Source organism: Cherax quadricarinatus, chromosome 26 (assembly GCF_038502225.1).
Source record: "Cherax quadricarinatus isolate ZL_2023a chromosome 26, ASM3850222v1, whole genome shotgun sequence".
NCBI classification, from domain to species: Eukaryota; Metazoa; Arthropoda; class Malacostraca; order Decapoda; family Parastacidae; genus Cherax; species Cherax quadricarinatus.
The window spans coordinates 13,699,711-13,771,799 of NC_091317.1; the positions used below are offsets into that span (position 1 = coordinate 13,699,711).

At 41.7% G+C, this 72,089-nt stretch overlaps 2 protein-coding genes across 3 annotated transcripts; one reads left to right on the plus strand and one right to left on the minus strand.

Annotated features, from left to right (window-relative positions):
* Positions 1-4,202: 4,202 nt before the first annotated feature.
* Positions 4,203-37,015, minus strand: LOC128691703 (palmitoyl-protein thioesterase ABHD10, mitochondrial). Of its 2 annotated transcripts, none has more exons than XM_053780581.2 (6): positions 36,882-37,015; positions 25,559-25,694; positions 24,353-24,519; positions 23,486-23,630; positions 14,160-14,447; positions 4,203-8,457 (listed from the first exon to the last, which is right to left on the minus strand). In XM_053780581.2, the coding sequence occupies exons 2-6, from the start codon at positions 25,670-25,672 to the stop codon at positions 8,275-8,277; spliced, it is 897 nt and encodes a 298-aa protein (XP_053636556.1). In that variant the 5' UTR covers positions 25,673-25,694; positions 36,882-37,015; the 3' UTR covers positions 4,203-8,274. The 2 variants fall into 2 exon arrangements, with proteins under 2 accessions (XP_053636556.1, XP_053636555.1); XM_053780580.2 differs by lacking the exon at positions 36,882-37,015 and adding an exon at positions 27,967-28,101.
* Positions 37,016-56,437: 19,422 nt separating this feature from the next.
* LOC128691533 (calphotin-like) lies at positions 56,438-61,965 on the plus strand. Its single transcript, XM_070088792.1, has 2 exons — positions 56,438-56,591; positions 61,177-61,965. The coding sequence occupies exons 1-2, from the start codon at positions 56,580-56,582 to the stop codon at positions 61,861-61,863; spliced, it is 699 nt and encodes a 232-aa protein (XP_069944893.1). The 5' UTR covers positions 56,438-56,579; the 3' UTR covers positions 61,864-61,965.
* The last annotated feature ends 10,124 nt before the right edge of the window (positions 61,966-72,089 follow it).

The following is a 72,089-nucleotide window of genomic DNA, read 5'->3' on the forward strand; positions in this document are numbered from 1 at the left end:
CACTGCAACATATACTTTACATTCTCATAAGTTTCTATCATATGTGGTGTATAGCTCACAGGAACTGATGGCTTACTATTGCCATTATGTAGCAAGACACCTTCCAGACACGTTTTTGATAAATTTATGAACAGCCTTCAGTGACTGGGTGCGTAGTCGATGCCAAGTGCTTCCATCAGACCATTAATATTGTTGCAGGCCACTGTATCACCTTCCATTATGAAGAAATCCTTGAACTGCTGCTGATGGTCACGAAATTTTGAAATCTTCACATCTGCTGCTAGGAGATTCCACTGTTCAAGACGTGTTTGGCTAAGAAAATCACCTACCTTTCACTTCAAAATATAAACTTACACAGCACAACCACCTTCTATGACTGCTGGAACAATAATGAAGGGCAGTGAGACTGTGAGTGTGGTAAGAAACACACTGCCAAAAGTCTGTTGGAACCTGTTGTGACACATAGGTGTATATTGAAAAGTAGAGCTAACAAACAATTTTAACCATGATATTCATTGTCAGTGACCTAAAATTAGTTGGAAACTGCTACTCTGATTTTGGAAGCATTTTGGTTGTTGACCAGTGAATCATTACAAGCAATCATTATGTTTTCAAATCTCATAGATGATATAAGGGGACAAGAGCTTGATTCTGTTCTGGGTTGCACCACTGTGGGATGATCTTTTGTAAAAATGGCAGTTGGGTAACGGATATAGTCTCTGCAATTCTCCAGTGCTACAGTATGTGGTAAGATGCTCTCCATCCTGCCATATACTGTAGAAGTGGCACTGGCTCAGTGGTTGGAACAATACACCAGCATTTGACAACTCCCAGTTTAAATCTCCAAAAAAACCTGTGGATTGTTACAAGCATTCATTACATTTTCATAACTTGATGTGTACATAATGTGCCTAGCCATGTGTCCAGGCCTTGTGCTTTGGTACACGTCACCAGACTGAAAGTTGTAACATGCCGATGATAAGTACCTGCAGGCTCTAGATCCAAGGAATTAAATCTATCCTTCCTTTATTTGGATTGAACCAGATTATCTCCCATTACCCTGGTGCTAGGTAATGGAAGGCTGGTAATAAGCTATCAATTACAATACATCACTTCAATAATTGCTAGTTTTAGAATTGCAAAGAAAACTGTGCATAATTTGAGTTTACAAAAATATGGAACCATACTGAATCAACTACAAATATGAATGAAGTTTCATCTTTTTCTTTCTTTCTTTCAATGCACCAGCCACATCCCACCGAGGCGAGGTGGCCCAAAAAGAAAAATGAAAGTTTCTCCTTTTACATTTAGTAGTATATACAGGAGAAAGGGTCACTAGGCCTTTGCTCCTGGCATTATAGTCCCCTATTACGACACTCATGGTGTGGCATGCAAAGAGTATGTAACCTTTATTCGGCACATGTACACACCCTCATTTACAGGCTATCTCCCCCAACCAGCGAACCAGGTGACTAAGAGTTGACGATGGGGCCCCGTCGTTCAACTAGTGACCAGGTTCTAGCCAATAAGAAGATGGTTTTGGCAATCGCAGAGGTTATGTGGGTACCGCTCTCCTGTCTGCCTTTGTCATTCCCATTCTAGAGCTGGTTGAAGCACGGTCTGCTATCTTGTGGCTTCTATTTCTGCTTTGCTTACCGTGGAGTGCACTATACTTACCACTGTACATAGTGTACATATTGCTGTTCTAAATTGGTGAAGGATAATATAAGTCTAAACTTTTTCTACTGTGTTTATTTGCTCCCATTACACCCGGGGTAACAGGCCATTTGGAAACCTGGGTTGTAATATGGGTAGCCTGTCCGAGAGTTGAGCTGGACTTAGAGAAACGGTTGAGCTTAGGGTGAAGCTCGTAGCAGGAACATTGTGCAGCTTGCTGTCTGGCATTGCTTTACAAATTTTGCGTGTCAGTTGTTACTGGCCTGTTCGGTGTGGAGAATTTTGCAGTCAGCTTTGCTTGTATGCGTATTCTGCAATCGTACTGTGCATAGCTAAGCGTGTTCTGCAAATTAACGTGTTACGTTGGGGTATTCTGCAATCGTACTGTGCATAGCGAATAACTTATGCCACCTAGACGAGTCAGACGTCTGGTGTCGGCATATACTTTGCATAACCTACCTAAATTGTCCCTACAGCGTTGTTGGCAAATTGCTCGTTCCATTGGCATTACATACAAACGCACTCTCACAGCTGCGCAACTGCGTTCACTGATTGCTGACAAACTTATAGAAGAAGAGATGGCACATCAGACTCCTCCCTCTACGGGAGCTAGGGCAAAAACTACTATGTTCTCGCAGGAGGAAGATGATACACCTACGGAGCAAAATGGTCAGTATAGTGCAGCTGGGTTGTCTCAAGGTGAATCAGCGTCGTTGGCACTTGAGCTGGCAAAAATCAATCTTGAGCAAACTAGGGAACAGAGAGCATTCGCAAGGGAAGAATTTGATAGGGAAAGAGAAAGGAGGCAGTTTTCGCATTCTGTAAATGATTTTAGTTTACAAAAAGCAGTACAGTTTGTTCCCCGCTTCAATGAGGCCGAACCAGAGCAATTTTTCGAAAGCTTCGAAAATCAGGCTCGAGCCTTGAGGTGGCCGGAACAGCATTGGGCATCGTTGGTTCATACAGCATTATCGGGTAAGGCACAGGAATTTACGTCAGTATTAAATGACGCTGAATTTTCTGATTATCAAGTAGTGAAGACCACAGTGTTGGGAGCATATACATGTATCCCAGCCAAATACCGCAAAAATTTTAAGCAGGGCAGACGACAGCTTGGTCAATCCCTAGTGGACTTTGTGAGACAGCAAACCAAAGCTTTTACCAGCTGGTATAAAGCAAGTGGTGTCTCTACCTTTGAGGAGCTGGTGCAGCTTATTCTGATTGATAACCTGCTGGAGTCTGTGGGACCAGAGGTTCGAGTCTTTCTGCAGGATCGTGACTTAACCACTGCATTGGAGGCAGCCAGGTTGGCTGATACCTTCGAAACTAACCGCTCCTTGTCCGAGCGGTCCCGTCTCTCTTTTCAACAGCCTGGCATCAGCAGAGATCGTCAACCTTGGAGAATGAAGTGCCAGCCGGAGGGAGAACGTCTACGTCAGCCAACTAAGTCACCTGGTGAGCCACGCTTCTCAACATATGGTCCACCTGCGGAGAGGCAAACTACTCGTGGTGCATCTCGACAACAGTATCCAGAGAGACACCAGCCAGAACGACACCATTTGCAACGTCAACAGGGAGTAAAGGGCAAGCCTGTCGTCTGCTTCAGGTGCAATAAAGTAGGTCACATCAGTCCCAACTGCCCCCATAAACCCCAACCCATTGGGAAAATCTCTGATATCCCTAGTAACATGTCCCCTAGAGAAGTAGAAAAAGGTATGGCCCCTTATTATTGCAAAAGTCTTATTTCCCTTCAGGAAAACTCAGAAACAACTAAGGTAAAGACCTTTAGAGATACTGGAGCATATTGCTCACTTGTAAGAGAGGGAATATTACCCCTTTCAGAGAATACTTCTTTGAATTCCTCTGTTTTATTGGAAGCATTTGGAGGAGCTATATATTCTGTTCCTTTGCATAAAATTTATGTACAGTGCAAATATTACACTGGGAACTTGACTGTAGGTGTCTCAAAAGGATTCCCCATGAAAGATGCAGTGTTATTACTGGGTAATAACATTACTACTGTTAGTTCGTGTCCTGAACCTATAATGATTAATTCTTCTCCGGTGTTGGCCATAACTCGGGCAACATCCCAAGGGTTGTCTGGAGAGAATGTTGACCTATCCTTGGACGACTCCGATCTCGGAATAGCCACGTTGTTTTACGAGGCACACCGGCCGGAGCCTCGTAAATCAAGTGAACAGACCCCGATCAAGCCTTCCTATTCCCAGGTTGCAGGATTGCCAGATGTCTCTGTTTCCATGCCCGAGGGACTGTCCTTCCGGGAGGAACAACGAAAGGACCCTTCTTTAAAATTCGCTTTTGAGGCAGCCATGGGTAAATCCTCTTTGGGTCATCCGGTCAAGTATGATGTTAAAAACGATTATTTGATCTGCACTGAGACTGGTAAGGAGATAGAGGGCCGGCAATTGTTTAACAGGTTAGTGGTTCCAACAAAGTATAGACCTCAAATATTAAATATAGCTCATAATACGTCATTAGGAGGTCACTTAGGAATTACAAAAACCTTTTATAGAATCACAAAAGAATTTTATTGGCCAAAATTAAAGAAAGATGTGAAGAATCATATTAGGTGTTGCCAAGAATGTCAGCAAGTTGGAAAACCTGGACATTCCATTAAACCTGCACCTCTCCAACCTATACCTGCTGATGGAGAACCTTTTGCAGATTTAATTATAGATTGTGTAGGTCCACTACCTAGGTCAAAATCTGGAAATCAGTATTTATTTACGATTATGGATAAAGTAACCAGATACCCTGAAGCAATTCCCATGTGTAGTATTAATACTAAAGCTATTCTCAAAGCTTTAACAAAATTCATTTCTTGTTTTGGCATTCCTAAAACTATTCAAAGTGATCAAGGTACTAACTTCACTGCCAAAGCATTTAGGGAAGTATTAACTAGGTTAGGGATAATCCACAACTTATCCACTGCCTATCATCCTCAGTCCCAAGGCGCCTTGGAAAGATTCCACCAGACATTAAAAACAATGATGAGAAGTTTTTGCATGCACTTCCCTACAAACTGGGATGAATCACTACCTTTGTTGCTGTTCTCAGTACGAGAAACGGTGCAAGAGTCTACAGGGTATAGTCCTTTTGAGCTGATCTTTGGGCACAATGTACGAGGTCCTCTTCGGGTGCTCAAAGAAGGATGGATGGGAGAAGACGTTAGTTCAACACTCTACAATCTGTCTTCAAGGTTGCAGGTGGCACGTCAGTTAGCCAAGGCTAACCTAAAGACAGCTCAAAGCAAGATGAAACAGAGGTATGACAGAATTGCACAATTCCGCTCCTTCCATCCAGGAGACAAGGTGTTGGTGCAGGAACCTATACCTGGCCACACCTTGAAAGCTAGATTTACGGGACCTATGCAGATTGTAAGTAGATTATCTGATGTAAATTATGTGGTAGCTCCCATTGATAAGACCTCAAAAACTAAAACTTACCACATTAATCAGTTAAAGTACTTCCATACACCAGATAAAGTCCCAGTAATGACTCTGTCCTCTACCTCTGAGGACAACTCTGACTCTTTGCACTCTATCTCTGAAATTAATATTAAACTTTCAAATTCTGTCCTCCTCAAGGATCCTAGCCCTTTAATGGAGAGATTATCTGAAACACAAGCAACAAATTTAACTGAGCTTCTACAGTCATATCCTAATATTTTTTCGGATGTGCCGAAAAAATGTACGTTAGGTTACCATGATGTAGATGTGGGAAACTCTAAACCAATTAAACTCTCCCCCTACAGAGCTAATCCTGAAAAGCAAAGGCTACTTCAGCAGGAAGTAGAATTTTTGTTAAAGCATGGTTTAGTGGAGGAGTCGTCTAGTCCATGGGCTTCACCGTGCATCCTTGTGAAGAAGGCTGATGGAGGGTTTCGTATGTGTACAGACTACCGTAAGGTGAACGAGGTCACAATTACAGATGCTTACCCTCTTCCTCATCTGGATGACGTAATTGACTTTGTGGGTAAGGCTACTTTTGTGTCCAAATTAGATCTCCTTAAAGGCTACTATCAGGTACCTTTGACAGATAAGGCGAAGGAAATCTCTGCCTTCGTAATTCCAGGAGGACATTATCAATACACAGTTACACCCTTCGGAATGAAAAATTCCCCCTCTTCATTCCAGAAACTTATCCATCAGGCTATTAAAGGACTTGAAGGCACGGCAGCGTACCTAGATGATATTGTTGTGGTGTCTGATACTTGGGATCAACACCTACTTAGACTTAAGGCTCTGTTTGAGACCTTTAAGAGTTCCCATTTAACAGTTAATTTATCTAAATCTTCCTTTGGCCAGGCCACTGTCACTTTTCTAGGCCATGAAGTAGGTAGTGGTAAAGTTGCACCTAAACTTGCTAAAGTTCTTTCTATTAAAGATTATCCAGTTCCTCATGATAGGAAATCTCTTCAACGTTTCCTAGGCATGATAGGATTTTACAGAAGATTCTGTAAGAATTTCTCAGATATTGTATCCCCTCTTACCTCTCTTACCAGTCAAAAAGTTCCCTTTAATTGGACCTCAGACTGTAACACTGCTTTTAATAAAGCAAAAAGACTATTGTGTACTGCACCCATTCTCTTGTCTCCAGACTTCTCCAAACCTTTTTCATTACAGGTTGATGCTTGTGAGTCTGGGGTTGGGGCAGTACTATTACAAATCGGGAACAACGAGTTGCAGCCTGTAGCATACTTTTCAGCCAAGTTCCAGCCACATCAGAGGGCTTACTCTACCATTGAAAAAGAAGCCCTCGCGCTGGTACTGGCTTTGGAGCATTTCGATGTTTATGTGGGCCAGACATCGCAGGTGGTCACAGTCTACAGTGATCACAATCCTCTAGTATATCTCCAAGCCATGAAGAACCACAACACAAGGCTTATGCGCTGGACGCTAAGGCTGCAACCATATAATCTGTCCATTAAATATATTACCGGCAAAGAAAATATGTTGGCAGACTCTTTATCTAGAGTATAATATTTTATTTAGGTTAGGATGTTATTTGTGGTAACCCCTTTTCATGCTCTTTTTTTTATCCCCTGGTGTGGGGTTTTTTTTTAGTGAGGGGATGCGGGCTACCGTCCGCCTGTATCTTGGACCTATGCTAGCCTGTCTGACTACTGTCTCACTCTAAGTTTAGGGTTTGGCTTTTGGTCACAAGAAAAGCTGAGCTCTATCTAAGAGTTGGATGGTGGAGAGGAAAGGCGGTCCCATTATTTTGTGCCATGGCGGCACGGTTACCACTGGGAGGTGGCAGCCTAATCCTGAGCCTTCTCGGGGTGGGGGTGTGGCATGCAAAGAGTACGTAACCTTTATTCGGCGCATGTACACACCCTCATTTACAGGCTATAAAAAGACACCAGTAACCCTACAATCATGTAAAACAACTAAAGGTTTCTATTTCACACTCACTTGGCAGGACAGAAGTACCTCCCTCAGTGGTGGTTGTTGTCATTTAGAAAGAATGGAGCAAAATAGGATGACTTGAAGGGTGTATAAATCTGTAGTGGAGGGAAGGTAGGGTAGGGGTCATCCTAGGAAAGGATGGATGGAAGGGGTAAAAGCAGGTTTAGTGTGCAAGGGGCTTGGATATTCAGATACGTGTGACATGTTAGATAGGAGTGGAGGCAAATGGTTTTTGGGACCTAATGAGCTGTTGGAGTGTGAGCAAGGTAACATTTTGTGAAGGGATTCAAGGAAACTAGTTAGCTGGATTTGAGTCCTGGAGATGGGAAGTACAGTGCCTGCTGTCTAAAGGAGGGGTGGGAATATTTGCTCTTTGGAGGGGCATCTGAACTGTCATATCTACATGCCCTCAAGCAGTGATAGCATGAAGGATGGTGACAGTGTATCTTTTTCAGGTCACCCTACCTTAATGGGAGACATCCAGTGTTATAAAATTATGTAGTATATTTCTTTAAAAAAATTATTATTATTTTTTTAACTTAATGGCTATCTCCCATCAAGCCAGGTGACCCAAAGAAGAAAATACATTCACTCAACTGCTGTCTTTCCATAAGCATAGTGACACAATCATATGACCCATCCAACTGGAACTTCCTTACCCCTCATTCAGAGTGCAGGCATTGCCCTCTCCCCCCCTTCCTTTTTTTAACCCTTAAACTGTCCAAACGTAGAACTATGTTCTCTCGCGTAGCGCTCCAAACATAGATCTACGTTTTTTTTAACATGCTTTCTTATGGAGAAAATCAAGGTCGGAGCGTTACGAGCAAAAACGTAGAACTACGTTTGGACAGTTGAAGGATTAAATACCATAGAGATAGTGGGCTATAGAATTCTTCCTCTGTAAGCCATGCGTGTTGTAAAAGGCAATTAAAATGCTGATACCATGGGGCTAGTAACCCCTTCTGCGTTAAATTATTAAAAAGTCGATAAAATGTTATAATTATTATTTTACTAACTGTATTCACCTGTAACTGCAGCTGTTCCAACTCAGCTCATTATATTTAAATTAAATTATTATTAGTTTATGTTTTTTTTATATCCTGCATTTAAATACATCTTGTGTTTGAAAACTTAATTTACACTATCTTTATATATTTTAAAACTCTCAAGAATGGCTTTCCTTTTTGTTAACATAGGATGCTAAGTTGAGTATAGTATCAAACATAACCTCTAAGCTAGCAGCATCACTGAGTGTATGGCCAGCATGCTTGAGGTAATTCAACTGTACATCGGTGATCTGCAGAGCTTTAAGAAGCTGAAGGGATTCCATGTGTGGAACATCTTTATCCTGCAAAGAAACAAAATTTTCCTTAGTAAATGTGGATAAGTAAGATGTTTACTGGTAACTGTTTATCTCTAAGGAGTTTGGAGAATAGTAAGGGTATTAGGTGGAATGCAATATTAAAAAGTTTTGTATAGTAATCATGAAAATTCCGTGTGTCACTAAAATATTCAACAATATCCACTAAAACTGAAATTATTGCTAATTATTCATACTACTTCCCTTCAGTTCCTGATAGGAATTATAGGTTTATGTCCAAAATAATAAAAAAAATATATAAATTAATTTCTAAGTAAAATATAAAAACTAATTTTTATGTAAATGAGACACATGGGCAACATTATGTAGTTTTATGAGAATATATCTAACTCAGTCCTAGGTAGTAGGTTGGTAGACAGCAACCGCCCAGGGAGGTACTACCGTCCTGCCAAGTGAGTGTAAAACGAAAGCCTGTAATTGTTTACATGATGGTAGGATTGCTGGTGTCCTTTTTTCTGTCTCATGAACATGCAAGATTTCAGGTATGTCTTGCTACTACAGTACTATTTACACTTAGGTCACACTACACATGCATGTACAAGCATATATATACACACCCCTCTGGGTTTTCTTCTACAGTGGACCCCCGGTCTGCGATATTAATCCGTTCCTGAGAGCTCATCGTAAACCAAAATTATCAAAAAGCGAATCAACTTTCCCCATAAGAATAATGAAAATCAAATTAATCCGTGCAAAACACCCAAAAGTATGAAAAAAAAATTTTACCACATGAAATATTAAGTTTAATGCACACAAACTGAAGAAGACATGCACAGTAAGTAGTACTCTACTAACAACAGAATACATGACACTTACCTTTAATGAAGATCTGGTGATGATTGATCGGATGGGAGGAGGGGAGAGTGTCAAACTTATTGTTTAGAAGGGGAATCCCCTTCCATTAGGACTTGAGGTAGCAAGTCCTTTTCCGGGGTTACTTCCCTTCTTCTTTTAATGCCACTAGGACCAGCTTGAGAGTCACTGGACTTCTGTCGCACAACATATCTGTCCATAGAGGCCTGTACCTCTTGTTCCTTTATGACTTTCCTAAAGTGGTTCACAACATTGTCATTATACAGGTTGCCAACACGGCTTGCAGCAGCTGTGTCAGGGTGATTTTCGTCAAAAAAGGTTTGCACTTCAAGCCACTTTGCACACATTTCCTTAATCTTTGAAGTAGGCAACTTCTTTAATTTCTCTATCCCCTCCTCCGAAGCAGTTTCCTCAGGTCTGACCTCTTGCTGTTGAAGATGATCTAGCAGCTCATCAGTGGTTAGTTCGTCATTGTCCTCCTCCACCAACTCTTCCACATCCTCCCCACTAACCTCCAACCCCAAGGACTTCCCCAATGCCACAATGGATTCCTCAACTGGCATAGGATTCCCAGGGTTAGCCTCAAACCCTTCAAAATCCCTTTTGTCTACACATTCTGGCCACAGTTTTTTCCAAGCAGAGTTCAAGGTCCTCTTAGTCACTCCCTCCCAAGCCTTACCTATAAGGTTTACACAATTGAGAATATTAAAGTGATCCTTCCAAAACTCTTTTAGAGTCAATCGAGTGTCTGTGGTCACTTCAAAGCACTTTTGAAACACAGCTTTTGTGTACAGTTTCTTGAAGTTGGAAATGACCTGCTGGTCCATGGGCTGCAAGAGAGGAGAGGAGTGGTATTAGGAGGCAAAAACTTGACCTTAATGAAGCTCATGTGCCCAGAAAGTCGCTCTGCCAAGTCTGTAGGATGACCAGGGGCATTGTCTAATACCAGGAGGCACTTAACGTCTAATTTCTTTTCAATTGGTAATTTTTCACATTGGGGGCAAATGCATGGTGTAACCAGTCATAAAAAAAGTCCCTAGTGACCCATGCCTTACTGTTTGCCCTCCACAGCACACACAAATTATCCTTGAGGACATTGTTTTGCCTGAATGCTCTGGGAGTTTCTGAGTGATACACCAATAAAGGCTTCACTTTGCAATCACCACTAGCATTGGCACACATCAGAAGAGTAAGCCTGTCTTTCATAGGCTTATGTCCTGGGAGTGCCTTTTCCTCCTGAGTAATGTAGGTCCTGCTTGGCAATTTCTTCCAAAACAGGCCTGTTTCGTCGCAATTAAACACTTGTTCAGGTTTCAAGTCTTCACTGTCTATGTAATCCTTGAATTCCTTCACATATTTTTCAGCTGCTTTTTGGTCTGAACTGGCAGCCTCACCATGCCTAATCACACTATGTATGGCACTAAGATTCTTAAATCTTTCAAACCAACCTTTGCTGGCCTTAAATTCACTCGCATCACCACTAGTTGCAGGCAATTTCTTTACCAAATCGTCATGCAACTGCCTAGCCTTTTCACAAATGATTGCTTGAGAGATGCTATCTCCTGCTATCTGTTTTTCATTTATCCACACCAATAACAGTCTCTCAACATCTTCTAACACTTGCGGTCACTGTTTCGTAATCACAGTTGCACCTTTTGCAACAACAGCTTCCTTGATTGCCGTTTTCCTGGTCACTATAGCAGTGATGGTTGATTGGGGTTTTGTATACAACCTGGCCAGCTCCGACACACGCACTCCACTTTCGTACTTTACAATTATCTCTTTCTTCATTTCAATAGTCATTAGCACCCTTTTTCTCGAAGGGTTGGCACTAGAAGCTTTCTTGGGGCCCATGGTGACTTATTTTGCAGAAACAAGCACCAAAAACACTGATAATATGGAATGTACTGAACGTATCCTTAGATGCGAGCACACTGGCTGGCTTGTAAATACTGGCACACAAGGGGCAGTTCAGGCCACACGTGGACACGTCTCAGACGAATCGCGTATGGCGGGTTTTTTAACGGGAACCGAGGCAAAATTTTTGCGTTAAAATGTATCGAATACCGGATTTATCGGATACCGATGCCATCGCAGACCAGGGGTCCACTGTATTTTCTTTCTAGTTCTTATTCTTGTTTATTTCCTCTTATCTCCATGGGGAAGTGGAACAGAATTCTTCCTCCGTAAACCATGCGTGTTGTAAGAGGCGACTAAAATGCCGGGAGTAAGGGGCTAGTAACCTCTTCTCCTGTATATATTACTAAATGTAAAAGGAGAAACTTTCGTTTTTCCTTTTGGGCCACCCCGCCTCGGTGGGATACGGCCAGTGTGTTGAAAGAAAGATATCTAACTCAGTTCTGAGTTAAACATATTATCAAGAAGCGTAACTTTCACAATACCAGAACACTGGTTCCTTGTAATGGTAAATATGTGATTTAATTAAAAACAAGTAGGAAAATATCCAAAAGATTAGAACAATCCAAGACTGAATGACAGCTATCAGTTCATTCAACAGTTGATTGGCAGCAAACAGTAACTGAGATTTCCATTTCAACTACAGGTCAAGTATTACAATGAGTCAATGGTCACAAGCCAACTAAAAAAAAAATCATTCTTAGAGAAACAACAAGCTTAACTGTATAGTCTACAAGACTGCATCTGGAGGACAGATGACTTCTCATCAAATGATTGGTAATTCTTCTTTCAATGTACCAGCCGTATCCCACTGAGGTGGGGTGGCCCAAAAGAAAAAAAACTTTTTAAATTTAGTAATATATACAGGAGAAGGGGTTACTAGCCTCTTACAACACGCATGGCTTACGGAGGAAGAATTCTGTTCTACTTCCCCATGGAGGTAAGAGGAAATAAACAAGAACAAGAACTAGAAAGAAAATAGAAGAAAACCCAGAGGGGTGTGTGTGTGTATATATATGCTTGTACATGTATGTGTAGAGTAGAAGTAGCAAGACATACCTGAAATCTTGCATGTTTATGAGACAGACAAAAGACACCAGCAATCCTACCATCATGTAAAACAATTACAGGTTTTCGTTGTACACTCACTTGGCAGGACGGTAGTACCTCCTTGGGCAGTTGCTGTTTACCAACCTACTACCTAGAATGATTGGTAATGTTGTCATTAAATTTAAAGGATGTCTGATAAATGAAAGGACACAAGTGTACTTAGGACATACTTTTTGGATGTCCTTCATCCATATTGTTCTTCATCCATATTGTTGGCACTGTTATATCTTCTACCTTCAGTTATTTAGCGAGATGCACCAAAAAAATATGACAAATATACAGTACTTATTCTTATAATGTTCGTATCTGCATTACAGATAATACTGCACTAAAAACACTGACAGACTATCTTGTTAAAACTGCTTTCTCCCTAACATTTTGAGTGTTTCCAGATCTTCTAATATTTTTAAGGAATTGGCTGTAATCACAAAAAAAGTAGGTGGTCACTGACATTGTTAATACAGTAGTTCAAGTGGATGGATGTTATAAAGTAAACAGAACCATAAATCCCAACCGACAGTGTTCTGAAAGACCACATTTTTGCATACTTATTACTCAACTCTGTTGACTACTAATCTGTAATCATCTGAGGTTAAACTGACAATTTAATAGCCTTGTGAAACACTGGGATGTTTTGCTAAAAAATAACATATTTAGAATGAGGCAATACAATTTTTTAATTTTATATCAGGCATAACATATTATCCACTGCCTATATAAAACAATAACTTATATACAATTAAACATTAACAAAGCAAGAAGACAACAGAGAACCTAAGTGGGGAAACATTTACAATATGATGTTTTGCCCACATTATGGCTTTATCAAGTACCAGGTATCAAATACCTGATAATGCCCTATTATAGATAAAATGTCAAATAATAAAGGTTTTCTGTTAAAAGTGACTTGGAAATTACCATTACCCAGTATGCTGCACAATGTATCCAAAGTTAATCTTGCTTTCTTAATTATATAATTAAGAACGTATTCAGATATTTGGGGGTGGACGTGTCAGCAGATGGGTCTATGAAAGATGACATGAATCGCAGAATTGAGAAGGGGAAAAAGGTGAGTGGTGCACTGAGGAGTCTGTGGAGACAAAGAACTTTATCCATGAAAGCAAAGAGGGTAATGTATGAGAGTACAGTTATACCAATACTCTTGTATGGGTATGAGGCATGGGTGGTGAATGTTGCAACAAGAAGGCTGGAGGCAGTGGAGATGTCATGTCTGAGGGCAATGTGTGGTGTGAATATAATGCAGAGAATCTGTAGTTTGGTGATTAGGAGGAGGTGCGGGACTACCAAAACCATTATCCAGAGGGCTGAGGAGGGATTATTGAGATGGTTTGGACATATAGAGAGGAAGGAACAAAATAGAATGACTTTGAGAGTGTATAAATTTGTAGTGGAGAGAAGGTGGGGTAGGGCTAGGCCTAGGAAAGGTTGGAAGGAGGGGGTAAAAAAGGTTTTGTGTGTGAGGGGCTTGAACTTCCAGCAAGCACATATGAGCCTCTTAGATTGGAGCAAATGGAGACAAATGGTTTTTAGGACTTGACGTGCTGTCAGAGTGTAAGCAAGGTAACATTTATGAAGGGATTCAGGGAAACCAGCAGGCCGGACTTGATTCCTGGAGATGGGAAGTACAGTGCTGGCACTCTGAAGGAGGGGTGCTAATGTTGCAGTTTTATAACTGTAGTGTAAGTATGCCTCTGGCAAGATTGTGATGGAGTGAATAATGATGAAAGTTTTTCTTTTTCGGGCCACCCTGCCTTGGTGGGAAAAGGCCAATGTGTTAAAAAAAAAATTATGCTATCCAAAACACAAACCTTGACACCATGGATAATCCTGACCGGACAAGGCATAGTAATGTTGTCTGCTTCCAGTGTTACGTTATACTGCTTCATGTCTTCAAATACTTTCATGGACAATGGGAAGTCACCATAATCAGGAGCATGAAGGCTGACAATTTCACCAGCTTCAAATTTCTTTAAAACCTTTGGTGGCAGTTGTCCTCGAAGAACGTTTTCATATCTTTCACCAAAGTTAATGGCAGGACCTAACATAAGAATAGCTGCAAATTTTTCTGGATGCTTTTGTGCTATTAAGGATGATATCTGCAAAGAAAAACCAAACATGATTCATGAATAAAAAACTTTGAACTGCATAAAATAAAGAATACTTCAACTACACTCAAGTTAAAGATATATATATTTTGTACTATATTATTCTGTGAAGGTTCATGCATCTTTTTTCACCACTTACCCAAATCTGAAAAATGCTAAGGTATATACTGTATACATGTATAGGTAAATAGCATATACAAATGAACATAACTGCATCCATTTTTTTTTTAAATCCTGTTTTATTCTCCTTGCCTATATTCTTGCTCACTGAAATGATCTATCTATTTTGATATAATAACATGTACATGTACAGTTAACAATTTTCCCATGCAGCTGTACCCCCACTTCATGTTAATCCACTGATTTCTTTTTCTTATCATTTCAACTAAATACAGTGGAACCTCTATTTGCGAGTTTAATCCGTTCCATGACCTTGCTCGCAACTGGATTTGCTCGTTTGCAGAGTCAATTTTCCTCATTTAAATTAATTGAAATGCAATTAATCCATTCCAGTGGAATTCTGTGCTTCAATAATTTTGCTAATATCAACTCTATGGCTTATTTATCTATCTCACTTCATCTATTATGACATAATGAGCAATATAAATAACATAGAAACCTGATATATATACTCTAAAATTAATAAAATATGCAATTCATGTAGTGGTATGGGCAGTGTCGGCGGCCGACGAGTGTTTGTCTGGAGACATGACAAAATACTTTTTGAATAATTTCGCTAATATCATCTATACGACTTATTTATCTATCACAGTTCATCTAATATGACATAATAAACAATATAAATAATATAGAAACCTGATATATACTCTAGAATGAATAAAATATGTCATTAAATATGTGGCGGCGGCCGACAAGTGTTTGTCTGGAGACATGACAAAATACTTCTTGAATAATTTTGCTAATATCATCTATATGGCTTATTTATCTATCACAGCCCATCTAATATGACATAACAAACAATGTAAATAACATAGAAACCTGATATATACTCTAGAATGAATAAAATACAACTACCATCCGACTTAGGACCTGCTCGACTTACGACCACTCGACTTACGACCGTGTTTTTTATGCCAAATTTCTGGGAAATAAACAACTATTTGTGTTGTACACAGTGTTTATCCTAAACTTTACAGTATAAAATACAGTACTAACAACATAAAAAGTAAAGTAAAACATGAAATACCAAAATAAAACAATAAAATAAAGTCGTTACAAAAATGTTTTGTTGATATTCAGTAGTAAAGTTCGACTTACAACCATTTCAACTTACGACCGGTTTCTCGGAACCAAACTCAGTCGTAAGTCGGATGGTAGGTGTATGTCATTATATATGTGGCGGCGGCTGATGAGAGTTTGTCTGGAGACAGGACAAAATACCCCTTGAATATTTCGCTATCATCAACTCTATGGCTTATTTATCTATCAAAGTTCATCTAATATGAAATAATCAACAATATAAATAACATAGAAACCTGATATGTACTCTAGAGTGAATAAAATATGCCATTATGTAACAGGTGGAGGTGGCTACAACCGCTCCCTCTATGTTGTGGTAAACACTACCATTTAGTGACGGCCTTTTGAAGCCGTCTATTATTATAATTATTATTATGTAGTACATTATTATTTTATATGTATTATTATTATATCTTTCTTTCTTTCAACACACCGGCTGTATCCCACCGAGGCGGGGTGGCCCCAAAGGAAAAACTAAAGTTTCTCCTTTTACATTTAGTAATATATACAGGAGAAGGGGTTACTAGCCCCTTGCTCCCGGCATTTTAGTCACCTCTTACAACATGCATGGCTTACGGAGGAAGAATTCTGTTCCAATTCCCCATGGAGGTAAGAGGAAATAAACAAGAACAAGAACTAGAAAGAAAATAGAAGAAAACCCAAAGGGGTGTGTATATATATGCTTGTACATGTATGTGTAGTGTGACCTAAGTGTAAGTAGAAGTAGCAAGATGTACCTGAAATCTTGCATGTATATGAGACAGAAAAAAAAAAAGACACCAGCAATCCTACCATCGTGTAAAACAATTACAGGCTTCAGTTTTATTATATTATATGTATTATATTATTATTATTGTATTATATTATTATACGTACAGTGGACCCCCAGCATACGATGGCATCGGCATACGTTAAATCCGGCATACGATACATTTTAATGCAAAAATTTTGCCTCACCTCACGCGATTCGTCCGAGACACGTCCCACGTTTGGCTTCAGCGCCAGTGTTCACAAGCCAGCCAGTGCGGTCACATCTACGCATACATTCGGTACATTTCACATTATCCCAGTGTTTTTAGTGCTTGCAACTACAAAATAAGTCACCATGGACCCCAAGAAAGCTTCTAGTGCCATCCCTGTGGTAAAAAGGGTGAGAATTAGTATGGAATTGAAAAAAGAGATTAAGGAAATGTGTGCAAAGTGGCTTGAGGTGCAAACCTTTATGGATGAAAATCACCCTCACACAGCTATTGCAAGCCGTGCTGGTGACTATTACAATGACAATGTTGTGAACCACTTTAGACAAATCATAAAGGAACGAGAGGTACAGGCCTCTATGGACAGATATGTTGTGTGGCAGAAGTCCACTGACTCTCAAGCTGGTCCTAGTGGCAATAAAAGAAGAAGGGAAGTAACCCCGGAAAAGGACTTGATACCTCAAGTCCTAATGGAAGGGGATTCCCCTTCTAAACAATAAGTTCGACACTCTCCCCTCCTCCCATCCCATCAATCATCACCAGATCTTCATTAAAGGTAAGTGTCATGTATTCTATTGTTAGTAGAGTACTACTACTGTGCATGTCTTCTTCAGTTTGTGTGCATTAAACTTAATATTTCATGCGGTAAAACTTTTTTTTTTCATACTTTTGGGTGTCTTGCACGGATTAATTTGATTTCCATTATTTCTTATGGGGAAAATTAATTCGCCTTACGAGAATTTCGGCATACAATGAGCTCTCAGGAACGGATTAATATCGTATGCCGGGGGTCCACTGTACTATTATTATTATACGTATTATTATACATATTATTATTACAATATAAAAAAAATTTATTTTTATTCACACAAAAAATATAAGATTTACTGTTATGCCTTATTGCAATAATAGTATAAATAATGTCAACCCATTCACAACTGCATACTGGAATGGACAGTGAAGTCATTTGTTTACTTTCTAACATAGCCAAAACAATTGAACATTTCTCCTGTGTTGAGCTCAATTTCAAGGTACGTACTTTTCATCGTGAAAGCTATCAAAATCATATCTATTTCTGTAATATATCTTCCATTCTAGTGGAACAGAATTCTTCCTCCGTAAGCCATGCGTGTTGTAAGAGGCGACTAAAATGCCGGGAGCAAGGGACTAGTAACCCCTTCTCCTATATATATATTACTAAATGTAAAAGGAGAAACTTTTGTTTTTCCTTTTGGGCCACCCTGCCTCGGTGGGATACGGCTGGTGTGTTGAAAGAAGAAGAAAGATCTTCCATTCTATCAAATGAGACCAAAAAACGAGAATACAATCATAAAAACCATACAAAAATACTGCTAAGGGGTGACTAATTGCTGAGAAGTGAACTCCATTATTTATGCTTAGGGTTCTTTAATTTTTGGTGTACGTTAAGACGCATCTTTCCATCATACATTGCCCAAGTTTCAATAAGATTGTCCAACAAACAAATGAGATACAATTCCCTAGATCAAGAGCAAGAGTCCCTCACCAGTGTCAAGGAACCTGCCTTGAGGTCTTCCCGCTTATGGAAATTTTTCTCGCATATGGAAACAAAAAATCGGCCCATCGACTGCTCGTATTTGGAAAAACTCGCACATGGATGCACTCGCAAGTAGAAGTTCCACTGTACTGCGAATTTCTTTTTCATTTTTTCATGCATAATACGTACCTGTCCACAAAGTTACATATGAGAAAAACATTTATTAGTAAAGATAGCTACATCAGCTGTATGAAATGCTTCCTGCCAATCTCAAAACATGGCACATAATGAAAAAAGCAAGTTTTTTCTTGCTCCCAATACATCCGGGCTGATGGAGCTGATTTCATGTTGAATTCATTGTCTGCCAATGATCTCTTCTTGAAAGGCATCTGCAGTGCAAAGGATGACCTGCACAAGGTTCATCAGTGATAGATCCTGTTGCCTGGACTTTCTTGAAAAGTCTCGCTACTGAGGGCTACCATAGTTTATTGATTTTCCTGAATGATTATTAAAGTACTAAATTCCTCTGCAACTCATTTGTGACTATCTTTCACATCCACATAACATAATGACCTCACAACATTCTTGTAAGGTCAGTTTCATAATTTTTTTAATAAAAAAAAAAATTAAGTTTCATAATTAATTTTTTGAATAAAAAAATATTAAAGTGTTTAAATTAAATGAATTAAATACAGGACACTAAATGGTTCCTTATGAATTGCAATTTTGTGGACATTCATGAATTTATAGAGCTTTGGGAAAAATATAATACAGTACAGTGTAACCTTGACTTACGAGTTTAATCCGTTCTGTGACCTAGCCCATAACTCAATTTGCTCGTATATCAAATCAATTTTCCTTGTTTAAATTAACTGAAATGCCATTAATCTGTCCCAGCAGCAGGACAAAATATTTCATTATAACAATTCTGCGCCCTATTTATCTATCACAATTCATCTAATATGACATAATAAACAATATAATTAACAGAGAAACATGATATATACTCTAGTATGAATAAAATAGGCCATAATATGATGAGTGATGATACAATTTGTTTTGTTTGATTGCGAGCTTAACTGATACAATTTGCTTTAATTCCATGGAAATCATCCTCTTTTTCTTCTCAGCACTGTCCTTTGCACTTATTTTCTTAGCACCCATAGTTAGAAAAAAGAAATTTGGCCAAATGACTAAAAAAATGCAAGCAAGCACGAGAGAAATGCTCCCACAGTGATGTAAACATGTCGACTCCTTACCAGATGTTTTGCCATTGGCTGCGCCAACTAGTGGCAGCATTCTGAATTATTATTATGTATGTATGTATGTATTATTATTATTATTATTATTATAATTAATTTAGGGAACTGAAGCTCACTCATTATTATTAATACGTATTATAATACTATTATTATAATACGTATAGTAGGGCCCCACTTTTCGTCGTTTCGCTTTACGGTGTTCCGCTAATACGGCAATCTCCAATTATGACCAAAACTATCTATACGGCAAGTGGTCTTTCAAATACGGCGTGCGCCACCCGGTTTGTTTACATTCTCCATGAGCACATCTCTCTATTATGTAATATAATCACTCTTGGGCACATTAAATGTCTAATTTTACGTCAATATAGACATTTTCATTAATCCATATATGATATTTTCTTCAAAATTATATAAGAAACACGTTACATAGTGTATAAACATGCTGTTTATGTGCTATGGAGGTGTGGTTGCCGGGTGGAGGGACAACATTACATAATACTAATATATATGGTGTCTTATTTTACGTTAATATAAACATTCCCACTAATCCATCTATTATATTTTCTTCAAAATTATATAAGAAACACATTACATAACATATAAACATTTTATGTTTATATACTATGGAGGTGTGGTAGCCGGGTGGAGGGAAAACATTACTTCACTCTCGTTAATACATAATGCTTTTGTTTACAATTCTCGGCTTGAATTATTCATTACTTCTCCCTTTGTTTATGATGGCATCTAAAGGTAGTTATTAGAAACAATTAAACTCAGTGAACATGGTATGTCGATGTCAATAATATGTCTCTGGGCCACATTAAATATTGTGTAGCTATGTAGGTAGGTGTAGGTATGTAGCCCAGGTGGACTACATACCTACATTATTATTATAACTCATAATTATACGTATGTGTACCTGTACCTAAGTAAACTTACACATTGTGCTAGCATGCAGGTACACATTAAAATCACTAAGAGTGTCTTATTAGTCTTAAAGATGCCATATTAATAATGATAATAATAATTAATCATAGAATTGATGAGGGAAAAAAGGTGAGTGGTGCATTGAGGTATATGTGGAGTCAAAAAATGTTATCTAGGGAGGCAAAGAAGGGAATGTATGAAAGTATAGTAGTACCAACACTCTTATATGGGTGTGAAGCTTGGGTGGTAAATGCAGCAGCGAGGAGAAGGTTGGAGGCAGTGCAGATGTCCTGTCTAAGGGCAATGTGTGGTGTAAATATTATGCAGAAAATTCGGAGTGTGGAAATTAGGAAAAGGTGTGGAGTTAATAAAAGTATTAGTCAGAGGGCAGAAGAGGGGTTGTTGAGGTGGTTTGGTCATTTAGAGAGAATGGATCAAAGTAGAATGACATGGAAAGCATATAAATCTATAGGGGAAGGAAGGCGAGGTAGGGGTCGTCCTCGAAAGGGTTGGAGAGAGGGGGTAATGGAGGTTTTGTGGGCAAGGGGCTTGGACTTCCAGCAAGCGTGCATGAGCGTGTTAGATAGGAGTGAATGGAGACGAATGGTACTTTGGACCTGACGATCTGTTGGAGTGTGAGCAGGGTAATATTTAGTGAAGGGATTCAGGGAAACCGGTTATTTTCATATAGTCGGACTTGAGTCCTGGAAATGGGAAGTACAATGCCTGCACTTTAAAGGAGGGGTTTGGGATATTGGCAGTTTGGAGGGATATGTTGTGTATTTTTATACATATATGCTTCTAAACTGTTGTATTCTGAGCACCTCTGCAAAAACAGTGATTATGTGTGAGTGTGGTGAAAGTGTTGAATGATGATGAAAGCATTTTCTTTTTGGGGATTTTCTTTCTTTTTTGGGTCACCCTGCCTTGGTGGGAGACGGCCGACTTGTTGAAAAAAAAAAAAATAATAATAACACAATAATAATCACTAAGGAGCATTAAATATCATATAAAACGTTAATATAGACATTTTGCTTAAACCATCTAAATACACCCCACAGTAGAATAAATTAACATAAATATGAGATGTGGTAGTCAGGTGACTTGTGGTAGCCAGGCGACTTGTGGTAGCCAGGCGACTTGTGGTAGCCAGGCAACTTGTGGTAGCCAGGCAACTTGTGGTAGTCAGGCAACTTGTAGGACATGTGGTAGCCAGGCAACTTATAGGACTTGCGGTAGACAGGCAACTTGTAGGACTTGTGGTAGCCAGGCAACTTGTAGGACTTGTGGGAGCCAGGCAACTTGTAGGACTTGTGGTAGTCAGGCAACTTGTAGGACTTGTGGTAGTCAGGCAACTTGTAGGACTTGTGGTAGTCAGGCAACTTGTAGGACTTGTGGTAGCCAGACAACTTGCAGGACTTGTGGTAGCTAGGCAACTTGCAGAACTTGTGGTAGTCAGGCAACTTGTAGGACATGTGGTAGCCAGGCAACTTATAGGACTTGTGGTAGACAGGCAACTTGTAGGACTTGTGGTAGCCAGGCAACTTGTAGGACTTGTGGGAGCCAGGCAACTTGTAGGACTTGTGGTAGCCAGGCAACTTGTAGGACTTATGGTAGCCAGGCAACTTGTAGTCCAACATCAGAGAAAATGTGTCACTATAATATTACTGGGGATAACTAGAAAATTATTCCTTTCATATGCCTTCACTCAGGGTATCATTTCTTCTAAAAATGGTGTTAAATGAGAATGGGAGTGTTTCTCTTTATTTATTCTACTGTATTAAGCTGGAGACAACTTGTACACAACGTAAAGTGACGAAAACCAAACACGTTCGTCTGGTTTGTTTGCATTATGTGTGGGTGGGGTGGTGAGGGCTGCCCTTCCTGGCTACCCATACTTCCCAACTTGACTTTATACAAATAAAACTCACCTCTCACCCTACATTAAGACTACAAATATTTTAAGGTAATTAATGAGTGTACTATATATGCATTTTATCGCTCTAGGGAGCTTAATGTTGTAGTAGGTGGGAGTGGCCAGGCAGAATGCCATACCTTCCACACGACTTTCTACAAATAAATACTTTTTACCTCTCACCCTACAGTTGGTGGAGGACCACAGGGAAGAACTAACCACTGACGAATTGCAAGAGCTTCAACTGGAACAGCATCAGACCACAGCTGAGGAAATTGCTTCAGAGGAGGAAGAAGAGAGAGGGGAGGAGGTGCCTTCTTCAGTGATTAAGGACATTTGTGCAAAGTGGAATGAGGTGCAATCTTTTGTGGAAAAATATTACCCTGACTAAGCTGATACAAGCCATATCTGCAACATGTTCAGTGAGAATACAGTAGCACCCCGAATTTTGAACAGCTCCTAACTCAAACAATTATGTAAGTGGATTTTTGTAAGTGATTTTGTAAGTGGATTTTTGGGGATCTGAAATGGACTAATCTAACTTATATTATTCCTTATGGGAACAAATTCGTTTGGTAACGGTACTCGAACAGCCTTCTGGAACAAATTAAGGCCGATATTCGGGGTTCCATTTGTACCTTGTCCCATTTTAGGCAAATCCTAGACACACCAGAAACAGAGATCTGGACAGATTTTTAGTGCGACAGGGGTCCAGTGCCAGTAAAAGACAAAGAAGGGAAGTAACACTGAATAGGGCTTTGATACCTGAAGGCCTTATGGAGGGGGATTCCCCTTCCAAACAATAATCTTTGCTCCTCCTCCTCCTCCTCCTCCTCCTCCTCCCCATCAATACCCCAACAAGAGTTTTCAATAAAGGTAAGTGTAATGTTAAATATTCATTTATCCATTTCTTTAGTCATTTATAATTCTTTCTCATTGTTTTCTGTATGCAAAACTACAGTTATTCTTTAAAAAATGTATTTTTTGTTAATATTTTTGGGTGTCTGGAATGGATTAATTGTATTTACATTATTTCTTATGGGAGATATTACTTCGGTTTTCGTCCATTTCAGATTTAGACTGACCTTCTGGAACGGATTAAGGACAAAATCTGGGGTTGCACTGTACTTTATACCTCTTTTATAAATTATACATTTGTAACAAATTACCCAGCAGCCCATTGAAGAAGCAATTACAATCTGTGCACCATCTGTCATTTTAAGAAGCATTTCTGTAGCATCTTCCAGCCATAAAGACATTGTTGTTTCTGTCATTTTAACTCCTTCACTCTTGCCCAATCCTGAGGGATCATACCTGCAACAAATAAAAATTCATGAACAGCAAGAAAACACCTTCATCATCTTTCAACACTTTCACCTCACTCGTACATAATCACTGTCTTTGCAGAGGCGCTCAGATATGACAGTTTAGAAGTCCCTCCAAACTGCCAATATCCCAAACCCCTCCTCTAAAGTGCAGGCATTGAGCTTCCCATTTCCAGGTCTCAAGTCCGGCTAACCGGTTTCCCCAAATCCCTTCACAAAATATTACCCTGCTCACACTCCAACAGCTTGTCAGGTCCCAAAAACCATTAGTCTCCTTTCACACCCATCTAACACGCTCATACACACTTGCTGGAAGTCCAAGCCCCTCGTCCACAAAACCTCCTTTACCCCCCTCCCTCCAACCTTTTCGAGGATGAGCCCTACCCTACCTTCCTTCCTCTACAATAAATATATAGTATGAAAAGTAATAAAAGAACTTTACAATGGTATTTAAAACAGAGTAGATATATTAGCACAACAGTTTATACATCATACAGTCATCTGAATAGTGATGTCCATGTACTTCTTGCAAGACAGCAACTGACTGAATGATAATCAATGATTTTCCTTCTTTAGGTTCACCCCTATCTTGGTGGGAAACAGATGGCATAGTAAAAAAAAACTCCCATTTCATGTGATAATACAGTATAGCTAAATCAAGTCATGTAGGATAAATCAAAACTAAAATAGTTCTGCCAAATAAAATCTTACCTGACATATGGAAAACCATACTTCTGGCAAAACAGGTGCAGCTCTGCAGATTTTGTTCCTGACATGTTTGACATAAATCCTGGGACATAAATCAGTCCATGAGAACGTGATCCATTAAGTTTCTTGTAGGCTATTCTTCGTACTTTCCCAGAATTTGCATCTTTTATCTGTAAATGATTAAGATATGCACATGTTTAATACATCATTAGTTTCAGTGGACAACTGCTTTTCTAAAATTAAGAAATTAAACAAGATTTATAAAACACTGTAGAATTCTTCATGATACAATAAATATGTGTACTGAATACATGACAAAATGCAAGTTACTATGACTGCCTTCGTATAGTGCCTTTTTTTGTTATTCGTGGTATATATTTTTTGTTCAAATTAAACTAGATGTAATAAGAAATGTAGTAAGATTGCAAACATCTGCAGATATGAGGGGACAAATATGAAAAACCTGATTTAAAGTGACAATGGTGCCTTGAAGATTCACTCATCATCACCACTAGCACCATTGTTTAAAAAAAGTTGGCAGTTATATATCCAGTTACATAAGTCAGTACCCGACCAGCCGGGCTGTGGCTCTTACGTCAGTTTGTGTGCGTCCAGCAGTAACAGCCTGTTTGATCAGACCCTGATCCACCATGAAACCTGGTCTCAGACCGGGCAATGACCTCCGGGGGCAATGACCCCCGAAACCCTCTCCAGGTATACAATGTCTTAGCTCAAATAATATACCATACTTCTATGAGATTCATGTAATACAGCCATAAAACAAATCCCTCCCCAGTTTTGGCATCCTTTATTGACCACTATTACTACCAGTTACTATCAGTGATACCACTACAATAATGCTCTGCCCTTATATATAGCCTGACTCCTCTCATACTCCCCATTCATTGGAAGTGATCATGGTCCAAGAACCAAAACATTTTCAACAGTTTTCTAAGAAAATACACTTGTGTTCATTTCCTTCAAAGAAGAAAAAGCACAGCACAGTGGTTATAATCATTTGCAGCTAACCCACAAATTAGAAATGTAAGCTAGACAAAATTTCTTGCTACAGTACTTGATAATGTTGTAGTATGGATCAAAATATTATGTATACATGTACTACATTTCTAATTTGTGAGCTAGTTGTGAATTGTTCCACTTCAGTGCATTTAATCATTTAAGTGGACAAAAAATTCTGAATAGCCTTACTTCATGGAACTGGGTCTCTGGCTCAGTAGCAGATACGTGAAAATTCCTCAGCAACGACACTGATGCTAAGTGCTTAGGGTGCAGGCTCCTGGAGCTCAGTAAACCTTGCACCATACTCACCAGCTGTATCTTCCTGCTGTGTAAAAAGTCAATAAAAATAGAAATGTTAGTCTTTTATGTAATGAAGGATTTCAAAAAAGGAATGAGGGATGTGGATTGAAGAATGAAGTGGGGGGAAAAAATGGAGGATGAAGGTCAGAGATGGAGGAAGGGGCACAAATGAAGGAGGAAAGAAAAATGAGAGTAGAGGTAGGGAGAAGAGTGGGAATAGAAGACAAGTATTAGAGGAAAAAACACAGAGAAGAGGAAAATCAGAAATAAATTAAAAAATGGAGATGACTGGAAGAAACTGCAAAGTAGCATCATTAAAGTGGGAATTTTGGCCAGCTTTAAAAGACAGGTTGGATAGTTACATGACTGCAAGTGTGACTCCAGAATTTTTATACAGGAAGGGCTTAGGAGTGGCAATCTGGTTGGCAGAGGGGACTTGGTTACTTGTCTTGAACAATCATTATTGTTATTATTTTTGTCTAAGGGGGTCTTTAGGGGATTGATGGTATTTGGGGGCATCAGTCATTTTGCAACCAATTTACTTTGTTAATTATTTCCTAATCAATTAACCCAGTGAATGTTCTCCCATGTTTACATAATTTGTTAACCTGAACTCCAGTAAATTAAGGGTATACTGTACTGTACTCTACTTAAGAATATCCTAGATTAAATCTATATAATGTATGGTACTGTATATGTATGCTCATTATGTGTGCACCCTCAAAAAAATACATAAAATGCACATTAGGTATGAAATACACCTGAATAAAAACTTACTTCTTAGTTTTTTACCATACATACCTGCCTGTCTGGAGCCAAAGATGTGAGCTTTAATTCAGGCTTTAAATAATAACTTTTACTTAGGCCACATTTATAATTTTAAACTTTTACACTGATTTCACATACCTATATGGAATCTGACTTATGATAACCATATAACAATTTTTTTTACAATGGTCTTGAAGGCACACATATTATGGGTATTTAAAAGGCATATTATACAGATTTAACCAACAAAAATTCAATAAAATCAATCACTGACTTCCATTCGGCTTCCTGGCATTACATATTATATTTAGAGGGAAGTGCTAAATGCAAATGGGTCATACAGCACCAGGGACCCCAGTGGAAATTAATCAATTTTCCTGACTTTTTTGGGTTATCCTAGGTAACATACAAATATGTTATTATGTATGATAATTGTACTTATGTATACCTGTACCTAATAAACTTACACCTGTGAAACAAGAGTTATGCTTGACCTAAGGGAAGAATAGGTCCAATTCCTTGGATCAAGAGCCCCTGGAGTTTACCTGGAGTTTAAAATCCACCTTGAAAGGAAAGAAGGGTCATGATAGTAGAATTATTATTACATTCATGTGGGAAGCGCTAAACCCAATGGGATCATACAACTAGAAGAATGGTAAGTCGCTTTGACTTTTAAGGGTTATCGTGGGTAATTTACACTATGTATGATAATTGTACTTATGTGCCTAAATAAACTTATTTACAGATTCAATTCTGGGAAGGGAAGGTCAGGTCTAATTCCTTGGATCAAGAGCAACTCATCGCCGTCAAAGAACCTCCCACAATTATTATTATTATAATCAAGGGGGAAGCGCTAAACCCGGAGGATTATACAGCGCCTGGGGGGGGATGTGGAAGGCATTCAGGCTTAATTCGGGGAACTGGAGCACAGATCCAATTCCCTAAATCAAGAGCCCCTCACCAACATCAAGGAACCTTCCTTGAGGGGAAACCTCCCACAAGTAAGCTTATTTAGGTACATGTACACATAAATACAACTATCATTCCTAGTAATATATGTGTAAATTACCTAGAATAACCCTCCCCCCCCAAAAAAAAAAGTCAAAGTGATTTGTTTTTGTAATGTGGTCCTTAAGTGGCACTAAGTAATTCAGTGTTTTATGCAATCATTGTAAAAATCTGAAACATTAATCAGAAAACAAGTATATACGGTATGTATACTTAAATTGGGTATAAATCTTGGTAATTGATATCAACAAGTGGTTTTAAAAGACGTGATTATTATTATTATAATCAAAAAGAAGCGCTAACCCACAAGGGCTATACAGCGCTGCTTAAAAGACGTGAGAAAACTCAAGGTCATTATGAGAAATAATAATAATAATAATTTATGAGAAAAGGTTTCGGCCGTGTGACCTTCGTCACTTCTAATCAAGGTTCTGGGACCGAAACGTTTTCGAACAGATAATTCCTAGAGTTTGATCAAGTGTCTTTTAAAACCACATTCATAATTAATATGGCTTATTTACCCAAACATCTTCGTTATTGTAGTAGTAGTATTTTAGGGCCACCACGGAGTAAGCCGTATTGTGTCACCTCACATGTTACCTTGCACCTGTTGTCCCTCTTCACCTAGCAGTAAGTAGGTACCTGGGTGTTAGTCACCTTACACCTGTTGTCCCTCTTCACCTAGCACTAAATAGGTACCTAGGTAGTCACCTTATACCTGGTGTCTCTCTTCACCTAGCAGTAAGTAGGTACCTGGGTGTTGGTTACCTCATACTTGCTATTAAATTTCTGCACCAAATTCACCTTAAACCAGTACTATTAGAGCCTACAAGACTAGAAAATACGCTGGACCTCATCTTCACTAACAATGACGATCTGATACGTAATATAACCGTATCAAAGACAATACACTCAGATCACAACATAATAGAAGTACAGACATGTATACAGCGAAGAGGCGGGGCCAGGAGCTGTGACTCGACCCCTGCAACCACAAATAGGTGAGTACAAATAGGTGAGTACAGGACTCCTGACCAGCAAAATGTGATCAGTCATTAGGGTGTCTTCACGAAATTCAACTTCAATAACAGAAACATGCAATAGGAACAAGTCAACCATGTCTTAAATGAAACAAGCTGGGAAGACATCCTAAACAACACGGATCCTGACCTTTGCCTACAAAAAATAAACTGTGGTTCTTGAGATCTGCTCACGGCACATTCCATTAAGAAAAGGAAAGAGAAGATGTAAACTAGAGAGAGACGCTCCCTATACAGACGAATACGAAGAATCACAGAGCTGCTGAGAGGGGTCAAAATATGTGAAATACGAAGGGAGGCACTGGTCAATGAAATAGCTGAAGGAATCTTACAGGAAACAAGAATCGCAGGAAGAACTAAAAGCCATAAAGGAAATTGAAATCTATGCCAAATCTAAGGGAAAAACAACATCCAGTATTGGGCCCCTGCTTAGGCGAGATGGGACATACATAGATGACAGCCTAGAAATGAGCGAGACACTTAAGTCCCAATACGACTCAGTATTTAGCGAGACGTTACCCAGTCCAAATGAATTCTTTATAAATGAGACCCAAAATTTGGTCATCTCAGAAATCTCTGATATTATCCTAACACCACAAGATTTTGAAAAGGTAATAAATGACATGCCCACGCACTCTGCCCCAGACCCAGACTCATAGAACTCCCTGTTCATTAAAAACTGCAAGAAGCCCCTATCAGGTGCCTTAATATTTGTATTTATAACTCATTACAATTGTAACCGGGTGTGGACGTGTCAGTGACTCATTACTTTGTAATTTGTTCATGATTATAACCATGTATATGGGTGTAAATGGTTCATTACCTTTGTAACTTGCCATGATTGTGAACAGATCTACCTGGAGTTCATTACCTTAGTAACTAGTTCAGCTATCATAACTTTGGGGTCCAGTCCCTGGACCCATTATGTACCTGGAGTTTACCTGGAGAGAGTTTCGGGGGTCAATGCCCCCGCGGCCCGGTCTGTGACCAGGCCTCCTGGTGGATCAGCGCCTGATCAACCAGGCTGTTGCTGCTGGCTGCACGCAAACCAACGTACGAGCCACCTCTGTAATATTTTGACTGCCACCCACAGGATGGGTATGAGGTGCATAATAAAGATATTAAACTAAACTAAACTAAACTAACAGGTGCCTTCAGCATTTTATGGAGAGGGAGCATGGACACAGGGGTATCACACACACACTAAAAGCAACAGACAACCCCACTCTACAAAGGTGGCAGTAAAGCAATTACAAAGAACTACAGACCGATAGCACTAACATCCCATATCATGAAAATTTTTGAAAGGGTTCTAAGAAGCCAGATCGCCAACAACCTAGATATTCTTCAATTACACAACCCAGGGCAACACGGGTTTAGAGCAGGTCCCTCCTGCCTGTCCCAGCTAGTGGACCACAATGACAAAGTCCTGGATGCTGTAGAGGATAAACAAAATGCAGATGTAGTATACACAGACTTTGCAAAAGCCTTCGACAAGTGTGACCATGGTGTAATAGCATACAAAATGCGTGATAAAGGAATAACAGGAAAAGTTGGTTGATGGCTCTATAACTTCATGATAAATGGAACACAAAGAGTAATAGTAAACAGAGTAAAGTCCGAGGCAGTTACGATGAAAAGCTCTGTTCCACAAGGTACAGTACTCTCTTTCACCCTATTCTTCGTCCTCATATCTGACAGGGACAGAGATGTAAGCCATAGCTCAGTGTCTTCCTTTGCAGATGACACCATAATTGCCATGTCAGGGACCTCCATCGCAAGACTCCTAGCGGACATCAACCAAATCTTCAAATGGGCCACTCAAAAAAATGTGGAGTTCAATGAAGAGAAATTTCAACTACTCAGATATGGAAAACTTCAGGAAATTAAAACTGTATCAGGGTATACAACATATTCTAACCATACAGTTGAGCGGAAAAGTAATGTGAAGGACCTAGGAGTGATATTGTCAGAGGATCTTGCCTTCAGAGACCACGACATTGTATCTATCGTATCTGCCAGGAGAATGATACCTGGAGTTTACCTGGAGAGAGTTCCGGGGGTCAACGCCCCCGCGGCCCGGTCTGTGACCAGGCCTCCTGGTGGATCAGAGCCTGATCAACCAGGCTGTTACTGCTGGCTGCACGCAAACCAACGCACGAGCCACAGCCCGGCTGGTCAGGAACCAACTTTAGGTGCTTGTCCAGTGCCAGCTTGAAGACTGCCAGGGGTCTGTTGGTAATCCCTCTTATGTATGCTGGGAGGCAGTTGAACAGTCTCGGGCCCCTGACACTTATTGTATGGTCTCTTAACGTGCTAGTGACACCCCTGCTTTTCATTGGGGGGATGGTGCATCGTCTGCCAAGTTGTTTGCTTTCGTAGTGAGCGATTTTCGTGTGCAAGTTAGGTACTAGTCCTTCTAGGATTTTCCAGGTGTATATAATCATGTATCTCTCCCGCCTGCGTTCCAGGGAATACAGGTTCAGGAACCTCAAGCGCTCCCAGTAATTTAGGTGTTTTATCTCCGTTATGCGTGCCGTGAAGGCTCTCTGTACATTTTCTAGGTCAGCAATTTCACCTGCCTTGAAAGGTACCGTTAGTGCGCAGCAATATTCTAGGCTAGATAAAACAAGTGACCTGAAGAGTGTCATCATGGGCTTGGCATCTCTAGTTTTGAAGGTTCTCATTATCCATCCTGTCATTTTTCTAGCAGATGCGATTGATATAATGCTGTGGTCCTTGAAGGTGAGATCCTCCGACATGATCACTCCCAGGTCTTTGACGTTGGTGTTTCGCTCTATTTTGTGGCCAGAATTTGTTTTGTACTCTGATGAAGATTTAATTTCCTCGTGTTTACCATATCTGAGTAATTGAAATTTCTCATCGTTGAACTTCATATTGTTTTCTGCAGCCCACTGAAAGATTTGGTTGATGTCCGCCTGGAGCCTTGCAGTGTCTGCAATGGAAGACACTGTCATGCAGATTCGGATGTCATCTGCAAAGGAAGACACGGTGCTGTGGCTGACATCCTTGTCTATGTCAAATATGAGGATGAGGAACAAGATGGGAGCGAGTACTGTGCCTTGTGGAACAGAGCTTTTCACCGTAGCTGCCTCGGACTTTACTCTGTTGACGACTACTCTCTGTGTTCTGTTAGTGAGGAAATTATAGATCCATCGACCGACTTTTCCTGTTATTCCTTTAGCACGCATTTTGTGCGATATTACGCCATGGTCACACTTGTCGAAGGCTTTTGCAAACTCTGTATATATTACATCTGCATTCTTTTTGTCTTCTAGTACATCTAGGACCTTGTCGTAGTGATCCAATAGTTGAGACAGACAGGAGCGACCTGTTCTAAACCCATGTTGCCCTGGGTTGTGTAATTTATGAGTATCTAGATGGGTGGTGATCTTGCTTCTTAGGACCCTTTCAAAGATTTTTATGATATGGATGTTAGTGCTGTCGGTCTGTGTTCTTTGCTATTGCTTTACTGCCCCCTTTGTGGAGTGGGGCTATGTCTGTTGTTTTTAGTAACTGTGGGACGACCCCCGTGTCCATGCTCCCTCTCCATAGGATGGTAAAAGCTCGTGATAGGGGCTTCCTGCAGTTCTTGATGAACACGGATTTCGATGAGTCTGGCCCTGGGGCAGAGTGCATGGGCATGTCATTTATCGCCTGTTCGAAGTCATTTGGCGTCAGGATAACATCAGATAGGCTTGTGTTAACCAAATTCTGTGGCTCTCTCATAAAAAATTCATTTTGATCTTCGACTCTCAGTCTGGTTAGCGGCTTGCTAAAAACTGAGTCATATTGGGACTTGAGTAGCTCACTCATTTCCTTGCTGTCATCTGTGTAGGACCCATCTTGTTTAAGTAGGGGCCCAGTACTGGACGTTGTTCTCGACTTTGATTTGGCATAGGAGAAGAAATACTTTGGGTTTCTTTCGATTTCATTTATGGCTTTTAGTTCTTCCCGCGATTCCTGACTCCTATAAGATTCCTTTAGCTTAAGTTCGATGCTTGCTATTTCTCTGACCAGTGTCTCCCTACGCATTTCAGATATATTGACCTTCAGAACAATTGACGCCAAGCCCATGATGATTCTCTTCAAATTGCTAGTTCTCTCTAGGCTGGAATACTACTTTACACTAACTGCCCCTTTAAAGCAGGCGAAATTGCTGACCTGGAGAGTGTACAAATAACTTTCACAGCACACATAAATATGATAAAGCACCTAAATAACAGGAAACCGTTGAAGCCCCTTGATTTGTATTCCCTGGAATGCAGGCGAGAGAGATACATGATAATATAAACTTTGAAAATCCTAGAGTGATTAGTACCAAACTTGCACATGGAAATCACTCTCTATGGAGTGATTTTCGTGTGCAAGTTTGGCACCACGAGTACACTGAGAAACAACACAGCAAGTGTCAGGGGCCCAAGACTGTTCAACTGCCTCCCAGCATACATAAGGGGGATTACCAATAGACACCTGGCTATCTTCTGGAAGGCACTGGACAGGCACCTAAAGTCAGTACCTTACCAGCCAGGCTGTAGTTCGTACGTCAGTTTGCATGCGGCCAGCAGTAACAGTCTAACTGATCAGACCCTGACCCACCACGAGGCCTGGTCTCAGACCAGGCCGTAGGGGCGTAGACCGGTATAATCCAGGCTACTAGGATGAGGAAAAGGATGGGAGCGAGTGCTGTGCTTTGTCAAACACAGCTGTTCACCGTAGCCTCCACTGACTTTACTGTTAATTATTACTTTTTGTGTTCTATTTGTTAGGAAATTATAGATCCATCTTCCCATTTTTCTTGTTATTTCTTTATCACGAATTTTGTATTCTATTACAGCATGAGCGTATTTGTCGAAGGCTTTCGCAAAGTCTGTGTACTAGATCTGAATTTTGTTTGTCCTCCAGTGCATCCAAGACCATGTCATAGTGGTCCAGTAGTTGTGAGAGGCGACCTACTTTAAACCCATGCTGTCGTGGGTTGTGCAGTTGTTGGGTTTCCAAGTGGTTGGCGATCTTGCTTGTTGGAACATTTTCAAAGATTTTGATGATGTGGGACTTTAGTGCTATCAATCTGTAATTCTTTGCAATTGCTTTACTGCCACCTTTGCGGAATGGGCTATATCCGTTGTTGTTTAGTGACTGTGGGATGACCCCTGTGTCTATGCTTCCTCTCCATAGAATATTTAAGGCACATGAAAGGGATTTCTTGCAGTTCTTGATGGATACGGAGTTCCACGAGGCAGTGTGGGCATGTCATTTATTGTTTTTTTCAAAGTCTTGTGGTGTTAGGATTATATCAGAAATTATTGAAATACCAAATTTTGAGTCTCGGTTATAAAAAAATTCATTTAGATTGTCAACCCTTAGTCTGATTAATGGCTTACTAAATGCTGAGTCATATTTGGGACTTTAGTATCTCACTCATTGCTTTGCTGTCATCTGTGTAAGTCCCATTTCGTTTAGGCAGGGGCCCAATTCTGAATACGGTTTTTGCCCTAGATTTGGCATAAAATAAATATATTTATATTTATTTATTTGAGTTCTTCCTGTGTTTATCGGCTCCTGTATGATTCCTTAAGCTTAAGTTCGATCTCTGCTATTTCTCTGGTCAGTGCCTCTGTCAGCATTTAAGACAGACTGGCCCAGGCCTTTGAACAGCTCTGTGATTCTTCGCCTTCGCCTGTATGTTACACGCATATACACTGAGCCTGCGAGAAAACTACGTGTGTAGTCCCGAACACTCCGTGGAGGGAAGGATCAGTGAAAGCTGGCCAGCCAAAATATATTACAGAGTGGACTCCCATGTCACCCGGATACAAGAATATTATTATTATTATTATTATTATTATTATTATTATTATTATTATTATTATTATTATTATTATTATTATTATTATTATTATTGGGAACGCTAAATCCTTACGGATCATGCAGTAGGTTAGAGGATTGAGAGTGATTCAGATTTGTTCCGAGGACGCAGAAGAAACAATTTATCGGCATGAAGCCGGATGCAAGAAAGGCACGAGACACTCACCGACTGCCTCATTATAAACACCATTATAATGATAATTGCATAAAACTGTGATAAAGTGACGCCCATGTTCTCTCCGTCGATGGAGGCTTAATAAGGTGTGGGCAGCATGGGCATGACCGCTGCAGCTTCATATAACAACTCACGGCGCCCACGCTGCCCTTCTGAGCTAACGAACCCGGATTCGATAAACAGATTGGATATGAGGTAACTACCGCCCACAGTATGGGTGTAAGGTAAATAATAAAATTAATGGTAATAATAATAATAATAATAATAATAATAATAATAATAATAATAATAATAATAATAATAATAATAATAATAATAATAATAATAATAATAATGAAAATAAAGAAGATAAGAAGAAAAAGAGCCATGAACTTGCTCAGTGTGTGCTGTCTCCTAATCCAGAGCACAAAAAGATAGAAGCCCACGACTCCTTTCTCTTTTAAGGAAGAGTGAGAGATGAACCTTGTGGGTACAGGGGCAGTCTGTTGCCACAATGTACTAATTAAGTATTTATATTTTAGTTGTAGAAAACTTATTTTAGTAGGATAACAAGAGTCATGTACAAATTTATTCCTACGCTTAGTAAAACCATAGATTTATTATTTTAGGATGCAACCCAGAGTAGTAAGCTAATTCCTAAATATTTATTTACTAATAAATGGACGTTTGTAACAGGTGTTAGGAGTGTTGCCTCTGCGTCTGGCCTCATCCGGAATTGAACCCGGATTCCTTCGATTGTGAGCGAAATGCTCTACCTCTAAGCAGGTGAACGATGGGAAACTATACGAATTGTTAGAGGACTCGCAAGATTAGTTTGAAAAGTATTATGCTTCCCTCGTCCATCTCTCGGATGGTAATCACCGGGATGCAGAAACACATAAGGGGTCCAGGAACTAGTCCCCAACATTCTGTTGGCTAAGGAAATTACAGAAATAAGGAACTATTTACGAAAAAAAAGATAATGACTTCAATTATGGCAATAAATTGGTTTTTAAATTAGTGCTCTCGCAAGGGTGGTAGATTAAAGTTAACAATGGACCAAAATGTGATTATTTTTGTACATTGCAGCGGTGTTGAGGGCATCAGAATTAGTGGAATTTATGTACAATTTATTCCAAAATGATCATGATTTATGGTTAAACAGGATGGTGGGAAAGTATACTTGCTTCTTCTTAGCCGGGATATCTTCACCTTGACTCTGATCTGTCATTACTTTCATGTGGCCCCAAGAGTATATACAGCGTATATACACTGTATAAACCCCAAGAGATACGTCTCGTGGTGTATACATACCAATATGTGTGTTTCTAAAATAAAAAAAAAAATAAAAAAATATGTGTGTTTCTCTTAATGGTATAAATACATCAAGAATTGTGTTGTCTCTTGGTGTATATATACCGAGACGTATATTTCTCTGCATATAAAAATGGGAAGTTTTATCTCTCAGTGTATCTACGATAAGATTTATCTTAGTTTATCGTGGAACTCCCGTCCTTCAATAATCAAGGTGAGCTTTGATATAGCTCTCTCTGTTTTTCTTGCTTGTATCCAGTCCCTATTGTTTACCTTTTCTGTTGTCACTATTTTATGTTCTCGTGTTCGCTTTTTATCTTGGTTTGGTATGTTCTTTGTCAAGGTTGGTAATATTCTTTGTCCAACGCTAAATACTTTCTGGAATGTTTTATTGAGTACCTTGCAGACTTCTTGGTCATTTTCCCATTATTATTTAGACTGGTGAATTAAATTTTTATATTACTATTATTTTATACGACTATAGAATAGCTTAGGCCGATTCTTCCCCACTCGTCTCGCCGTGCCCGGAGTCGAACTAGGATTTCTTCAATTGTGAGTCGAGTGTTTTGTCATTGAGCTACAGGTCACAGGTCCAAATGCATAAGACAAATAATTTAATCTTACTATATCATTGATGCGTTACGAGGATCATAAAGAATAATTAATGTGAAAATAATTGAGCTTGAAGAAATATAATTCAAAGCAAGTTGGAAAAACTAGAATTCTTCTCAGGACATCAGTGCTTATCAACGAAACAATAATATTCACTTCAATAAATGTCCTAAGATTTCAAGTCTTTCATACTTGTTATGAAAGAAAAAATTTTTGTTCAGAGCCGCAACCAAATATAACTTAGTATAATATTGGTCAGGAACTAGTTGTTCACTGAAGGAGGATCAAGTGGATTGCCTTGGTTATAGGCTGACCCAGATGGGTCACCCTGTGAGTGGTGACATTGTGCATGTCTGTCTGACAACTTTCCTTCTCTTTAACGACATTTACATTGTTTAAAAGTGCGAGTGGTTACTGAGGTATTTACAGGATGTGGTGGTTGGATGCAGGTGGCGTACAATATAACGAAGCCCTGATGATGGTGACACAGTGGGTGTGGTCTGCCCGCCATGGCCAAGGGCTATCAGTATGGGCGGCCAGCTCCGTCACGGTCACTCCTGCTCCGCCAAAGTAGGATGTTCCACTGGGCACCATGGATAGATACATTGTGCCCAGGGACACACTCTGTCGGGCACCACGAACACAATGACTGCATTGTGTATTCTCCAAGATTATTTGCTTCTTTTTGATTATAATAATAATAATCCAAGATTATTTTTTTTTTGGGGGGGAAGCGCTAAACCCATAAGGGTGATACAACACCTCAGAAGTGGAAGGTAGTCAATTTTAATTCAAGAAAGTGGAGGATAGTTGCAACTCCTTAGATCAAGAGCCCTTCCCTAGCATCAAATGGCTTCCCAGTACTCGATGGTGCATCCTGCAGGAGAGTAGGAGAGTAGTACAGATGATTCTCACACTGTCCGTTTTCCCAACTCTTTAAACAAGGACTTCTTTTTGATTATAATAATAATAATAATAATTTAAACAAGGACATTAATAATAATAATAATAATAATAATAATAATAATAATAATAATAATAATAATAATAATAATAATATCTTTATTTCTAGAAGTACATGTACAAGGTATACAGTCCTAGCTGACATCAATGACATACTACTATATAGTAACCCACTTGTTATGCTGAGCATTTCGTGCAAATTAGGTCAGTTTTGTCCCAGGATGGGATCCACTCCAGTCGACGAACACCCAGGCACCTATTTTATACTGATGGATGAACAGGGACAGCAGGTGTCTTATGGAAACACGTCCTGATGTTATCCAGCCGTACCGGGGATTCGTACTCCGGACTTCAGTGTGTGGACTGAGTACGCTAGCGATCGACCTACAGGACATTTACATGTATTCACCTTGACGTTTTGCCTTCAAGGACCCACCTTGATGTTGCTGAAGGGCAATACTGGGTTGTGTTGATAGTGCTCTCAGCTTACATACTGAGGGTCTGTGGTTTGATCTCCGGCATAGTTGGAAACACTGGGCATGTTTTCATATACCAGTCGATGTGTTCACCTAGCAGTAAGTAGTTACGTAGGTGATGAATAAGAAGGCGCTCACTACCGTAGTCCTGATGATTACGGTCATCAGCACTACGTATTCCTAGTGACTACGGTGATGAATACCTTCACCTAGGCTGAAGGACTGATTGCCTGGTCTTGTACTGGAGTTTACTGTCTGAAGTTTCAGTACCTTCAAATATTCTCTGTTTTGAATTGATAAAGCCACTGGTTGGCGAAACGTCTTCAGAATAAAGATACTGGACCAGTCCCTGGACCCATTATGTGCTTCTGTAATCTTTTGACTACCGTCCACAGGATGGGTGCATAATAGGTATTAAACTTAAACTGAATGAAGATACCCAGGTATTACACATGTGTCTTATTCATCATCTTATCGATATTATATACTATTACTGCTGCCACAGATACCAAGGTTGTTAGTCGACTGTTGTGAGTCGCATCCCAGAGGGTGGTAGTGCTCGACTTTGAAATGAGCTGAGGTAGGATGATAGTTCTTATCCTGTAAATGAGCTGAGGCAGGATAACAGTTCTTAGCTTGTAAATGAGATGAGGCAGGATAACAGTTCTTAGCTTGTAAATGAGATGAGGCAGGATAACAGTTCTTAGCTTGTAAATGAGCTGAGGCAGGATAACAGTTCTTAGCTTGTAAATGAGATGAGGCAGGATAACAGTTCTTAGCTTGTAAATGACATGAGGCAGGATAACAGTTCTTAACTTGTAAATGAGCTGAGGCAGGATAACAGTTCTTAGCTTGTAAATGAGATGAGGCAGGATAACAGCTCTTAGCTTGTAAATGAGCTGAGGCAGGATAACAGTTCTTAGCTTGTAAATGACATGAGGCAGGATAACAGTTCTTAGCTTGTAAATGAGATGAGGCAGGATAACAGTTCTTAGCTTGTAAATGAGCTGAGGCAGGATAACAGTTCTTAGCTTGTAAATGAGCTGAGGCAGGATAACAGTTCTTAGCTTGTAAATGAGCTGAGGCAGGATAATAACTCTTAGCTTGTAAATTTAGTTATTTAAAATGGAATTAGAGCAACTTTATATATGACTCACAAGAATTTAATATACCTCTTTTTTTAACATAACAATACTTTCATTAATTATGATTAAAATGCTCAAGCTGGTCAGTTGATCCATGACGTAACCTATTCTAACCTAATATAACATATGCTAGATTATTTCTCCCCTATCCAATATTAACCTACCCTAACCAAATCTAACTTAACCAATGCTAACATAACTTAAGCTAACATAAGCTGAAGGATAGTTCAACACTTAGAACACCTTTATTGAAGACGTTTCGGTACTGGGACCTCGACCACTTCCAACACATAATGAGTATGAGAGAATACAGATAATGTACAGTATAGCAGCCAGGAGCATATCTGGAGTTTACCTAGAGTAGTGCTAATGGAGTGCAGCACGCCGAAAGTGAAGAAAGGTATATCTTATGGCCATGTCACGTGACAGTGCCGATGAAGCATGTTCTAAAATCATATGGGTGAAGTTGTGGAAATGTTATAAGTACCAGCTAGGAACAATGGTGTTGGAGGTGGCGATGACTGACACTTCGAGGCACCCACGTCATCTCAAGTCTGGCTATATGTGCATCAGTTTATCTTGCTAATGCATGAGATGTTCCTCATGACTTTTTATGACACAAATACACCAAGGATCACCGGTAATGCTTGTGGTCATAAATTCTGGTGTACAAGTCTTCCAATTTTCCCCCACGTAAACCTAGTCGCACTGCCCGAAGTGGCTGGTGTATTCTCCTAATTCTTCAGAGGAAGCTTTAAACTAGAACTTGTAATAAAGTTGAATTACCGACAATATGTAAAGTAAAAGGACACAAGTGCAACTAATGTGACATTTATTGTGGCAACGTTTCGCTCTCCAGGAGCTTTATCAAGCCAAGTAATGGCTTGATAAAGCTCCTGGAGAGCGAAACGTTGCCACAATAAATGTCACATTAGTTGCACTTGTGTCCTTTTACTTTACAAACTAGAACTTCTTCATGGTCAGGCCACCAGTTGAAACGGTGGGATTTTTACCTACTTGGATACTTCAAATTACTTTCTCCTATGACAACTATCAACTCTTTTTTTCTGAATATTAAATAATTATACTCTGTGTGGTACTCTGAAAGTCAGATAATTGGTTGTGAGAGGAATCGACAAGTGTGCTACAAGGGCATTTAACAGAGGGTGCGTTAGAAACCTTCCGTCACGAGGGTGTGGCTCCGTGGGTGACATCCGTCTAGGTAAGTCAATCAGGTTCAACACTGTTGGGTCTGGTTAGTAGCTGGATGAGTGACGGCGGGAAGCAGTCTTGCCTTTACGAAGGAATACCTCGACATGCCATAGCTGTAATAACCACGCCCTCTACCTGCACCAACCACGTCCTTTACCTGCATCACCACGCCCTCTACCTGAGACACCACGCCCTCTACCTGCACCGCCACGCTCTCTGTCTGCACCATCACGCTTTCTACCTGCACCATCACGCCCTCTACCTGCACCACCACGCCCTCTACCTGCACCACCACGCCCTCTACCTGCGCCACCACGCCCTCTACCTGCGCCACCACGCCCTCTATCTGCACCACCACGCCCTCTATCTGTACCAATACGCCCTCTACCTACACCACCACGCCCTCTACCTGCATAATCACGCCCTCTACCTGCACCCCACGCCCTCTACCTGCACCACCACGCCCTCTGCCTGCACTACCACGCCCTGTATCTGTACCAATACGCCCTCTACCTGCACCACCATGCCCTCTACCTGCACCACCACGCCTTCTACCTGCACCACCACGCCCTCTATCTGCCCCAATACGCCCTCTATCTACACCACCACGCCCTCTACCTGCACCATCGCGCCCTCTACCTGCACCACAACGGTCTCTACTTGTACCACACGCCCACTACCTGCACCCCACGCCCTCTACCTGCACCACCACGCCCTCTACTTGTACTACTATGCCCTCTACCATCACCACCACGCCCTCTACCTGCACCACCACGCCCTCTACCTGCACCACCACGCCCTCTACCATCACCACCACGCCCTCTACCTGCACCATCACGCCCTCTACCTGCACCACCACGCCCTCTGCTTGTGCCACACGCCCTCTAGCTGCACCCCACGCCCTCTACCTGCACCACCACGCCCTCTACCTACACCATCACGCCCTCTACCTGCACCACCACGAGCTCTGCTTGTACAACACGCCCTCTACCTGCACCCCACGTCCTCTACCTGCACCACCACGCCCTCTACCTGCACCAACTTATGCCAAGAACAGATTAACTCTGTGGCACTCGATGTATGTTCAAGGATATTCCTTTAAGAAAAAGGAGGAGTAGATGTAAAATAGAAAGAGACAGGCGCTCCCTTTACAGGCGACGAAAACGAATAACAGAGCGGCTAAAAGAGGCCAATATATCGGAAATGCGTAGGAAGTCACTGGTCAGAGAAATGGCAAGCATCGAACTTAAGCTAAAGGAATCTCATAGGAGTCAGGAATCGCGGGAAGAACTAAAAGCCATAAATGAAATCGAAAGAAACCCAAAGTATTTCTTTTCTTATGCCAAATCAAAGTCGAGAACAACGTCCAGTATTGGGCCCCTACTTAAACAAGATGGGTCCTACACAGATGACAGCAAGGAAATGAGTGAGCTACTCAAGTCCCAATATGACTCAGTTTTTAGCAAGCCGCTAACCAGACTGAGAGTCGAAGATCTAAATGAATTTTTTATGAGAGAGCCACAGAATTTGGTAAACACAAGCCTATCTGAAGTTATCCTGACGCCAAATGACTTCGAGCAGGCGATAAATGACTTGCCCATGCACTCTGCACCAGGGCCAGATTCATGGAACTCGGTTTTCATCAAGAACTGCAAGAAGCCCCTATCACGTGCTTTTAACATCCTATGGAGAGGGAGCATGGACACGGGGGTCTTCCCACAGTTACTAAAAACAACAGACATAGCCCCACTCTACAAAGGGGGCAGTAAAGCAATAGCAAAGAACTACAGACCGATAGCACTAACATCCCATATCATAAGAAGCAAGATCACCACCCATCTAGATACCCATCAATTACACAACCTAGGGCAGCATGGGTTAGAGCAGGTCGCTCCTGACTCTCCCAACTACTGGATCACTGCGACAAGGTCCTTGATGCACTAGAAGACAAAATAAATGCAGATGTAATATACGCAGACTTTGCAAAAGCCTTCGACAACTGTGTCCATGGCGTAACAGCGCACAAAATGCGTGCTAAAGGAATAACAGGAAAAGTTGGTAGATGGATCTGTAATTTCCAGACAAATAGAACATAAAGAGTAGTAATCAACACCGTAAAGTCTGCGGAGGCTATGGTGAAAAGCTCTGTTCCACAAGGCACAGTACTCGCTCCCATCTTGTTCCTCATCCTCATATCTGACATAGACAAGGATGTCAGCCACAGCACCGTGTCTTCCTTTGCAGATGACATCCGAATCTGCATGACAGTGTCTTCCATTGCAGACACTGCAAGGCTCCAGGCGGACATCAACCAAATCTTTCAATGGGCTGCAGAAAACAATATGAAGTTCAACGATGAGAAATTTCAATTACTCCGATATGGTAAACACGAGGAAATTAAAACTTCATAAGAGTACAAAACAAATTCTGGCCACAAAATAGAGCAAAACACCAACGTCAAAGACCTGGGAGTGATCATGTCGGAGGATCTCACCTTCAAGGACCATAACATTGTATCAATCGCATCTGCTAGAAAAATGACAGGATGGATAATGAGAACCTTCAAAACTAGGGAGGCCAAGCCCATGATGACACTCTTCAGGTCACTTGTTCTATCTAGGCTGGAATATTGCTGCACACTAACAGCACCTTTCAAGGCAGGTGAAATTGCTGACCTAGAAAATGTACAGAAAACCTTCACGGCGTGCATAACGGAGATAAAACACCTCAATTACGGGGAGCGCTTGAGGTTCCTGAACCTGTACTCCCTGGAACACAGGCGGGAGAGATACATGATTATATACACCTGGAAAATCCTAGAGGGACTAGTACCGAACTTGCACACAAAAATCACTCACAACGAAAGCAAAAGACTCGGCAGACGATGCAATATCCCCCCAATGAAAAGCAGGGGTGTCACTAGCACGTTAAGAGACAACACAATAAGTGTCAGGGGCCCGAGACTGTTCAACTGTCTCCCAGCATACATAAGGGGGATTATCAATAGACCCCTGGCTGTCTTCAAGCAGGCACTGGACAAGCACCTAAAGTCGGTACCTGAACAGAGGGGCTGTGGCTCGTACGTTGGATTGCGTGCAGCCAGCAGCAACAGCTTGGTTGATCAGGCCCTGATCCACCATGAGGTCTGGTCACAGACCGGGCCGCTGGGGCGTTGACCCCCGGAACTCTCTTCAGGTAAACTCCAGGCACCACCACGCCCTCTACTTGCACCACCACGCCCTCTACCTTCACCACCACGCCCTCTACCTGCACCACCACGCCCTCTACCTGAGCCACTACGCACTCTACCTGCACCACCACGTCCTCTACCTGCACCAACATGTCCTCTACCTGCACCACCACGCCCTCTACCTTAGCCACCACGCCCTCTACATGCACCACCACGCCCTGTATCAGAGAGAACACCATTATAATATGGTGATGTAGGTCGTGGTGCTAGAGAACATAGTGCTAAAGGGCGTGGTGATGGAGGGCGTGGTGCTGGAGGGCGTGGTGATGTAGGCGGGGGTGATGGAGGGCGTGGTGCAAGAGGACGTGGTGCTGGAGGGCGTAGTACAGGAGGACGTGGTGCTGGAGGGCGTAGTGATGTAGGCGGGGTAGTGGAGGGCGTGGTGCAAGAGGACGTGGTGCTGGAGGGCGTGGTGATGTAGTCGGGGTGATGGAGGACGTGGTGCTGGAGGGCGTGGTGCAAGAGGACGTAGTGCTGGAGGGCGTAGTGATGTAGGCGGGGTAGTGGAGGGCGTGGTGCAAGAGGACGTGGTGCTGGAGGGCGTAGTACAGGAGGACGTGGTGCTGGAGGGCGTGGTGCAAGAGGACGTGGTGCTGGAAGGCGTGGTACAGGAGGACGTGGTGCTGGAGGGCGTGGTGCAAGAGGGCGTGGTGCTGGAGGGCGTGGTGCAAGAGGACGTGGTGCTGGAAGGCGTGGTACAGGAGGACGTGGTGCTGGAGGGCGTGGTGCAAGAGGACGTGGTGCTGGAGGGCGTGGTACAGGAGGACGTGGTGCTGGAAGGCGTGGTACAGGAGGACGTGGTGCTGGAGGGCGTGGTGTAAGAGGACGTGGTGCTGGAAGGCATGGTACAGGAGGACGTGGTGCTGGAAGGCGTGGTACAGGAGGACGTGGTGTTGGAGGGCGTGGTGCAAGAGGACGTGGTGCTGGAAGGCATGGTACATGAGGACGTGGTGCTGGAGGGCGTGGTGCAAGAGGACGTGGTGCTGGAAGGCATGGTACAGGAGGACGTGGTGCTGGAAGGCATGGTACAGGAGGACGTGGTGCTGGAGGGCGTGGTGCAAGAGGACGTGGTGCTGGAAGGCGTGGTACAGGAGGACGTGGTGCTGGAGGGCGTGGTGCAAGAGGACGTGGTGCTGGAAGGCATGGTACAGGAGGACGTGGTGCTGGAGGGCGTGGTGCAAGAGGACGTGGTGCTGGAAGGCGTGGTACAGGAGGACGTGGTGCTGGAGGGCGTGGTGCAAGAGGACGTGGTGCTGGAAGGCATGGTACAGGAGGACGTGGTGCTGGAGGGCGTGGTGCAAGAGGACGTGGCGCTGGAAGGCATGGTACAGGAGGACGTGGTGCTGGAGGGCGTGGTGCAAGAGGACGTGGTGCTGGAAGGCATGGTACAGGAGGACGTGGTGCTGGAGGGCGTGGTGCAAGAGGACGTGGTGCTGGAAGGCGTGGTACAGGAGGACGTGGTGCTGGAAGGCGTGGTACAGGAGGACGTGGTGCTGGAGGGCGTGGTGCAAGAGGACGTGGTGCTGGAAGGCATGGTACAGGAGGACGTGGTGCTGGAGGGCGTGGTGCTGGAAGGCGTGGTGAGGGATGAGACACAAGGACAGGAGAGCGCCCTGGGCGCGGGTGGACCCGGTAGTACTTATACCTCTCTATGTCTCTTCTTCCCTTTTTTATCTTCTTTCTCCCATCTCTCTTAAAGAAGAACAAGATTTTGTTATATTCACTGGAAACAACAACAACAACAACAATAATAATAATAATAATAATAATAATAAATTATTATTATTATTATTATTATTATTATTATTATTATTATTATTATTATTATTATTATTATTATTATTATTATATAGCATGATTTGCTCGTTATTCTGTTAGTCAGGTTAACTCTGGTCTGGTCAGTAAATAATCAAAATAATCGGGCTCAGTCCTGGGTGAGTGGGAGATGTACTGGGCAAGCCTGCTAGTGGCTGCTGTCTTTGTTATCCAGCTTGATTTTCTTGGTTTATCCTGGCTTTTCATCCCACATGGGTTACTAATCTTGGGTTTAACCTGGGTTATTAACCCTCTGGGGTTACTAATCTTGGGTTTAACCTGGATTATTAACCCTATGGGTCACTAATCTTGGGTTTAACCTGGGTTAACCCTATGGGTTACTAATCTTGAGTTCAATCTGGGTTATTACCCTCTGGGTTACTAATCTTGAGTTTAACCTGGGTTATTAATCCTATGGGTTACTAATTTTGCGTTTAAGCTGGGTTATTAACCCTCTGGGTTATTATCTTGAGTTTAACCTGGGTTATTACCCTCTGGGTTATTATCTTGAGTTTAATCTGGGTTAACCCTATGGGTTACTAATCTCGAGTTTAACCTGGGTTATTAGCTCTCTGGGTTACTAATCTTGAGTTTAACCTGGGTTATTAAACCTCTTGGTTACTAATCTTGGGTTTAGCCTGGGTTATTAACCCTCTGGGTTACTTATCTCGAGTTTAACGTGGGTTATTAATCCTCTGGGTTACTAATCTTGGGTTTACCCAGGATTATTAACCCTCTGGGTTACTAATCTTTAGTTTAACCTGGGTTATTAACCCTCTGTGTTACTAATCTTGAGTTTAACCTGGGTTATTAACCCTCTGGGTTACTAATCTTGAGTTTTACCTGGGTTATTAACCCTCTGGGTTACTAATCTTGGGTTTAAACTGGGTTACTAATTTATTTTTCTCTGCCTGTCACCTGGACAGGTAACAGTATGGGATGACAACACCAGAGTAAAGAGACACAAGTTGTATACATTGCTGGCAACATTTCGCCCACGAGAGGCCCACACGTTCTCAATAAAGAGTTCCATATACATAAATAACCGGCACATAGGAGACGACGTTTCGATCCGACTTAGACCATTAACTAGTGATCCACGTCGGAGTGAAACGTCGTCATAAGTCCCTCCTAAGAGCAGGTTATAAGTGTAGTGTTCCAGACACAGCAACATACCTTTGTGATCTTAAGAATTCCAATATAACTATATCTAAGTCTTTCTTTGTCTTCTTGTCATATATTTTCCTTTCTCCCTTTTTTTATCTTGTTGAAGCTATTTTTTATGTATAACCTAGTTATTATAATATGTAATATGGTATTCTCTAGCATCATATGCAAGGTGACGTGTGTGTGTACAATAATAATCAAGGGATACAGGGTTACTAGGCGCGACCTTGCTAGGTATCACAGGGTTTTTAATAAACCCGTTCGGTTTACGTAAGTACTTTTTTTTTAATATTATCAACTGCATTACTGAAGGAATTAGAGAGATGACCGAGGAAAGTACAGGTGCAGTGTATCTTGGGGAGAGAAGTTAGTGGTCTGTCTGTTCCTCAGTGAGTTTGAGAGTTTGTACACAGTGCCCTTCCTTGGACGGTGGTCCAAGGCATGTAATCGTTCCAGGAGCTGGATTCCAACATTCAGTCACAAAATTAATGGATGGAAACAATGCTCACTGTGCTAAAGTCTCGTATCACACAGAGTGTGGTATTAAGCCGTTTTTGATGAGAAATATCTATCTATCTATCTATATATATATATATATATATATATATATATATATATATATATATATATATATATATATATATATATATATATATATATATATATATATATATATATATCTGTATTATATATATATCGTGCCGAATAGGTGAAACTTGCGATTTTGCCGAATAAGATAAGCTAAAATTTATGTATGAAATAATTTCGCAAAAATAATTCTGAACCTAAGGAAAAAAAATATATAATTCATATTGTTTACTTATTTTGTAGGGGAATAAGTTTACTGAGTGTACCAGGAAAAGTGTACAGGTGGGTTATTTTTTGAAAGAATTAGAGGTAAGACAGAATGTAGGATTGCGGATGAGCAAGGAGGTTTTAGAGTGGGTAGGGGATGTGTAGATCAAGTGTTTATATGTGAACAGTATTTAGATAAAGGTAGGGAAGTTTTTATTGCATTTATGGATTTAGAAAAGGCATATGATAGAGTGGATAGGGGAGCAATGTGGCAGATGTTGCAAGTATATGGAATAGGTGGTAAGTTACTAAATGCTGTAAAGAGTTTTTATGAGGATAGTGAGGCTCAGGTTAGGGTGTGTAGAAGAGAGGGAGATTACTTCCCGGTAAAAGTAGGTCTTAGACAGGGATATGTAATGTCACCATGGTTGTTTAATATATTTATAGATGGGGTTGTAAAAGAAGTAAAGCTAGGCTGTTCGGGAGAGGGGTGGGATTAAATTATGGGGAATCAAATACAAAATGGAAGTTGACACAGTTACTTTTTGCTGATGACACTGTACTTATGGGAGATTCTAAAGAAAAGTTGCAAAGGTTAGTGGACGAGTTTGGGAGTGTGTGTAAAGGTAGAAAGTTGAAAGTGAACATAAATAAGAGTAAAGTGATGAAAGTATCACACGATTTAGATAAAGAAAAATTGGATATCACATTGGAGGGAGGGAGTATGGAAGAAGTGAATGTTTTCAGATATTTGGGAGTTGACTTGTTAGTGGATGGGTTTATGAAGGATGAGGTTAACCATAAAATTTATGAGAAAAAAAGAGGTGAGTGGTGCATTGAGGTTTATGTGGAGAAAAAGAACGTTATCTATGGAGGCGAAGAAGGGAATGTACGAGAGTATAGTGGTACCAACACTTTCATGTGGGTGTGAAGCATGGGTTGTAAATGCTGCAGCGAGGAGGTGATAGGAGGCAGTGGAGATATCCTGTCTAAGGGCAATGTGTGGTGTAAATATTATACAGATTAGTCATGGTGTGGAAATTACGGGGAGGTGTTTACCTGGAGTTTACCTGGAGAGAGTTCCGGGGGTCAACGCCCCCGCGGCCTGGTCTGAGACCAGGCCTCCTGGTGGATCAGAGCCTGATCAACCAGGCTGTTGCTGCTGGCTGCACGCAAACCAACATACGAGCCACAGCCCGGCTGATCCGGAACTGACTTTAGGTGCTTGTCCAGTGCCAGCTTGAAGACTGCCAGGGGTCTGTTGGTAATCCCCCTTATGTGTGCTGGGAGGCAGTTGAACAGTCTCGGGCCCCTGACACTTATTGTATGGTCTCTTAACGTGCTAGTGACACCCCTGCTTTTCATTGGGGGGATGGTGCATCGTCTGCCAAGTCTTTTGCTTTCGTAGTGGGTGATTTTCGTGTGCAAGTTCGGTACTAGTCCCTCTAGGATTTTCCAGGTGTATATAATCATGTATCTCTCCCTCCTGCGTTCCAGGGAATACAGGTTTAGGAACCTCAAGCGCTCCCAATAATTGAGGTGTTTTATCTCCGTTATGCGCGCCGTGAAAGTTCTCTGTACATTTTCTAGGTCGGCAATTTCACCTGCCTTGAAAGGTGCTGTTAGTGTGCAGCAATATTCCAGCCTAGATAGAACAAGTGACCTGAAGAGTGTCATCATGGGCTTGGCCTCCCTAGTTTTGAAGGTTCTCATTATCCATCCTGTCATTTTTCTAGCAGATGCGATTGATACAATGTTATGGTCCTTGAAGGTGAGATCCTCCGACATGATCACTCCCAGGTCTTTGACGTTGGTGTTTCGCTCTATTTTGTGGCCAGAATTTGTTTTGTACTCTGATGAAGATTTAATTTCCTCATGTTTACCATATCTGAGTAATTGAAATTTCTCATCGTTGAACTTCATATTGTTTTCTGCAGCCCACTGAAAGATTTGGTTGATGTCTGCCTGGAGCTTTGCAGTGTCTGCAATGGAAGACACTGTCATGCAGATTCGGGTGTCATCTGCAAAGGAAGACACGGTGCTGTGGCTGACATCCTTGTCTATGTCGGATATAAGGATGAGGAACAAGATGGGAGCGAGTACTGTGCCTTGTGGAACAGAGCTTTTCACCGTAGCTGCCTCGGACTTTACTCTGTTGACGACTACTCTCTGTGTTCTGTTAGTGAGGAAATTATAGATCCATCGACCGACTTTTCCTGTTATTCCTTTAGCACGCATTTTGTGCGCTATTACGCCATGGTCACACTTGTCGAAGGCTTTTGCAAAGTCTGTATATATTACATCTGCATTCTTTTTGTCTTCTAGTGCATTTAGGACCTTGTCGTAGTGGTCCAATAGTTGAGACAGACAGGAGCGACCTGTTCTAAACCCATGTTGCCCTGGGTTGTGTAACTGATGGGTTTCTAGATGCGTGGTGATCTTGCTTCTTAGGACCCTTTCAAAGATTTTTATGATATGGGATGTTAGTGCTATTGGTCTGTAGTTCTTTGCTGTTGCTTTACTGCCCCCTTTGTGGAGTGGGGCTATGTCTGTTGTTTTTAGTAACTGTGGGACGACCCCCGTGTCCATGCTCCCTCTCCATAGGATGGAAAAGGCTCGTGATAGGGGTGTGGAGTTACTAAAAGTATTGAGGGCTGAAGAGGGGTTGTTGAGGTGGTTTGGTCATTTAGAGAGAATGGAATAAAGTAGAATGACTTGGAGAAGGTACAAATCTGTAGGGAATGGAAGGCGGGGTAGGGGTCGTCCTCGAAAAGGTTGGAGGGAGGGGGTAAAGGAGGTTTTGTGGGCGAGGGGCTTGGATTTTCCCCTTTCATTCTACGCAATGCCTCACGCACCTCCCCCACACTCACATCCTGCTCTTCTTCACTCCTAAAAGATGTTATACCTCCCTGGTCAGCGCATGAAATTACCGCGTCCCTTTCTTCACCGACATTTAAAAGTTCCTCAAAATATTCCCGCCATCTACCCAATACCTCCAGCTCCCCATCTACTAACTCCCCTACTCTGTTTTTAACTGACAAATCCATTCATTCCCTAGACTTTCTTAACTTGTTTATCTCCAATTTTTTTTCTTATTTTCATTAAAATTTCTTGACAGTGCTTCTCCCACTCTATCATCTGTTCTCCTTTTGCACACTTGAACCACTCTCTTCACCTTTATTTTACTCTCCATATACTCTGCTCTTATTATAACACTTCTGCTTTGTAAAAACCTCTCATAAGCTACCTTTTTCTCTTTTATCACACCCTTTACTTTATCATTCCACCAATCCCTCCTCTTTCCTCCTGCACCCACCCTCCTACATATATATATATATATATATATATATATATATATATATATATATATATATATATATATATATATATATATATATATATATATATATATATATATATATTATATATATATATATATATATATATATATATATATATATATATATATATATCTGTTCCCAATTCCTCCTTGGGCACTCGACTAGACCCACAGGCCATTCGGATTGGTGTTGCTCTTCGCCTAGTCGCCCCCATCCTCACCGAACATAGATGTATCTGCGGCAGGGCGACAGCTGATCAATTCGGACTTCATGGCCTCGTGTGTCACACAGCAGAAGGGAAGTATGCCAGGCATGAGGAGGTCAATGACATCATAAAGAGAAGCCTCGCCACAGCCCGTTGCCCAGCTCAACGGGAACTCCAAGTGCAGAAATCTGACGGAAGTCAAAAGCGTCTTGATGGAGCCACTATGCTACCTTGGAAGGATGGAAAGCAGATTGCCTGGGACTACACATGTGCTGCCACATTGGCAGACACCTACTTGCCATACTCCGTAGTGGAAGGGGGTGGAGCTGCCAGCCACAGGGAGACCCAGAAGATCCGCAAATGTGAAGACCTCTCCCCTTGCTATAACTTCATCCCAATAGGGTCGGAGACCCTTGGAGCATTGGGCAAGTTCCTAATAGAGCTGGGTGAAAAGCTCATCATAGAAACCAAGGACCACAGGGCGACCAGCTTCCTCTTTCAGAGACTCAGTGTTGCGATCCAGAGAGGAAATGCCTGCAGCATTCTGGGCACGCGGTCCACCGCCGGGGAGCTGGACGAAGTATTCGAGATGTAGCTCTGAGTTACCTATGTTGTTTTACTTTCTATCGTATTTTTGTGAATGTTTTGTCAATGTATTTTGTCTTTAAATAAAATATATATATAATATAGGGGGTGGTAGGAGAAAATTCTCAAACAGCTTCAGGGAGAACCTTGAGTTTTCCCTGAAGCAAGTTTATTCTTTTCTCTGAGGATGAGGGTCCCTATAACAGTTCTAGAGGTGGTACCTCCCTATATTTTATATATATATATATATATATATATATATATATATATATATATATATATATATATATATATATCTGTTCCCAATTCCTCCTTGGGCACTCGACTAGACCCACAGGCCATTCGGATTGGTGTTGCTCTTCGCCTAGTCGCCCCCATCCTCACCGAACATAGATGTATCTGCGGCAGGGCGACAGCTGATCAATTCGGACTTCATGGCCTCGTGTGTCACACAGCAGAAGGGAAGTATGCCAGGCATGAGGAGGTCAATGACATCATAAAGAGAAGCCTCGCCACAGCCCGTTGCCCAGCTCAACGGGAACTCCAAGTGCAGAAATCTGACGGAAGTCAAAAGCGTCTTGATGGAGCCACTATGCTACCTTGGAAGGATGGAAAGCAGATTGCCTGGGACTACACATGTGCTGCCACATTGGCAGACACCTACTTGCCATACTCCGTAGTGGAAGGGGGTGGAGCTGCCAGCCACAGGGAGACCCAGAAGATCCGCAAATGTGAAGACCTTTCCCCTTGCTATAACTTCATCCCAATAGGGTCGGAGACCCTTGGAGCATTGGGCAAGTTCCTAATAGAGCTGGGTGAAAAGCTCATCATAGAAACCAAGGACCACAGGGCGACCAGCTTCCTCTTTCAGAGACTCAGTGTTGCGATCCAGAGAGGAAATGCCTGCAGCATTCTGGGCACGCGGTCCACCGCCGGGGAGCTGGACGAAGTATTCGAGATGTAGCTCTGAGTTACCTATGTTGTTTTACTTTCTATCGTATTTTTGTGAATGTTTTGTCAATGTATTTTGTCTTTAAATAAAATATATATATAATATAGGGGGTGGTAGGAGAAAATTCTCAAACAGCTTCAGGGAGAACCTTGAGTTTTCCCTGAAGCAAGTTTATTCTTTTCTCTGAGGATGAGGGTCCCCATAACAGTTCTAGAGGTGGTACCTCCCTATATTTTATATATATATATATATATATATATATATATATATATATATATATATATATATATATATATATATATATATATATATATATATATATATATACATATATGGCATAACAAGTAAGAGAGAGGAGAAAGTGTATAAACTAAGGTAGGAAGAAATTCGGATGACATATAAGCAACTATTGGCAGAAAGATGGGCTGGTGCAAGTAAGAGTAGTAGGGGGGTTGAAGAGGGTTGGAATAGTTTTAAAATTGCAGTATTAGAATGTGGGGCAGAAGTTTGTGGTTATAGGAGGGTGGGTGCAGGAGGAAAGAGTAGTGATTGGTGGAATGATGAAGTAAAGGGTGTGATAAAAGAGAAAAAGGTAGCTTATGAGAGGTTTTTACAAAGCAGAAGTGTTATAAGAAGAGCAGAGTATATGGAGAGTAAAAGAAAGGTGAAGCGAGTGGTTCAAGTGTGCAAAAGGAGAGCAGATGATAGAGTGGGAGAGGCACTGTCAAGAAATTTTAATGAAAATAAGAAAAAAAATTGGAGTGAGATAAACAAGTTAAGAAATTATTATTATTATAATAAAAAACAAGCGCTAAGCCACAATGGCTATACAGCCAAGTTAAGAAAGCCTCACGTCGGCCGTCTCCCACCGAGGCAGGGTGACCCAAAAAGAAAGAAAATCCCCAAAAAGAAAATAATTTCATCATCATTCAACACTTTCACCTCACTCACACATAATCACTGTTTTTGCAGAGGCGCGAAGAACACAACAGTTTAGAAGTATATAAAAAGATATATAACATATCCCTCCAAACTGCCAATATCCCAAACCCCTTCTTTAAAGTGTAGGCATTGTACTTCCCATTTCCAGTACTCAAGTACAGTGAAGAGGCGGGGCCAGGAGCTAAGACTCGACCCCTGCAACCACAAAAAGGTGAGTACAAATAAGTGAGTACTGTCTTTGCAGAGGCACTGAGATACGACCGTTTAGATGCCCATCCAAACTGCCAATATGCTAAGCCCGCAATTATGTATATACAAATAAATACATTAATACCTTTTTTTTTTCAAGTATTTTTAAACTGCAGATAATTATAGAAATTATAAATTTTTGAGGGATGAGGAGGCCATTAGGCTCGATCCAAGAAAGGGAAAGATAAGTCCAATTCCATGGATCAAGATCCCCTCACAGCATCCAGGGAAGACATTTATAGCAGTTACAACAGAACTTTTTCTTTCTACTTTTGTGTTGATTTTTCAGATAAATAGAGAAAGCCTATTTTTAGGGCCTGAAAATTTTGAACACTAGTGTATCTTACTAAAACAAAAGTTTGCATTGTTATTTCCTGGTGTAGGGGCCAGTTTGCCAATTTTATTAAAAAAAGTGCATCAAACTCACTATACCTTCTCTTTGACCAGCACATGACTGAGGTTCTGGAGTTTACCTGGAGTTTACCTGGAGAGAGTTCCGGGGGTCAACGCCCCCGCGGCCCGGTCTGTGACCAGGCCTCCTGGTGGATCAGAGCCTGATCAACCAGGCTGTTGCTGCTGGCTGCACGCAAACCAACGTACGAGCCACAGCCCGGCTGATCAGGAACCGACTTTAGGTGCTTGTCCAGTGCCAGCTTGAAGACTGCCAGGGGTCTGTTGGTAATCCCCCTTATGTGTGCTGGGAGGCAGTTGAACAGTCTCGGGCCCCTGACACTTATTGTATGGTCTCTTAACGTGCTAGTGACACCCCTGCTTTTCATTGGGGGGATGGTGCATCGTCTGCCAAGTCTTTTGCTTTCGTAGTGAGTGATTTTCGTGTGCAAGTTCGGTACTAGTCCCTCTAGGATTTTCCAGGTGTATATAATCATGTATCTCTCCCTCCTGCGTTCCAGGGAATACAGGTTTAGGAACCTCAAGCGCTCCCAATAATTGAGGTGTTTTATCTCCGTTATGCGCGCCGTGAAAGTTCTCTGTACATTTTCTAGGTCAGCAATTTCACCTGCCTTGAAAGGTGCTGTTAGTGTGCAGCAATATTCCAGCCTAGACAGAACAAGTGACCTGAAGAGTGTCATCATGGGCTTGGCATCCCTAGTTTTGAAGGTTCTCATTATCCATCCTGTCATTTTTCTAGCAGATGCGATTGCTACAATGTTATGGTCCTTGAAGGTGAGATCCTCCGACTTGATCACTCCCAGGTCTTTGACGTTGGTGTTTCGCTCTATTTTGTGGCCAGAATTTGTTTTGTACTCTGATGAAGATTTAATTTCCTCATGTTTACCATATCTGAGTAATTGAAATTTCTCATCGTTGAACTTCATATTGTTTTCTGCAGCCCACTGAAAGATTTGGTTGATGTCCGCCTGGAGCTTTGCAGTGTCACAAATGGAAGACATCTTCCCCAGGATGCGACCCACAACAGTCGACTAACACCCGTATATCTATTCACTCCTGAGTTATGTTTAAACATAAACAACAAGTGTAAGGAATCTTACCCCTATGTGTCGCTTTGCTCGGTGATTGAAAGTTTAGTTTAGTATTTTTATTATGAATCCCATAAACAAATAACTGGCACAAAGGAGAGAGAAAAGCTTATGACGACGTTTTGGTCCGACTTGGGCCATTCACAAGTGACCTGTGAATGGTCCAAGTCTGACCAAAACGTCGTCATAAACTCTTCTCTCTCCCATGTGCCAATTATTTGTGTATTGTTCCAGTCACAGTATTGTTCCTTTCTGTTTTTTTCCACTCCTCATGCTCATCGTGTAGGTGGTAGTCAAAAGATTAAAGTTACATAATGGGTTTAGGGACTGGACCGCAAACTTCTGACACCTCAAGAAGATACAGTAGTAATGAACTTTTTGTATGTTTATATCTGGTTACAATCATAATGAAAATAGGTCTTATCTGTTGAGAAGTGAACGACCTACCACTGAGCTGAGAGTCAAGGCAGAGCCTCATCACCACTATTGCAGAGCCAATGATATGTGTGTAATCTTACCACCATCTCCAGGATGGGTGTTAGAGGGAGAGAGAGAGAAAAAAAAAAAATACGGTTCGCCACCACACCCAGGATGGGTGTTAGAGCGGAAGGGAAAAATAATGCAGTTTATTAATTAATTCATCGTGTAAAACTAGTACAAAAGAACAAATGATAGGTTTTTGTAAGGTTTTTACATAGAATAGTCACGCCAAGCCACACATAGTCTGATTCATTTTAACATTCACAGTTAAAGTTGTAACTTCAAGTGTGGCCGTTTGTTTGTGTTGATTCTGGTAACTGTATTTTTATGTTGTAAAAATAACCTTTTTAATTTTGAAAGTGACAAATTAGTTACAGTCCAGAATAATTATTTAAAAAAAAATAATTTTCTGTGTTGGCTTATCCTTACGGCTGACAACCAAAATCAAAGTCATATGGTACAAATACTAAATATTTCGATTTGTTATCTAATTATAGCATCTAATACTGTTTTGGGTGGTAGCAACAAAACTGAATATCTCATGAGGGTGTGATGCCCTGAGGAAAAAAAACATTCCCTAAACGGCTCACAAAACCTAACTGACGCACGTACGAGGCGTATGACGCAAACGCTGACTGTAGCCTCGGGCTACAGTGTGTGGAGGTCACACCTCACCTCTACCTTGCTTGCCCATGTTGTGAGGGACATATAACATTACAATAGACAGGGAAATAATATCAACAGTTTAGCTTGATGTAACTTAATGTCATGTAATTACTAGATATTTCTCGTTAGCATCTTCGCAGGGGATATCTTTTCTTGGATGTGTGTAAGAGGGTGAATTTTTATTGAGCAGGTTGGGTGTGGCTGAGTCTCGGGAAGGCTAGTCGAGTTTTTCTGGCGTTGGATTCATCTGTAGGTGGATGGTCCTGGAGGATGGGTGCATGGATGACCTTGCGCAAGGTTCTACACTTGCCTCTGTTGGTTGGGGTATATAAGAGACGCCGCATCCATGATTCAGACAGTGTTGCTTCTCTCCCCACTACATCATGAAGACTCTGGTGAGTGCTTCCAAGTTCTCTTCGCCTAATTTATTCTTTAGTGATAACTGAGAAATCACTTTATAAGATATTCGTCAGTGATCAGTAGCTCATTGTTAGAGTATTCGGCCTCCTAACTGAAAGGACCAGGTTCGATTCCCGGGCAAACAGATATTAATGGGAAAGTCTCCACACATCTGCTGTCCCTGTTCACCTGCCAATGAATACAAACCTGGGTGTTGGCTGTCACGGGTCACATCTTGGGGGGGAGAAAAATAAGGCCGATTGTTCCCTAAAGGACATAACGTACAATTCTTGGCTTATATTAAACTCACTTTAGTATTCACTTATTTTACAGTTCCATCTATAACACAACAAGTAACCAAGATGCCACCACTCATTCCTTTCTATTTTTTTTTTAACTGGAAAAATAGTCCCCCTTCTTTAAGACATATTCTACCCCAAACATAACTCCCTATAACAGTTGTTTACAGCTTCCAACAACTTACAACCAACACCATTGTTCCAGCGTCCATCACATATACAAATGCTGCTCACTCTCATTCGTTTTTTTATTACTTTCTACTATTTTTTAATGCGGGATCTTGAATCACCAATTCCCTTTCCTTCTTAAATCCCAGAAACTATTCACAGACCGAGTTTTTTTCTTTTCTCGTCTTTCACGAAGCGATGCATACCTGGAGTTTACCTGGAGTTTACCTGGAGTTAACTGGAGAGAGTTCCGGGGGTCAACGCCCCCTGCATAATCGAAATGTTTTTTCTCGAAATGATTCAGTGTTTCCGTCTCTCGATAAGAGGACGTTGGATCGAGTCATCCTCACTCCTTACCTTGAAAAACCATAAATATATAACAATATATAACAATATTTGCTAAATTCACTCAGCTTCTCTGGAACTGTATTTTCTGTCGTTATCATCAATGTTTCAATAATTATTCTCCTACACTTTATCTCACACACTGGTGGGTAGGAGCTGCCTTCAAGTGCACTGGTGGGTAGGAGCTGCCTTCACGTGCACTGGTGGGTAGGAGCTGCCTTCACGTGCACTGGTGGGTAGGAGCTGCCTTCACGTGCACTGGTGGGTAGGAGCTGCCTTCACGTGCACTGGTGGGTAGGAGCTGCCTTCACGTGCACTGGTGGGTAGGAGCTGCCTTCACGTGCACTGGTGGGTAGGAGCTGCCTTCACGTGCACTTTAGTGTGAGAGCAAATCCGGTCCCTCCCATATTCGTGATTAATTTGCATTTATTTTGGTTTAAATCATTACATAAATTTATCATGCAAGTGATAAAGCGCTAAACCCGTGTGGGTCTTTCAGCGAGCGCGAGCGCGCACACGCACACACACACACACACACACACACACAGGAAGTGGAATAGCCTAGCTAGTGAAGTAGTGGAGGCAGGAACCATACATAGTTTTAAGAAGAGGTATGACAAAGCTCAGGAAGCAGAGAGGGAGAGGACCTAGTAGCGATCAGTGAAGAGGCGGGGCCAGGAGCTGAGTCTCGACCCCTGCAACCACAAATAGGTGAGTACACCTACTATATAGTGGTAAAGGCTTGATCCACCTCCGGTAGACGACCTTCCTTGCTATACCCAACTCACGTTTAAAAGAAAAAAGAATGAGTATATAAGATATAATCCGTACCCATCATCTATGAAAGTTGGAAGATTCCAGCAACCTGTTGATACTTCTGGGGGTCATTTCCCCCCCCCCCCGCGGCACGTCTCCTTATTTTCCTAAATTCCTTGCCAAATCTCCTAATCATTGTGTCTGTTTTTCATTGTGACTTGAGGTCAGTGTCAGCGGCGTCATTTTTCTACCTCTGTTTTTTCATGCTGACTTATTTCACCTACTTCAAATACTTCATTCAAATTTTTGATGATTTCCAGGATATATATTGTTTGGTTTGATCCTGAGGACATATTAGTTATTTTACTGTGACTCAAGACCGTAGGTATAGTGACTGTGACACTGTGACGCTGGCAACACCAGCACACTCGTGGATGTCACTGTAGTCAGGCTTCAGCTGGTCTACAAGTACCTCTGGCAGGCTGAACCACCACCTGAGGTGTCACTAGTCAGGCTTCAGCTGGTCTACAAGTACCTCTGGCAGGCTGAACCACCACCTGAGGTGTCGCTAGTCAGGCTTCAGCTGGTCTACAAGTACCTCTGGCAGGCTGAACCACCACCTGAGGTGTCGCTAGTCAGGCTTCAGCTGGTCTACAAGTACCTCTGGCAGGTTGAACCACCACCTGAGGTGTCACTAGTCAGGCTTCAGCTGGTCTACAAGTACCTCTGGCAGGCTGAACCACCACCTGAGGTGTCACTAGTCAGGCTTCAGCTGGTCTACAAGTACCTCTGGCAGGTTGAACCACCACCTGAGGTGTCGCTAGTCAGGCTTCAGCTGGTTTACAAGTACCTCTGGCAGGCTGAACCACCACCTGAGGTGTCACTAGTCAGGCTTCAGCTGGTCTACAAGTACCTCTGGCAGGTTGAACCACCACCTGAGGTGTCGCTAGTCAGGCTTCAGCTGGTTTACAAGTACCTCTGGCAGGTTGAACCACCACCTGAGGTGTCGCTAGTCAGGCTTCAGCTGGTCTACAAGTACCTCTGGCAGGCTGAACCACCACCTGAGGTGTCACTAGTCAGGCTTCAGCTGGTCTACAAGTACCTCTGGCAGGCTGAACCACCACCTGAGGTGTCACTAGTCAGGCTTCAGCTGGTCTACAAGTACCTCTGGCAGGTTGAACCACCACCTGAGGTGTCGCTAGTCAGGCTTCAGCTGGTTTACAAGTACCTCTGGCAGGCTGAACCACCACCTGAGGTGTCACTAGTCAGGCTTCAGCTGGTCTACAAGTACCTCTGGCAGGTTGAACCACCACCTGAGGTGTCACTAGTCAGGCTTCAGCTGGTCTACAAGTACCTCTGGCAGGTTGAACCACCACCTGAGGTGTCACTAGTCAGGCTTCAGCTGGTCTACAAGTACCTCTGGCAGGCTGAACCACCACCTGAGGTGTCACTAGTCAGGCTTCAGCTGGTTTACAAGTACCTCTGGCAGGCTGAACCACCACCTGAGGTGTCACTAGTCAGGCTTCAGCTGGTCTACAAGTACCTCTGGCAGGCTGAACCACCACCTGAGGTGTCGCTAGTCAGGCTTCAGCTGGTCTACAAGTACCTCTGGCAGGTTGAACCACCACCTGAGGTGTCACTAGTCAGGCTTCAGCTGGTCTACAAGTACCTCTGGCAGGCTGAACCACCACCTGAGGTGTCACTAGTCAGGCTTCAGCTGGTCTACAAGTACCTCTGGCAGGCTGAACCACCACCTGAGGTGTCACTAGTCAGGCTTCAGCTGGTCTACAAGTACCTCTGGCAGGCTGAACCACCACCTGAGGTGTCACTAGTCAGGCTTCACTAGTCAGGCTTCAGCTGGTCTACAAGTACCTCTGGCAGGCTGAACCACCACCTGAGGTGTCGCTAGTCAGGCTTCAGCTGGTTTACAAGTACCTCTGGCAGGCTGAACCACCACCTGAGGTGTCGCTAGTCAGGCTTCAGCTGGTCTACAAGTACCTCTGGCAGGCTGAACCACCACCTGAGGTGTCACTAGTCAGGCTTCAGCTGGTCTACAAGTACCTCTGGCAGGCTGAACCACCACCTGAGGTGTCGCTAGTCAGGCTTCAGCTGGTCTACAAGTACCTCTGGCAGGTTGAACCACCACCTGAGGTGTCGCTAGTCAGGCTTCAGCTGGTCTACAAGTACCTCTGGCAGGTTGAACCACCACCTGAGGTGAACATAACTACATAACTAAACATTAACTTTGCCGGAGCAAGTAGTCACACACTACGTCATTATTTAATGGAATACAACATAATTCATGAATTACGAGAATTCACATATTTTTTCATAACTGCCCAAACATTTTATCCACACTGCCATATTACCAGTTATTCTGCGCAAAATTCCCTCACTTTTTCCACTTTAATAACTTATAATCACTTTAACTTGACTAATTTCACCCACTGTGACTTGTAAATAACTCATACCAATATATAAAACTACATTGTAATATTTTCCGTAATGAATTTATGATTGTGTAAATTTTCTAATATTGTTTTAAAGTCAAATTTGAAAAAAGTTTATTACCTTCATAACTTGTTTAGTAAACTTAAATGTCAGAGCCCAGTCCCTGGACCCATCATGTGCCTGGAGTATACCTGCAGGATGGTTCGTGGGTCTACGCCCCCGCGGCCTGGTCCATGACCAGGCCGCGGGGTGGATCAGGGTCTGATTAACCAGGCTGTTACTGCTGGCCGCAGGTAATCCTCTGTAATCCTTTGACTACTCCTCAAAGATGGGTATGGGATTACTACCACCCACAGGATGGGTATGGGGTTACTACCACCTACAGGATGGGTATGGGGTGCATATTAACTTGCCTGTGTAAATTATTATACTGATTAACCCAAACCAGATAGCGTACATAAAGAAATTGGTTTAAACAATAAACATATCGTTAAAAACAAATGTTAAGAGGTAGAAGGACAGATTGAAATTAGATGATGTTAAGCTTACCTCTTGTCTGCAGGTTGTGTTGTGTGTGATTGCCGCGGCCCTGGCTGCCCCGCTGCCTGATCCTGAAGCTGATCCTGATTGTGATAAACTGCACCTTGTTCCGGGAGTACTGCCCTATGCTGCCCCTCTTCCTGCTGCCCCTCTTCCTGTTGCCCCTATTGCTGCTGCCCCTATTGCTGCTGCCCCAGTAGCATTCCCTAGCCCCATTGTATACACCGCCGGAATAACAGAAACTAAGATCCCTATCACTCAGACCCATGTGGAGGTCCCCCTTCAACAGAGAATTCACTACGGCACTCAGAGTTACATTGCCGGTGCCAACACCGCCATATACAAACCATCCTTGGCTGCCCCCGCCATCGTGCCTCCTTCCGTCCTCCTCTCCAAAATCGCTCACAAAATCCCAGAAGTGAGTATTCAAACTCAGGAGATCCCCGTTGAGCGCCGCATCCCTAACTTTGTCGACACTCCCTTCCACGCAGGAACCATCGTCAAGTATGCGGAACCTGTGGTCAAGGAGCTCAAGGTGCCCACACCATATGCTCATCCCGTTCCCGTGTTTCAGCCAGTAGCCGTGCCTCAACCAGTAGCCGTGCCTCAACCAGTAGCCGTGTCTCAATCTATTGCTCTGGCTGCTCCCCAGATTGCTCCCCTTTCTCCCATCACGTACAGTGCCGGTGCTCTGGCTGTAGACTGTTAGATCTGGCTGCCAGGAACCTCCGCAGATATTCACATCAAAACACGAGCCTCTTCTGATGTAGATTTTGTGTAACATAATTTGAAGTAAATTTTTGAAATACAACACTGGCTTTTTTTTTCATTCTAATACTAACCTTACACTGGAACTGTTTTTGTGACGTCTCCACATTAAAAACAAGATGGATTCCAAACACCGTTCCAGGAAATATTATGAACCAGGAATTATATGGTGTTCATTCCCGCGGGTAAATATTCTGCCAGCGGACCATTGAGAGTATGAAATAAAATTCTAGTGACAACATAAAAAATATAGCAAATATTGCCTCTTTATCAATTCAAAAGAACAGCGAACAATTAAAATATTTTTTAAACAAATCAACTACAGGGGTTATTCACTGGTCACAATAATAAACTCGATACACTGGTGCTGACCTGCCACACAAATATTTTTCCACGAAATGACATAATTCGTTCAATATCTTGATTATGCACTCCAAGCCCGTGGCGTGGGTCGTAGTCAAAAGTTTACAGAGGCACATAATGGGTTCAGGTACTGAGACCCAAAGTTTTGTTAGCTAAGGAAGTTACAGTGTTAATGAACTATTTACAGTCTTATATCTGGTTATTTGTGTATTGTAATGAGTTATTTATGCAAATACCGTCCTGCCAAGTGAGTGTAAAACGAAAGCCTGTAATTGTTTTACATGATGGTAGGATTGCTGGTGTCTTCTGTCTGTTTCATAAACATGCAAGATTACAGGTACGTCTTGCTACTTCTACTTACACTTAGGTCACACTACACATACATGTACACGTTTATTTATACACACTCATCTGAGTTTTCTTTGATTTTATCTTAGTTCTTGTTCTTATTATTTTTCCTTTTATATCCATGGGGAAGTGGAATAAGAATCTTTCTTCCGTAAGCCATGCGTGTTGTAAAAGTCAACTAAAATGCCAGGAACAATGGGCTAGTAACCCCTTTTCCTGTAATAATTACTAAAAAGAATAAGAAGAAAATTGTCAAAGTGGGAAGTCTGAATGTGCGTGGATGTTGTGCTAATGATAAAAAGATGATTGTGGATGTTATGAATGAGAAGAAGCTGGATGTCCTGGCTTTAAGTGAAACAAAGCTGAAGGGGGTGGGAGAGTTTCAGTGGAGAGGAATAAATGGGATTAGGTCAGGGGTTTCAAATAGAGTTAGAGTTAAAGAAGGAGTAGCAATAATGTTGAAGGATAAGCTATGGCAAGGTTTATGTAGAGTAAAATAAAGGTTGGATGTGTGAAGTGGGTTATAGTAAGCGTATATGCACCTGGGGAAGAAAGAAGTATAGAGGAGAGAGAGAGATTTTGGGAAATGTTGAATGAATGCGTGGGGAGTTTTGAACCAAGTGTGAGAGTACTCGTGGTTGAAGATTTTAATGCTAAAGTGGATAAAAATGTTGTGGAGGGAGTAGTAGGTAAACTTGGGGTGCCAGGGGTAAATGAAAATGGGGAGCCTTTAATTGAGCTATGTGTAGAAAGAGGTTTGGTAATAAGTAATACATATTTTATGAAAAACAGGATAAATAAATATACAAGGTATGATATAACATGTAATGAAAGTAGTTTTTTACATTATGTATTGGTGGGTAAAAGGTTGATGGGTAGGCTCCAGGATGTACACGTTTATAGAGGGGCAACTGATGCATCGGATCATTATCTAGTTGCAGCTACAGTTAGAGTAAGAGTTAGATGGGATAAGAGGAAAATGGCAACCACAAGTAAGAGAGAGGTGAAAGTGTATAAACTAAGGGAGGAGGAAGTTCGGGTGAGATATAAGCAACTATTGCCAGAAAGGTGGGCTAGTGCAAAGATGAGTAGTGGGGAAGGGGTTGAAGAGGGTTGGAATAGTTTTAAAAATGCAGTATTAGAATGTGGGGCAGAAGTTTGTGGTTATAGGAGGGTGGGTGTAGGAGGAAAGAGGAGTGATTGGTGGAATGATGAAGTAAAGGGTGTGATAAAAGAGAAAAAGGTAGCTTATGAGAGGTATTTACAAAGCAGAAGTGTTATAAGAAGAGCAGAGTATATGGAGAGTAAAAGAAAGGTGAAGAGAGTGGTGAGAGAGTGCAAAAGCAGAGCAGATGATAGAGTGGGAGAGGCACTGTCAAGAAATTTTAATGAAAATAAGAAAAAAAATTGGAATGAGTTAAACAAGTTAAGAAAGCCTAGGGAACAAGTAGATTTGTCAGTTAAAAACAGAGTAGGGGAGTTAGTAGATGGGGAGATGGAGGTATTGGGTAGATGGCGAGAATATTTTGAGGAACTTTTAAATGTCGACGAAGAAAGGGAGGCGGTAATTTCATGCACTGGCCAGGGAGGTATATCATCTTTTAGGAGCGAAGAAGAGCAGAATGTAAGTGTAGGGGAGGTGCGTGAGGTATTACGTAGAATGAAAGGGGGTAAAGCAGCTGGAACTGACGGGATCATGACAGAAATGTTAAAAGCAGGGGGGTGACATAGTGTTGGAGTGGTTGGTATTTTTGTTTAATAAATGTATGAAAGAGGGGAAGGTACCAAGGGACTGACGGAGAGCGTGTATAGTCAATTTATATAAAGGGAAGGGGGACAAAAGAGATTGTAAAAATTATAGAGGAATAAGTTTACTGAGTATACCAGGAAAAGTGTACGGTAGGGTTATTATTGAAAGAATTATAGGCAAGACAGAATGTAGGATTGCGGATGAGCAAGGAGGTTTTAGAGTGGGTAGGGGATGTGTAGATCAAGTGTTTACATTGAAGCATATATGTGAACAGTATTTAGATAAAGGTAGGGAAGTTTTTATTGCATTTATGGATTTAGAAAAGGCATATGATAGAGTGGATAGGGGAGCAATGTGGCAGATGTTGCAAGTATATGGAATAGGTGGTAAGTTACTAAATACTGTAAAGAGTTTTTATGAGGATAGTGAGGCTCAGGTTAGGGTGTGTAGAAGAGAGGGAGACTACTTCCTGGTAAAATTAGGTCTTAGACAGGGATGTGTAATGTCACCATGGTTGTTTAATATATTTATAGATGGGGTTGTTAAAGAAGTAAATGCTAGGGTGTTCGGGAGAGGGGTGGGATTAAATAATGGGGAATTAAATACAAAATGGGAAGTGACACAGTTACTTTTTGCTGATGATACTGTGCTTATGGGAGATTCTAAAGAAAAATTGCAAAGGTTAGTGGATGAGTTTGGGAGTGTGTGTAAAGGTAGAAAGTTGAAAGTGAACATAGAAAAGGGTAAGGTGATGAGGGTATCAAATGATTTAGATAAAGAAAAATTGGTTATCGAACTGGGGAGGATGAGTATGGAAGAAGTGAATGTTTTCAGATATTTGGGAGTCGACGTATCAGCGGATGGATTTACGAAGGATGAGGTTAATCATAGAAATGATGAAGGAAAAAAGGTGAGTGGTGCATTGAGGTATATATGGAGGCAAAAAATGTTATCTATGGAGGCAAAGAAGGGAATGTAAAATGGGAAGTACAATGCCTGCACTTTAAAGGAGGGGTCTGGGATATTGGCGGCTTGGAGGGATATGTAATATATCTTTATATATGCTTCTAAACTGTTGTATCTGGGCGCCTCTGCAAAAACAGTGATTATGTGTGAGTGTGGTGAAAGTGTTGAATGATGATGAAAGCATTTTCTTTTTGGGGATTTTATTTCTTTTTTGGGTCACCCTGCCTCGGTGGGAGACGGCCGACTTGTTGAAAAAAATGAATTGTCACAAAAATATTAAATTGTAGCTTATATGTGGTTTTTAATTATTTATGTTATGGTAATTTCGCAAAGTATGAATGATGTTCAAGACTGACATAAAATCTCAATGTTACTTATAATAATAATAATAATAATAATAATAATAATAATAATAATAATAATAATAATAATAATAATAATAATAATAATAATAAATCTTTATTTCTACAAGTACATGTACAATGTATACGGACCTAACTGACATCAATGACATCGGCTCCAGGCTGAGGGACTGATTACCTCAAACTCCTCCTCTCCTTACACCTTCCTGCTTTGTATTCGACTGATGAAACCACTGTGTGGCGAAACGTTTCTTCAATAAAGATTCCCATATGTTGCATAAGTGTCTCAATCTTCAACATACTACTGTATAGAAAGCCGCTTGCAAATTAGGTCAGTTTTGTCCCAGGATGCGACCCACACCAGTCGACTAACACTCAGGTACCCATTTTACTGATGGCGAACAGGGACAACCGGTATAAGGAAACACGCCCAATGTTTCTACCCTCGCCGGGAATCGAGCCCGGACTCTCACTGTGTGAAGCGAGAGCTTCACTTTTCCCTGGTTTCTGGCAAAAACATGTTAGAATCGTGCCTTCTTCAATTTAAAACATTGAGGGATGACAGTCTGCATATTGACCAGGAGCCCACAAATCGCGAAGCAAAGATGTTTTGCTCTCGGCGGAGCTTTGATGAAGATCCACCCAGAGTGAAACGTCTTGATATAAGATTTACTCTGTCCCTGAATCTTGGATTCATTTAGATTTACGGTGTTGGGATGGAACGTATGAACATTTGTGACTGCAAGGAGTATAACAAACACATCAGCTTGGAGGGGAAAGTCATTACATTAATATACATAATACCGACATGTTGTACACAAGTAACCGGCACATAGCAGAGAAAAAACCTTATGACGACGTTTCGATCCGACTTGGACCATTCACAAGTCACACTGACAGAAGAGAATGAGTGAACCAACAAGCTGATGAATAAGACACAAGTATAACACCTGGTTATGTTTAATGACAGAGACGCTTCTCCAGCCAGTACCTTTTCAGTCTTGATAGAAAGAGTTCCATCCCTCAGTCTTGATAGAAAGAGTTCCATCCCTCAGTCTTGATAGAAAGAGTTCCGTCCCTTAGTCTTGATAGAAAGAGTTCCATCCCTCAGTCTTGATAGAAAGAGTTCCGTCCCTCAGTCTTGATAGAAAGAGTTCCATCCCTCAGTCTTGATAGAAAGAGTTCCGTCCCTCAGTCTTGATAGAAAGAGTTCCGTCCCTCAGTCTTGATAGAAAGAGTTCCATCCCTCAATCTTGATAGAAAGAGTTCCGTCCCTCAGTCTTGATAGAAAGAGTTCCATCCCTCAGTCTTGATAGAAAAAGTTCCGTCCCTCAGTCTTGATAGAAAGAGTTCCATCACTCAGTCTTGATAGAAAGAGTTCCGTCCCTCAGTCTTGATAGAAAGAGTTCCATCCCTCAGTCTTAATAGAAAGAGTTCCGTGCCTCAGTCTTGATAGAAAGAGTTCCGTCCCTCAGTTTTGATAGAAAGAGTTCCATCCCTCAGTCTTGATAGAAAGAGTTCCATCCCTCAGTCTTGATAGAAAGAGTTCCATCCCTCAGTCTTGATAGAAAGAGTTCCGTCCCTCAGTCTTGATAGAAAGAGTTCCATCCCTCAGTCTTGATAGAAAGAGTTCCATCCCTCAGTCTTGATAGAAAGAGTTCTATCCCTCAGTCTTGATAGAAAGAGTTCCATCCCTCAGTCTTGATAGAAAGAGTTCCATCCCTCAGTCTTGATAGAAAGAGTTCCATCCCTCAGTCTTGATAGAAAGAGTTCCATCCCTCAGTCTTGATAGAAAGAGTTCCGTCCCTCAGTCTTGATAGAAAGAGTTCCATCCCTCAGTCTTGATAGAAAGAGTTCCATCCCTCAGACTTGACAGAAAGAGTTCCGTCCCTCAGTCTTGATAGAAAGAGTTCCGTCCCTCAGTCTTGATAGAAAGAGTTCCATCCCTCAGTCTTAATAGAAAGAGTTCCGTCCCTCAGTCTTGATAGAAAGAGTTCCGTCCCTCAGTCTTGATAGAAAGAGTTCCATCCCTCAGTCTTGATAGAAAGAGTTCCATCCCTCAGTCTTAATAGAAAGAGTTCCGTCCCTCAGTCTTGATAGAAAGAGTTCCGTCCCTCAGTCTTGATAGAAAGAGTTCCATCCCTCAGTCTTGATAGAAAGAGTTCCATCCCTCAGTCTTGATAGAAAGAGTTCCATCCCTCAGTCTTGATAGAAAGAGTTCCGTCCCTCAGTCTTGATAGAAAGAGTTCCATCCCTCAGTCTTGATAGAAAGAGTTCCATCCCTCAGTCTTGATAGAAAGAGTTCTATCCCTCAGTCTTGATAGAAAGAGTTCCATCCCTCAGTCTTGATAGAAAGAGTTCCATCCCTCAGTCTTGATAGAAAGAGTTCCATCCCTCAGTCTTGATAGAAAGAGTTCCATCCCTCAGTCTTGATAGAAAGAGTTCCGTCCCTCAGTCTTGATAGAAAGAGTTCCATCCCTCAGTCTTGATAGAAAGAGTTCCATCCCTCAGACTTGACAGAAAGAGTTCCGTCCCTCAGTCTTGATAGAAAGAGTTCCGTCCCTCAGTCTTGATAGAAAGAGTTCCATCCCTCAGTCTTAATAGAAAGAGTTCCGTCCCTCAGTCTTGATAGAAAGAGTTCCGTCCCTCAGTCTTGATAGAAAGAGTTCCATCCCTCAGTCTTGATAGAAAGAGTTCCATCCCTCAGTCTTGATAGAAAGAGTTCCGTCCCTCAGTCTTGATAGAAAGAGTTCCATCCCTCAGTCTTGATAGAAAGAGTTCCGTCCCTCAGTCTTGATAGAAAGAGTTCCATCCCTCAGTATTGATAGAAAGAGTTCCATCCCTCAGTCTTGATAGAAAGAGTTCCGTCCCTCAGTCTTGATAGAAAGAGTTCCATCCCTCAGTCTTGATAGAAAGAGTTCCATCCCTCAGTCTTGATAGGAAGAGTTCCATCCCTCAGTCTTGATAGAAAGAGTTCCATCCCTCAGTCTTGATAGAAAGAGTTCCATCCCTCAGTCTTGATAGAAAGAGTTCCATCCCTCAGACTTGACAGAAAGAGTTCCGTCCCTCAGTCTTGATAGAAAGAGTTCCGTCCCTCAGTCTTGATAGAAAGAGTTCCATCCCTCAGTCTTAATAGAAAGAGTTCCGTCCCTCAGTCTTGATAGAAAGAGTTCCGTCCCTCAGTCTTGATAGAAAGAGTTCCATCCCTCAGTCTTGATAGAAAGAGTTCCATCCCTCAGTCTTAATAGAAAGAGTTCCGTCCCTCAGTCTTGATAGAAAGAGTTCCGTCCCTCAGTCTTGATAGAAAGAGTTCCATCCCTCAGTCTTGATAGAAAGAGTTCCATCCCTCAGTCTTGATAGAAAGAGTTCCATCCCTCAGTCTTGATAGAAAGAGTTCCGTCCCTCAGTCTTGATAGAAAGAGTTCCATCCCTCAGTCTTGATAGAAAGAGTTCCATCCCTCAGTCTTGATAGAAAGAGTTCTATCCCTCAGTCTTGATAGAAAGAGTTCCATCCCTCAGTCTTGATAGAAAGAGTTCCATCCCTCAGTCTTGATAGAAAGAGTTCCATCCCTCAGTCTTGATAGAAAGAGTTCCGTCCCTCAGTCTTGATAGAAAGAGTTCCATCCCTCAGTCTTGATAGAAAGAGTTCCATCCCTCAGTCTTGATAGAAAGAGTTCTATCCCTCAGTCTTGATAGAAAGAGTTCCATCCCTCAGTCTTGATAGAAAGAGTTCCATCCCTCAGTCTTGATAGAAAGAGTTCCGTCCCTCAGTCTTGATAGAAAGAGTTCCATCCCTCAGTCTTGATAGAAAGAGTTCCATCCCTCAGTCTTGATAGAAAGAGTTCCATCCCTCAGTCTTAATAGAAAGAGTTCCGTCCCTCAGTCTTGATAGAAAGAGTTCCGTCCCTCAGTCTTGATAGAAAGAGTTCCATCCCTCAGTCTTGATAGAAAGAGTTCCATCCCTCAGTCTTGATAGAAAGAGTTCCGTCCCTCAGTCTTGATAGAAAGAGTTCCATCCCTCAGTCTTGATAGAAAGAGTTCCGTCCCTCAGTCTTGATAGAAAGAGTTCCATCCCTCAGTATTGATAGAAAGAGTTCCATCCCTCAGTCTTGATAGAAAGAGTTCCGTCCCTCAGTCTTGATAGAAAGAGTTCCATCCCTCAGTCTTGATAGAAAGAGTTCCATCCCTCAGTCTTGATAGGAAGAGTTCCATCCCTCAGTCTTGATAGAAAGAGTTCCATCCCTCAGTCTTGATAGAAAGAGTTCCATCCCTCAGTCTTGATAGAAAGAGTTCCATCCCTCAGACTTGACAGAAAGAGTTCCGTCCCTCAGTCTTGATAGAAAGAGTTCCGTCCCTCAGTCTTGATAGAAAGAGTTCCATCCCTCAGTCTTAATAGAAAGAGTTCCGTCCCTCAGTCTTGATAGAAAGAGTTCCGTCCCTCAGTCTTGATAGAAAGAGTTCCATCCCTCAGTCTTGATAGAAAGAGTTCCATCCCTCAGTCTTAATAGAAAGAGTTCCGTCCCTCAGTCTTGATAGAAAGAGTTCCGTCCCTCAGTCTTGATAGAAAGAGTTCCATCCCTCAGTCTTGATAGAAAGAGTTCCATCCCTCAGTCTTGATAGAAAGAGTTCCATCCCTCAGTCTTGATAGAAAGAGTTCCGTCCCTCAGTCTTGATAGAAAGAGTTCCATCCCTCAGTCTTGATAGAAAGAGTTCCATCCCTCAGTCTTGATAGAAAGAGTTCTATCCCTCAGTCTTGATAGAAAGAGTTCCATCCCTCAGTCTTGATAGAAAGAGTTCCGTCCCTCAGTCTTGATAGAAAGAGTTCCATCCCTCAGTCTTGATAGAAAGAGTTCCATCCCTCAGTCTTGATAGAAAGAGTTCTATCCCTCAGTCTTGATAGAAAGAGTTCCATCCCTCAGTCTTGATAGAAAGAGTTCCATCCCTCAGTCTTGATAGAAAGAGTTCCATCCCTCAGTCTTTGATAGATAGAAAGAGTTCCATCCCTCAGTCTTGATAGAAAGAGTTCCATCCCTCAGTCTTGATAGAAAGAGTTCCATCCCTCAGTCTTGATAGAAAGAGTTCCATCCCTCAGACTTGATAGAAAGAGTTCCGTCCCTCAGTCTTGATAGAAAGAGTTCCGTCCCTCAGTCTTGATAGAAAGAGTTCCATCCCTCAGTCTTGATAGAAAGAGTTCCGTCCCTCAGTCTTGATAGAAAGAGTTCCGTCCCTCAGTCTTGATAGAAAGAGTTCCATCCCTCAGTCTTGATAGAAAGAGTTCCATCCCTCAGTCTTAATAGAAAGAGTTCCGTCCCTCAGTCTTGATAGAAAGAGTTCCGTCCCTCAGTCTTGATAGAAAGAGTTCCATCCCTCAGTCTTGATAGAAAGAGTTCCATCCCTCAGTCTTGATAGAAAGAGTTCCGTCCCTCAGTCTTGATAGAAAGAGTTCCGTCCCTCAGTCTTGATAGAAAGAGTTCCGTCCCTCAGTCTTGATAGAAAGAGTTCCATCCCTCAGTCTTGATAGAAAGAGTTCCATCCCTCAGTCTTGATAGAAAGAGTTCCGTCCCTCAGTCTTGATAGAAAGAGTTCCATCCCTCAGTCTTGATAGAAAGAGTTCCATCCCTCAGTCTTGATAGAAAGAGATCCCTCAGTCTTGATAGAAAGAGTTCCATCCCTCAGTCTTGATAGAAAGAGTTCCGTCCCTCAGTCTTGATAGAAAGAGTTCCATCCCTCAGTCTTGATAGAAAGAGTTCCATCCCTCAGTCTTGATAGAAAGAGTTCTATCCCTCAGTCTTGATAGAAAGAGTTCCATCCCTCAGTCTTGATAGAAAGAGTTCCATCCCTCAGTCTTGATAGAAAGAGTTCCATCCCTCAGTCTTGATAGAAAGAGTTCTATTCAGTCTTGATAGAAAGAGTTCCATCCCTCAGTCTTGATAGAAAGAGTTCCATCCCTCAGTCTTGATAGAAAGAGTTCCATCCCTCAGTCTTGATAGAAAGAGTTCCATCCCCTCAGTCTTGATAGAAAGAGTTCCGTCCCTCAGTCTTGATAGAAAGAGTCCCTCAGTCTTGATAGAAAGAGTCCCTCAGTCTTGATAGAAAGAGTTCCATCCCTCAGTCTTAATAGAAAGAGTTCCGTCCCTCAGTCTTGATAGAAAGAGTTCCGTCCCTCAGTCTTGATAGAAAGAGTTCCATCCCTCAGTCTTGATAGAAAGAGTTCCATCCCTCAGTCTTAATAGAAAGAGTTCCGTCCCTCAGTCTTGATAGAAAGAGTTCCGTCCCTCAGTCTTGATAGAAAGAGTTCCATCCCTCAGTCTTGATAGAAAGAGTTCCATCCCTCAGTCTTGATAGAAAGAGTTCCTTGATAGAAAGAGTCCCTCAGTC

Coding starts and splice junctions, on each gene's coding strand:
- LOC128691703 (XM_053780580.2), bottom strand. Junction 24,520..25,558: donor CAGAGACCCAGTTCCATGAA/GTAAGGCTATTC, acceptor AATCATTTACAG/ATAAAAGATGCAAATTCTGG. Junction 8,458..14,159: donor GGATTATCCATGGTGTCAAG/GTTTGTGTTTTG, acceptor GTTTCTTTGCAG/GATAAAGATGTTCCACACAT.